The sequence below is a fragment of the Chiloscyllium plagiosum genome, chromosome 20, assembly GCF_004010195.1.
Source record: "Chiloscyllium plagiosum isolate BGI_BamShark_2017 chromosome 20, ASM401019v2, whole genome shotgun sequence".
NCBI lineage: Eukaryota > Metazoa > Chordata > Chondrichthyes > Orectolobiformes > Hemiscylliidae > Chiloscyllium > Chiloscyllium plagiosum.
Window position 1 is genome coordinate 10,085,611 of NC_057729.1, and position 60,948 is coordinate 10,146,558.

Sequence of the window (60,948 nt, forward strand, 5' to 3'; positions counted from 1 at the left end):
AGCACTTATAAAGCATCTTTCTTTGCAAATTATCTTTTCAAAGGTAAAATCAAAAAGGATATTTGGAAGTCATTCCCTATACTCCTCCAGGCTTTCTGTGTTTTTCAACCTTGTTGTGTAACATAAATTTCCCTTTATTGTCTTTCCTTACCCTTCAAGTTCTTTGACAGCCATAGGTTTCAACATTTAACAACCTTTTAGTTTGTGAGATCGTTTTTGTCCTGAAATCTGAAAGCCTCCTCTTCAAATACCACCCAATACAATAACATGAACGTATCTGTAATATAAACACAGAAAATGCTGGAGGCAACATTCCATAGAGAGAAAAACAGTTAACATTTTAAGTCAGTATAACTCTTCTTCAGAACTATTTGGAATCAATAGGTACAATGATTTTGACTTTCGAAATTCTGGAACAGTCCCAACAGATTGGAATTTTGCAAATGTAAGTTCATGATTCAAGAAAGGATGGATGAGAGAGAAATCAAAGAATTAAAGGGCAGCTAACCTGACATCAGTTGTCAGAAAAATACTGCAGCACATTAGGAAGGTCTTAACAATGTACTTAGCAACACAAAGAATGATCAGAGAACTAACATGGTTTTACAAAAGGGTAATCATGTTTGATGGATTTATGAGAGTCATTATGAAGAGATGACAACTAAATAAAAACAAACCAGTACATTTTGTATTCTTGGATTTACAAAAAGCATTCAGTGAGGTGCCACACTAAAGATCAATTCACAAGACCCCTCACATCACAGAAAGATAATCTTTATTTTTGTTTTAAAAACCCAGAAGATTTATTTGTAGTGCTTAAACAGAATGCACAAAGTAGTGGTCAAGCATAAACTAATGCAGTTTACAAATATACCCCTGTTCATATGGAAATAATGACATTAATTAATGAAATTACTTTTTTAAACCACATACTGAGTTACAATGAGTGCAAAAAGAAATTTACAAATTGAACCTGTCAATTTTGCTGTGAGTTTTGCTTTTGCACTATAAACGATATCAAATAGCAACAAATTGTGGAGCTTGAAGAATGTTAAATTTTTAATTACAATTTTGTATTTTTGTAGAGAACACCAGGTTTATTTTCCCCTTCTTTCCTGCTCTGTTAAATAAAGCTGTATCATTGGCCTTCATTGCATACAAATCTCTATCCTAACACCAATTTACAAATGGAAAAAGGGAAATTATTTATTTTCTTGAAATAAGAACATGATCAGTCAATGTGAAATATGTGTTTCTAAAATGTACAAATCCAAGTTGTTAACCCATTTCAAAGCAGATCTGAAAACATTTATTACAGTCTTCAACCTCATTACAAATGTGGTTGAACAAAGACCATATAATAAATAACTTCATAAAAAACAAATCATAGAATCCCTTCAGTATGGAAACAGGCCATTTGGCACAACAAGTCCACACCAACCCTCTGAAGAGTAATCCACCCTGACCAATACAACTAACCTACACACCTCTGAACACTATGGGCAATTGGGCATGGCCAATTCACCAAATCTGCACAACCTTGGACTGTGGGAGGAAACTAGAGACACAGGGACAATGTGCAAACACCACAGAGACAGTCACCCGAGGCTGGAATCGAAGCCAGGTGCCTGGTGCTGTGGGACAGCAGTACTAATCACTGAACCACCATGCCGCCTATATTATGGAGAGCAATGCCTTGGGCAGGTGTTATAGAAACAAGTTGTACAGCACAAAACCCACTCTGCAAATGTTTATTTTATAAAAGCATAATCTTTACAATGTGAACCTTACTACACCATCAAGATATAAAGATTCAAACAAAGGAATATTGCAGTTTCTGCCTTTCGTTCTGACTACTCTCCATTTTCTGACTTATGCCTCTTCTATTCAACTTCATCCTGCACCTCAGCTCAGTTCTTCACTGCATGTCCATCTTCTTCCTCCTTGGCATCCTGTTCCTTTTTACCGTGCTCCTCTTCACTTTCACCCTCAGCATCTTCCTCTTCCTCACCTACTTTCTCTGTATTCTCATTTGTGTGCTCATTTCCATTCTCTTCCTCTGTTCCATTTTCCGGTGCATCCCCGCTGTCCTTTTCTTTCTTTTTGGTCTCCTCTGCAGCCTTTTATTTCAGTTCTTGGGTTTTACTTCTTGTGGGTGTAATGATTGGAACAAGGTCAGCCAGTGAACTTCATTGAATATGAATTCTCTGATTGGGGCTGTTACCCTGGTCCAATCAGGGAGCCCTAGCTGACAGATATAAACAGGAGTTGGCCATACTAGTCTGAAATCGCCTGATCTTTGAAGCTGAGCAGATTCAGGCCTGGTTAGTACTTGGATGGGGGACTGCCTGGGAATATCAGGTGCAGTAGGCTTTTTCCCCTTCACTGTCTGATCACACAGCATTGCCTTTTGTGAAGGGCACTACTTGTCACTGGCCACTCGGGTGTTTTCCTATCTTCCTGGTGGTGAAAGATTCGTGCACCTTGTGCCTCTCACTGTGTCTCACCCTGCACACAACACACACCATGGATGCTGGGGAAAAAATAAGCACTACCACAGTTAGGCAGTAGTGTGGGGGCTAAATAAAAAGAAAAAAAAAAGAACAGCAGTGTCAAAAAAAAAAAGAACAGGAGTGTCAGAGGTTCTGTTCACGAAAGAGAAAAAAAAAGAAAAAAACAGGAGTGTCAGAGGTTCTGCTTATTCTAGGAGCTGACTCTGTGCTAGCTGGCTCAGTGTCATGTACTACACATGTGTAAATTAAGTGTGACTTGGTAATGGGACATCGGCTATCGTGGAGTTATTTTCAGGAATATCTGTTGCAGTATCAGTCATTCTGAGTAAGTTTATATATAAAATAGTTACATATTTTAAAAATAGACCGAAGGTAGATGAAGGCTGATTTATCAGTGAGAGGAATAGAGAATTTCCTCTGCATAGCTCGCTTTGACTCTCATAATTTACTAGCTATTGCATTATTGACAAATTATGTGTTCCTAAGATTTTGAGTAATTTAAACATCAGTCAATAAAATGATGAGCTGGTGCAGCATGGTGGCTCAGTGGTTAGCACTTTCACCTCACAGTGCCAGGGACCTGGGTTCAATTCCAGCCTCAGGCGACTGTTTGTGTGGAGTTTGTACATTCTCCCCGTGTCTGCGTGGGTTTCCTGTGGGTGCTCTAATTTCCTCTCACACTCCAAAGACATGCAGTTTAGGTGGATTGGTCATGCTAAATTGCCTATAGTGTGTGGGTTAGGTGGAGTAGCCATGGGGCTTGCAGGAATGGAGGGCAAGGAGGGGACGAGTCTGTGTGGAATGCTTGTCAGAGAGTTGGTGTGGACTTGTTGGGCCAAATGGCCTGTTTCCACACTGTAAGGAATATATGAGGGTTATAATTTAACAATAAGGGGTCTGAGATGAGGATTTTCTTTTACTCAGAAAGTTGCAAAGCTTTTGAATGATCTACCCCAGAAGTCTGTGCAAGTTTAGTCCTTGAATATGTTTAAGACAGAGACTAATAGATTTCTGATTGTCAATGGTGGACATTGTTATGGGGTTGAAGTGGGGGGGAGTGTGTAAAAAGCATCAAAGTATTTGATCAACCATCATTATTTTAAATAGTGGGGCAGGCTCAATGGGCTGAATGGTCTATTCCTGTTCTGATGTTCCTATGAAAAATATTATCAAGTTCATGAAAACTATCTGCAACAGAAGGAGAAAAAAATTCTTCCTCCAACTTTCACTGAATTAATCTGAAATCATCCATAATTCCAGCATTAAGGTGACTGGATTTGGTCAGTCAAATCTTACTTGTTTGTACATTATTAACTGCCCTGTGTTCTTCGCATTGCATATTGCCAAATGGGTTCAAACCTAGACTTCTAAGCTTTGAAACAAAATATTTTATGGAATTTCCCTCGCCCCTGAACAACATGGGCAATAGTAAAACAAAAACAGAAATAGCTGGAGAAACTCAACAGGGGCTGTCCTCAGTCAGGGAGCCCTGCCACAGTCAGTCAGGGACAATATTCTATCTCAGTGCAGGGACGTGGGCACAGTCAGTCAGCTAGTTGCCTGGAGAGGTCAGTGATGGAGGTTTCCTTTCATTTCAGGCAATGGCGTGGGCCGCAGTCAACCTTGCAGTTCAACTAGTTTGGGGATTAGCGGAAAGCCAGTCATGAAACTGCACAGACATCAGTCAAGGGCCTGGTCATTCAACAATTATAGCTATGCTTCTAAGTCAGTTAGAAGGGTAGGCCATAATGAGACATGGGGTTCTGTTCGTTGAAAGTCAAGTTGTGCCCTCAGGGGCCATCACTATGGTACAGACTTTGGGGACATGAATTGTGGGGTTTGGAGGCAACATGCTGGGATGCAGAGAGGACAATAATGTGATACAAGACAATGTAGCATATAAGAATGGGATACAATACTGCTTGGGAGGACATGGGATATCGGGGGGATGGAGGTGGTAGTAATGATCATCACCATATGGGCAGCATAATGGCTGGCATGGCTATACTTTATGCCCAGGGTTCAAGGAATAATGCTGGGAGCTGCCAGTTTAAGTGAAAAGGGAGGGTGGAAATATTTGGATGCTCAGAACTGATGGGGTTAATAGGAAGTGCAAGGAAGAACATAAGGGTTTGTGGGGCTCACCTAGATTAATAGGTTGAGCCTGTGGTTCACTCTGCAAAGACTGATCTGCATTGCCTTCTTTTCTTAGCCAACTCACAAATGCTCAATGGAAATTGAAAATGTTTGCCATCACACTCAGAGTGGAGTAGTAGTTTTTATGTCTCAGGATGCGGGTGGCACTTGTGAATGATGTGAGACCGTTCAAGGAGAAATCACATTGAACAAACCTGACCATGTCATTGATCATGATGAATTGATGGATAGTCCTCTCTTTGAAGGGGAAATAATCAGAGATGACCTTGAAATTAACAAAGACAATCCAAGACTCTGATAGGCTGCACAAGATTGTAGAACTGATTTCCTCTCCCATGGACAATGCTGCCTTTTGTGGGTAATTTGGACGTGAATTGAGGGGAAATGGGAGGGAGGACAAGGTTTCAGTCATCCTACCAAATTTGTAATCTTTTGCTGAATTTGGCTGACATGGCATCTGCTGCACACTTTAGGAGAAGGCCCACTGTTAAGGGTTGAGTTCGAGAGGAATTTGTTAAGCATGTGCAAGACAATTTTCTGATTCAGTATGTGGATGTACCTACTAGAGAAGGTGCAAAACGTGACCTACTCTTGGGAATTAAAGCAGTGGGGGAGCACTTTGGGGCCAGCGACCATAATTCTATTAGATTTAAAATAGTGATGGAAAAGGATAGACAAGATCTAACAGTTGAAGTTCTAAATTGGAGGAAGGCTAATTTTGACGTTATTAGGTAAGAACTTTCAAAAGCTGATTGAGGGCAGATGTTTGCAGGTAAAGGGATGACTGGAAAATGGGAACCCTTCAGAAATGAGATAACGAGAGTCCAGAGACAATATATTCTTGTTAGGGTGAAAGGAAAGACTGGTAGGTATAGGGAATGCTGGATGACTCAGAAGTTGAGGGTTTGGTTATGAAAAAGAAGGAAGCATATGTCAAGTATAGACAGGATAGATCAAGTGAAATAAAGGCAGAAGGAGTATCCTTAGGAGGGAAATCAGGAGGGCAAAAAGGGGACATGAGGGTTGGCAAATAGGGTTAAGGAAAATCCGAAGTGCTTTAACAAATTCATTAAGGACAAAAGGGTAACTAGGAGAGAATATGGCCCCTCAAAGATCAGCAAGGTGGTCTTTGTGTGGAGCTGCAGAAGATGGGGGAGACACTAGATGAGTATTTTGTATCAGTGTTTACTGTGGAGAAGGACATGGATGATATAGAATGTAGGGAAATAGATGGGGACATCTTGAAAAATGTCCATATGACTGAGAAGGAAGTGCTGGGTGTCTTGAATTGCATAAAAGTGAATAAATCCCCAGGACCTGATCAGGTGTAACCTAGAATTCTGTGGGAAGCTAGGGAAGTGATTGCTGGCTCCCTTGCTGAGAAACTTATATCATCGATGATCACAGGTAAGGTGGCAGAAGACTGGAGGTTGGCTAACGTGGTGCCATTATTTAAGAAAGGTGGTAAGGACAAACCAGGGATCTAAAGACAGGTGAGCCTGACGTCGATGGTGGGCCTGTTATTGGAGGGAATCCTGAGGAACAGGATGTACATGTATTTGGAAAGTCAAGGAATAATTAGGGATGGCTTTGTGCATGGGAAATCATGTTTCATGAACTTGATTGAGTTTTTTGAAGAAGTAACAAAGAGGATTGATGAGGGCAGAGCAGTATACATGATCTATATGGACTTCAGTAAGTCGTTCGACAAGGTTCCCCATGGGAGACTGGTTAGCAAGGTTAGATCTCATGAAATACAAGAAGAAAAAGCCAGTTGGATCCAGAACTGGCTCGAAAATAGAAGACAGAGGGTGGTGGTGCAGGGTTGTTTTTCAGACTGGAGACCATTGGAGTGCCACAAGGATTGGTGCTGGGTCCACTACTTTTTGTCATTTACATAAATGATTTGGATGAGGACATAAGAGGTATAGTTAGTAAGTTTGCAAATGACACCAAATCTGGAGGTATAGTGGACAGTGAAGAAGGCTACCTCAGATTATAACGGGATCTCGATCAGATGGACCAATGGACTGAGGAGTGGCAGATGGAGTTTAATTTCGATAAATGCAAAATGTTGCATTTTGGGAAAGCAAATCTTAGCAGGACTTATACACTTAATAGTTAGGTCCGAGGGAGTGTTGCTGAACAAAGAGACCTTGGAGTGCAGGTTCATAGCTCCTTGAAAGTGGAGTCGCAGGTAGATAGGATAGTGAAGAAGGCATTTGGTACGCTTTCCATTATTGAGTACGGGAGTTGGGAGGTCATGTTGCAGCTGTACAGGACATTGGTTGGGCCAGTTTTGCATGCAATTCTGGTCTCCTTCCTATCAGAAGGAGTTGTGAAACTTGAAAGAGTTCAGAAAAGATTTACAAGGATTAGATTAGATTACAGTGTGGAAACAGGCCCTTCGGCCCAACAAGTCACACCGACCCGCCGTCCTTGAAAGTGGAGTCGCAGGTAGATAGGATAGTGAAGAAGGCATTTGGTATGCTTTCCATTATTGAGTACAGAAGTTGGGAGGTCATGTTGCAGCTGTACAGGACATTGGTTGGGCCAGTTTTGGAATATTGCATGCAATTCTGGTCTCCTTCCTATCAGAAGGATGGCCTGAGGCGGGAATTGAACCCGGGTCTCTGGCGCTGTGAGGCAGCAGTGCTAACCACTGTGCCACCGTGCCGCCCCAAATGTTGCCAGGGTTGCAGAATGTGAGCTATCAGGAGAGGTTGAATAAGCTGGGGCTGTTTTCCCTGGAGCATCATAGGCTGAGGGGTGACCTTATAGAGGTTTATAAAATTATGAGGGGCATATGTAGAACAAATGGACAAAGTATTTTATCTGGGGAGGGGGTGTGCAGAACTAGAAGGCATAGGTTTAGGGTGAGAGGGGAAAGATATAAACGGGACGTAAGGGGCAACCTTTTCATGCAGAGGGTGGTATGCATATGGAATGAGCTGCCAGAGGAAGTGGTGGAGGCTGATATAAATACAACATTTAAAAGGCATGTGGATGGATGTATGAATAGGAAGGGTTTGGAGGGATATGGGCCAGGTGCTGGCAAGTGGGACTAGATTAAGTTGGGATATCTGGTTGGCATGGACGAGTTGGACCAAAGGGTCTGTTTCCATGCTGTACATCTCTATGACTGTATGACTCTATGTCAAAGAGGTAACCCATGGCCATCCTTTCCAGAGTCTCCCATGTCCTACCATATTGAGGATAATATTAAGGTGTCATTTGTGTGTGAAGTGAATGCTGACTGCTACCACTCCCTCCAGAGTAACGTATCGCATTATAACCACAGACTGAGGATGTCCAGGGCCTATGACCTGAAGGGGTCGGTTCTGGATGAGTGGTGCTGGAAAAGCACAGCAATTCAGGCAGCATCCGAGGAGCAGTAAAATCGACATTTTGGGCAAAAGCCCTTCAGCAGGAATACAGTGCCTGAAGAGTGGAGAGCCTTCAGGCACTCTGCCTAGATTATTAGATTACTTACAGTGTGGACACAGGCCTTTCAGCCCAACAGGTCCACACCGAACTGCCGAAGCGCAACCCTCCCAGACCCATTCCCCTACATTTACCCCTGCACCTAACACTACGGGCAATTTAGCATGGCCAATTCACCTAACCTGCACATTTTTGGGCTGCGGGAGGAAACTGGAGCACCCAGAGGAAACCCACGCAGACACGGGGAGAATGTGCAAGCTCCACACAGTCCGTTGCCTGAGGCGGGAATTGAACCCGGGTCTCCACTGTGCCACCGTGCCACCCACATGTATTCCTGATGAAGGACTTTTGTCCAAAACGTCAATTTTACTGCTCCTCGGATGCTGCCTGAACTGCTGTGCTTTTCCAGCACCACTAATCCAGAATCTGGTTTCCAGCATCTGCAGTCATTGTTTTTACCTGAAGGGGTCAGTGGCTACCCTATCCCAGTGACTGTCAAGGTGACAGCTACACTACGTTTTTTGTAACTGGCAGCTACCGAGAATCCTTGGAGACCTCTGTGGGATCTCACCATTGCCAACCCTCAAATGTATCAAGATTGTCATCGGTGCGATTTTATGCCAGTCACACTGTTTTGCCTCATTTCCCCATGACAAGGTCAATGTTGCAGCCTGGACAGTAGGCTCTGCAAACACGTGTGTGTGTGTGTGTGTGTGTGTGTGTGTCACAGACATCATGTTGACAGTGCATCACACAGACATCATGTTGACAGTGCATCATATTTTTGAAGACTGCAGCAGGAAACTTAGAAGCTGCCAAAGCTTTTAGTACAGTCCAGACAGTGCAAGATTGTACACGCAGAGCCATGCAGGAGTGGGACAGATATAATCAGGTGAGCAGCGAGAATTGCATGAAAAAACTTACCGCAGCTCATAGAAAAACATTCAATGAAACTCCCTGAAATTGACACAGCCAATTTCCGGTAAAAATTCAGTCCAGAATCTTAATCTGACATCCCCTTTCATACCTGACGAATACAAATTCTAAAAGAATGATCTGAAAAATAGAAGGTTATGTAAAGGGTTTTCCTTGATAAGTGGTTTATCATGTGGATTTGACTTTCTAACCTGGACTAAATGTTGCATAAAATATTCTATATGACTCTGGCATCACTCATAGCAAGGGAATTACAATCACCATTACAAACAGATCACTATGGCACGGTGGCACAGTGGTCAGCACCATTACCTCACAGAGTCTTGGGTGATTGTCTGTGCAGAGTTTGCACATATTCCCCTTGTCTGTGTGGGTTTCCTCCCACACTCTAAAGATGTGCAAGTTAGGTGAATTGGCCATGCTAAATTGTCCATAGTGTTAGGTGCATCATTCAGAGGGAAATGTGTCTGGGTGGGTTACCATTCGGAGGGTCGGTGTGGACTTGTTGGGCCAAATGGCCTCTTTCCATACAGTAGGGAAGCTAATCTTCACATGAAGGTAAACACACTAAGAGGAGCAGTTGCACTTTACATCTTTTAAAGATGCTCAGAAATGAAAAATAATGAAATGTGGAGTCTCGCTATAAGGCATCTGACATGTTTTGGCTTGTAATTGATTACCTCGTCACTCCTGACTAGTGCAGAATATAGTTGGATCATTATTTCAGCTGTATCTGTTATGATTAATCCCGATTGTATCATACAGCACTGGGAAACCCACACGTTAAACTAAAGAGAGCAGCAAACAAACCCTTTTGGCTATAAGTTAAGCTCTGACGCATTGGATCTACAAATTGTCACTTGCTTTCTCTCTTCACTGACTGCCCTGACTAATTGGATTCAGTCTGATTTCCGATCTCAGCTCCACCCTGATAGACCTGTAAACAAACTGAAGGGAAAATTTCTGTTGGACGTAAACTTCCTTGCTTGCCACTCTGACAACAAGAATATATTGTAAAGTACCAAGGTGTAGCAAATGACTCAAAATTTGAATGTCTCATCTGTGTGAAGTTTCTGAGGTTCATAATCACTCACTATTCTAACTTTGTCCAACAGTTATTAGCTTGATCATTAAGCATAATGTGTGGAATCTTATAGCGATTTGAATATGGTCTGTGGTGATATGAGTCATGGAATTGGTCGACAATTTCAGTAAAGCCCATCTCAATGTCGAGATCATCTTGCACTACCTTCGATGATTTTACAAACGAGACGAGGTAGTGGCAAGTTGCCAGGTGATTGAGATTATTGGTTGTTAAATGCCTTGTTAATGGCCGAACTGATCTCTCAAATATTCAGCTCTCTGTGTAACTAAACTCACCAAACAAACGAAATGTTGGGGAAAACCTGGTAAGCAAACCAGAGCAAGTATCTGGTGGATTCAGCTCATGGCTTGTTCCACACAACCTCCATGTTGGAAGCTGGACACCAACACGCTGCAGTCACACACACCCTCCATGTCCACAGATGCCCTGTGTCCACCTGCACACACACACACACCATTTCCACACACACACCCCATGTCCACCCACACACTGTCCATGTCCACACACATGCACCCTATGTCCACACACACAACCCCATGTCCATATACACCCCCCATGTTGTCAGAGGTAGGTTCTTTACACAGAGAGTTGTGAATGCATGGAATGTGTTTCCAGCTATGGTGGTGGAAGCAGAGTCACTGGGGACATTTAAGCCACTGCTGGACATGCACATGGATAGTAGTGAGTTGAGGGGTGCGTAGGTTAAGTTATTATATTTTACATTAGGATTAAACCTCGGCACAACATCGTGAGCCAAAGGGCCTGTTCTGTGCTGTGCTGTACTTTTCTATGTTCTATGTGCACACACACACACACACTCACCCCTCATATTGGCACCTCCTGAATGTCCATGCACATATCCTTCATATCCACACACACAGAAACACACCCATGTCCACACATATACACCCTCCATGTCCACACACCACCCCCATGTCCACAAACCACCCCCGTGTCCACACAACCTCATGTTAACAGATATTTGAATTCGACATGAACCAACGTCCACTGTCCTCGTGGCATGTCTCCAATCCAGTTATAGATGCTTCTGCAATTTAATGCTGCACTTTGAGCAACACCAAAAACTATCATTGTAATAATGCTGCAGCAAAGATAGTGTGTCTGCTGGGACTTACACTCGGGTTCATCTCTGGAATCCACTTGCTGTTAGTGTTGCACTCACTTTGTGTCTATCTGGATGCTCACAACGTCTCTGCCTTGCCTTTTTGCATTTCTTCCCTGCTTCAGCCAGAGATACCAGGCTCACAATACTGCTGTTGCACAGTGCCATTTGGTGCAGACACAAATCCTGGAAGCTTGTAACTGTTGTCAGCTGGCTCAGCCAAGTCAAGGAGGATAGGCTTTGCTCTGAAGTTCCAGGCCTAGTAAGTCAAAGGTAGCCTCTGAAATCAATCCTGACCTGCTTGTGACAGAGTCAGAGGTTAGGGGCAGTATAACATGCAGCATACCACCTGTCTAGACACCTTTCAGCCCATTGTGTTATTCTCATCACGGAATGAGAAAGAGAGAGGTAGCTATTACAGGAACTGAAATTGAGTGACACAACTATTACTGTTGGTGCAGACGGAGAGGTGTCCTGAGCAAGTGAATAGACAGCACAGATGGCATGCAGGGTTAGTGTTGTGTGAAGTTGGAGTGAGTGAGAGTGAGTGGGGGAGATATTATAAAATCATGCGAGTGCTAGAACATAAGCCTTGGGAGGAGGTGGATGCAGGAGGAGAGGTCTAATTAGTGTGAGTTAACTGAGAGAACAGCAGCATCTCACTGCCGGTTCGTGTCCTAGAGTACAACACACTTTTAAAGATGGCTTGGGCACAGAGTATGTTGCTGATTTCTGGACGTCCACTGAGTGATGAGTTGTTCCAAGAACGGCATCTGGTAAGATGGGGCAGAAATTGGATGTGAGTGATACCATCGGGGTGTTCCGGGTAATTGATAAGATGAGTTTGGTAAGTTATAGTAGAAGAACTCGCTAGGCTTCATGGTGACAAACTCTCCAAAAATCTTTAACGCAACTCAGACAAAAATAAAGATTCAGCCCAATGCAAATTTCAGTCTAAGGATGGCAGTAATTTTCCAAGGCTGAAAAATTTCAAAAATTACACTGCAACAAATTAGCTCTAATTTAAAGATCAGATGTAAATACCCTCCTTTAAACATTTCAGGCTGTTTTCAAAAGTGTATGAAATATTTTGTGTGCACAAGTTGAATCCAATGCTTTTGTACTGTATTTCATTCATACTGCAATAATAGCACATAGAAGTGCCAGTTAATAGGACAGACAATTCACTATCAATTACAGATAGCCCAAATCCAATCCCAAATTTTCAACATGCTGTGGTTAGTGTCTGGATTCCAAAATTGGATGAATAAAAATCCATACAACTTCTGAAGTCATACAACTTCAAAGTTCATTCTAACACTAAATACCAGTTGCACAATGTGTTGACTTTATCACTGAATTAATATATATAATTAAACAATTATTAATTAGCTACTAATATTAATTAGCTACTAACATAACGATTATCATGATTAACGGTTATTAATATAAAGTTAGGTCAAGTAAATGCTGCCATGTCAAAAGCCCCAATGTAAACACCTCCAGTGTTTTTGGTGCCATCAAAACTTGATGGGGTAAGGAAACAAAACATCATAAATCAATATAAAATTAATCAAGCACATTTGCTGTCAGGCATCTATAAACTGGGTTAGGAATGTCAAAAGTTGAGCTTTCGATGTGGTAACTTATGTGCAACTATTTTTCAATATTCCCCTTATAAACCTGAAACTTCCCAAAGCATTCAGTGACGTTAATACGAGTCTCAAAGGGAACTAAAAAATTCTCTGCTTCAAACTCGGTGAAATAAATTTGCAGCAGAGCCAGTGCCAACCTTATGTTTATCACAAGCTAGCTAAGGTGTGGAGAGTAAATAATCTTCCCCTGGAGCATTATCTAAGGATGATCAGAAATATTACTCGCTGGTAGTTTTTTGTGTTTTTTATCCTGGGCATCTTCTCAAGGGAAGATTGACTCTATTTATGTAACTTTTAAATCCAGTTACCAATAGCTAATTTTAACAGAAGTTGAAGATATCCTTGGGTTGGTTGCATTCCAGTAATAAGTGGTGATGTCCAACATACATAATTTCCAATTTGGATATAATAGACTGAACAGCAAGAATTGAAATGTTTATTCACACAGCATCTTGAAAATAATCAACAGTCACATTTAAAACAGATTATAGGCCACATTTACAAACATTTGTTTTGATCAAAGAACAAAGATAATTCTCCCAAGTTTAACCTCACCCATTTAATAGGAAAATTAATGTACAGTGAAATTTATCAGAGTATAATGTCAGTATCAGATATGTGTCTGCCTCGTTGTTATCAGATAGCTTAGTGTAAACCATGAATAATGTATATTTCATAAAAGTAATCTATGTAATGTCACCATAGGTCATAGAGTGTCTTATGCTGTCTTGTAACACATAAAAGAAGAGTTTTTATTTGTAAATATTACTTCTTGGTCTGATGTGTAAAAGTTTTCACTCTCTCCACTGTAACATCGTCTACAACAGTCCCAGATAAGGAAAGACATCCAGAGAGAAATCTTAACACCTCCATGAAGCTGTAACACAGAGAGATTTGGGAGTCAGCACACATAAATCACAAAAAGCTAGAATCCACTTTCAAAAGGTAATAGGGAAGGCAAATGGAATATTGGTCTTTATTTCAAAGAGAATGGAGTTTTAAAGTAGAGAGGTTTTGCTAAACCTATACAAGGCATTAGTCATGGAGATGCAGCACGGACACAGACCCTTTTGTCCAACTCGTCCATGCTGACCAAACATCCCAATCTGACCTAGACCCATTTGCCAGCATTTGGCCTATATCCCTTAAACCCTTCCTATTCATATGCTTTCCTTTATTGGTCAGAGTATTGACTACAGGAGTTGGGAGGTCATGTTGCGGCTGTACAGGACATTGGTTAGGCCACAGTTGGAATATTGTGTGCAATTCTGGTCTTCTTCCTATCAGAAAAATGTTGTGAAACTTGAAAGGGTTCAGAAAAGATTTACATGGATGTTGCCAGGGTTGGAGGATTTGAAGTACAGGGGGAGGTTGACGCTGTTTTCCTTGAATAGTCGGAGACTGAGGGGTGACCTCATAGAGCAACTTGCACTCAGAGGATGGTGCGTGTATGGAATGAGCTGCCAGAGGAAGTGGTGGAGGCTGGTACAATTGCAACATTTAAAAGGCATCTGGATGGGTATATGAATAGGAAGGGTTTGGAGGGATATTGGCCGGGTGCTGGCAGGTGGGACTAGATTGGGTTGGGATATCTGGTCGGCATGGACGAGTTGGACCAAAGGGTCTGTTTCCGTGCTCTACATCTCTATGATTCTATGACTCTATATATCCATCCAGGTATTATTTATAAGTTGTAACTGTACCAGCCTCCACCCCCCCACTTCATCTGGCAGCTTGTCGAACACACACACCACGCCCTGCGTGAGGAAGTTACCCCTCAAGTCCTTTTTAAATCTTTCCCTTCTCACCTTAAAGCTATGCTGTCCAGTTTTGGACTGACTACCCCCCCACCTCCCCAGGTAAAAGATTTTGGCTATTCATTCTGTTCATGCCCCTCATTATTTTATAAACCTTTATGTGGTCACCCCTCAACCCCCGACACTCCAGGGAAAAAAGTCCCAGTCTGCTTAGCCTCTCCCTGTAACTTAAACCTTCCAGTCCCGGCAACATCCTTGTAAATCTTTCCTACACTCTTTCAAGTTTAACAACATCCTTCCTATAGAAGGGTAACCAGAATTGTATCATAAAAGTGGCCTCACCAATGTCCTGTACATGACTCCTATACTCAATGTTCTGACCACTGAAGGCAAGTGTGCCAAATGCCTTCTTCGCCATCCTGTCTACTTTGTGACTCCACTTTCAAGGAAGTATGCATCTGTACCCTTTGTCTCAGGCTACAGCTGAAATACAGTGAACAGTTACATTCCCCTTATCTAAGGAAAGGTATAATGGCATTATAGGTAATCTAGAAAAGGTTCATTCGTCTGACCCCAGGTATGGAGGAGCTATCTTATACGGAGAGTTGAGCTTGTACTCATTGGAGTTTTAAAAAGTTAGAAGCACCATATCGAAGCATATAAGATTCTTTACAGACTTGACAGCATAGGTGCAGAGTGGTTGGTGGAGAGGCTAGGACCAGAGGGCATAATCTCAGAGTAATGGGATGACCAGTTAAGACAGAGATAAGAAGGATTTTTTTCTCTCAGAGGTTCATGGGTTTAGATTAGATTCCCTACAGCATGGAAGCAGGTCCTTCAGCCCAACAACTCCACACCGACCCTTCAAAGACCCATCCAGACCTATCCCCATATATTTACCCCTGACTAATGCACCTAATTCTATGGGCAATATATCATGGCCAATTAACCTGACCTACACATCTTTGGACTGTGGGAGGAAACTGGGTCACCCAGAGGAAACTCCACACAGCCAGTCACCTGAGGCAGGAATCAAACCCAGGTGCTGTGAGGCAGCAGTGCTAACCACTGAACCATCGTGCCACCCTGAATCTGTGGAATTCTTTACTGCATGGGGCTGTAGAGGCTGGAAGTGTATTTAAGTATTATCCAATCAACTATGGTGGAGCAGATTGAATGGGCTGAATGGCCAACTTCCATTCCTTTGTCTTAGGGTCTTACTGTTCCTGTCTAGCCCGTTACTAAACTACAGGAGTAGTAGGAGGTTTCACTTTGAAAAACAAATTAATTTGGTTGTTTATCTAGAATAGACTGCCTGGAAGCCAATTCTCCCAGCTATCCTGCAGGGGACTCATTCAGTAATTTAAATTAGGCCTTTGACTTCGTAATATTTATTCCATTTAAAACTATGATAGTGATTATTTGGAACAGACTCACAATGAATGACCTTTGCTGAATAATGAATTCCTTTTGATGAAAAGGGGTGAATAAACATCTGTTGTAGGACAGGACTGGAGGGAACAAAGATGTGCAGGTAAACAGTGTGTAAAAGAATAGCATTGTCCCTGGGTTATTAGACTGATGGCAATGTTATATCATTGAAAACAGAACAAATGTGTGTCCCAGGACTAGACAGTCACTGCCTAGTTTAATTACTTTGGAAACAACCAGAGAAAACCTTTAGGTAAAACGTTGATGGAAGGGAAAGGCTCCTTTGGGGCCCCAAAGGAGCCTTCCACATCCATCAAAGTTACACCTGCACTTCCACACATGTCACTTATTGTATCCGTTGCGTCCAATGTGGTCTCCTCTACATTGGGGAGACCGGACGTTTTCTCGCAGAGTGCTACAGGGAACATCTCTAGGACACCTGCACCAATCAACCCCATCCGCCCCATGGCCAAACACTTCAACTCTCCCTCCCACTCTGCCGAGAATATGCAGGTCCTGGGCCTCCTCTGTCATCACTCCCTCACCATCCAACGCCTGGAGGAAGAATGCTGCATCTTCCACCTCGGGATCCCATGGCATCAATGTGGACTTCACCATTTTCCTCATTTCCCCTCCCCCCACCTTACCCCAGTTCTCAGCACTGTCCTCACAACCTGTCCCACCTGTCAATCCTCCTTCCCAACTACCCGCTCCACCCTCCTCTCTGACCTATCACCTTTACCCCCATCTCCATTCACCTATTGCACTCTCAGCTATCTTTTTCCCAGCCCCACCCCCTCCCATTTATCTCTCCACCCCCCAAGGCTCCCAGCCTCATTCCTGATGAAGGGCTTTTGCCTGAAACATTCATTTTCCTGCTCCTCAAATGCTGCCTGACCTGCTGTGCTTTTCCAGCACCACTCTAATCTTGACTGTAATCTCCAGCATCTGCAGTACCCACTTTCACCCAGACAAAACCCTTATAAACTTTCTGTCAGGTTTCTTACATCAAGCTCATGACTAGGCAAGCTGTACATTGTCTGTAGCTTGGTAACTTCATCTCATTCTGTTTTTTTACCTACATATACATGTTGAAAAGTTAGTGAAAATTGTCATGGGTGACACGGTGGCTCAGTGGTCAGCACTGTTGCCTCACAATGCTAGGGACCTGGGTTCGATTCCAGCCTCGGGCAATTGTCTGTGTGGAGTTTGCACATTCTCCACGTGTCTGCATGGGTTTCCTCTGTGTGACCTAGTTTCCTCCCACAATCCAAAAACATGTAGGTTGGGTAAATTGCCCATGAAGATCAGAGATGTGTAGGCTAAGTGCATTAGTCAGGGGTAAATACAGGGTAGTGAAATGGGTCTGGGTGGGTTACCCTTTGGAGGGTCAGTGTGAACTTGTTGGGCCAAAGTGTTTCCACACTGTAGGGATTCAATGATTGTCACTGGTGTTAGTTATTAGCACTAACGCAGAAAGGAAATGATCAGTGTTTCAAGCCCACACAATAAATCTTTTTAATGATCAACAATTCAGATTAAAAAGAAAAAAAACCGTATCCTTTCTTTTGCATTCCTGAATATGTCTGGTTGTTTTGTTATTTTGCTGCATGACATAAACCACAGAAACTTGGAATGTTATGATCTCTCAGCAGATAATCAAATTGTCCTCCCACATCTGTAATTATCTTGTGGCATTGTGATATCAAGTCATGAAATTTAAAAAAAACACATGAATGAAAGACCACAGAATATAGGCTTTTTTAAATCCGTTTCTCCACTGTGTAATTTCTTCAAAGACAGGAATTCAAGTGAACTCTTTACACACAAAAAAGCCCATATTTATTACTGCTGTGTTTATGTCAGTACAGAATGTTCCACAGGCCATGTGTAAAGCCATTTCCATTGCAGGTTTCCAAGCTGTCAGGATGGATGTTGATATGTCATTTTGGAATATATAAGCACAGTCATAGCAACAAAATTCTTTTTCTTTAAAAACAAAACAACATCTGCAATGCCTCAAGGTGATTACAAATGAGGAAGACCATTGTGAGAGAATATGGTCATGTCTCCAGGCAATTCAAACAGCCTTATCTGGTCAATTGCACATCTTTGAGATTGGTGATTTGTTTTGAGTATTATTAATATCTGCTAAGGCAAAGCCAACATGCTGATTCTTACAACTGCATTGCTGGCATCAGAACAACTTCATTGCACTCCTTCTTTTAGTAATATATGTTCATAATTTCCTTAATGAATTATTTTTAGCGAATTGACTAATTATGTTACAGTTACAGGTTCATTAAAACTAACACAAGGAGAATTTGTCACAGAGTCTTAAATTTGTTACAATCTAAGAAGGAGGCCATTGAGCCCATTGTTCCCAACTAATCAATTTCATTCCCTCACTCTATCTGAGCAGCTATGGAAATCTATTTCTCTCGAGTTGCATTGCTTTAATACTGATTAACATGTTGCTGAATATGTAAATAGCATGCATCATCACAGGTTAATGCTTGATATGTTATTTGAGTGTTGGTCAGTAGATAATAAAGTGGTATAAAAGAATCCTGTTATTATTCAACTAAGAGCCCTACATTTAGTTTACTAATGACAGTTTTAGTGTTGGTTTGTTTATACAAAGAGCCGATAACACAATTCTCTCTGCTTGCACAACCCTCGAGGGAAATGAATTCTAATTGAAATATCTCCAAATTTCAGTTGACTTTTTCTCTAATTATTGTTACTAAAACCCTATCACTTCTAGTATTTAATCGACTACCACAGCTTTTAGGAAATAAGACTGCCGTATTTGCCAGTCTACAGCCCTTTGGCATCTCCCTTATATCTTGGGAAAGTTGGAAGATTATGACTAGAACTTCTATTAGCTCCATGTTCATTTTCTTAAGCAAGCTGGGATACACAACATCTGGGAGAAAGTGAGGAGTGCAGATGCTGGGCATCAGAGTCAAAAAGTGTGGCACTGAGAAAGCACAGCAGGTCAGGCAATATCCGAGCAGGACAATCAACATTTCAGACATAAGCCCTTCATCAGGAATGTGGGAGGAGTGGGAAGAGGGCTGAGAGCTAAATAGGAGGTGGGTAGGGCTGGGGGGAAGGTGGTTGGGAAGGTGATAGGTACATGAAGAGGGGTGGTGATGATGATAGATCGGTGGAGAGGATGGAGCAGAGAGGTGGGAAGGAAGATGGATAGGTAGGACATTTCAAGAGGGCGGTCCATGGGTTGGAGGGTTGGATCTTGAATGAGGTGGGGAGAGTGGAGATAAGGAAATTGGTGAAATCGACGTTGATGCCATTTGGATACACAACATCTGTACTAAGCATCTGTACTTTAGAACAAAACAGGAATTGCTGATGAAACTCAGCAGATCTGGCAGCATTTGTGGAGAGAAAGCAGAGTTAATGCTTCAGAATAGTTCTGATGAAGAGTCACTGAGTTTCGCTATCAAGTTTTGTTTTTGTTTAAAATTTCCAGTAACTGCAGTTCTTTGTTTTATTTTACTATCCACTCTAAACATACCCAGATTTTTCAGTAGATCCTACAATCAATTTTCACCATATCCTTTGCCTCTACTATGTCCATTTTGGCAATATTTTGTTGATGTGCATTTATTCAGTAAAGTGCAATATACTCTTCAAGTAAACTAGTGTGCTCACTTTTTATATGTAAAAGATTTTCAAGTTCCTTTTTATGTTAATTTCATTTTTACTTCCCCTCAACTTATTGTATTCGGCCAGGCTTTTGCTTAAAGAATTCACCTGACATGCGTCATGCACTTTCTTTTATGTATTTTATCATGTGCTGTATCTCCTTTGATATCCAAGGAGCCCTGCCTTTTATTTCCCCTACATTGCACCCTTGTTGAAATATAGCTAGCCTGTATCTAACCTCCTTCAAGATCACCCACTGTTCTGTTGCAGAGTGTCCTGTAAATCTTTGGTTCTATTTTACCTTGGCTTGAACCTTCTCATCCCATGAAGCTTGCCTCCTTTCAGTTTGGAGATTCTATTTTAGATTGTCTCTTGATCCTGTCTGTTAATCATCTGAACCTAATGATACAATGATCATTCTTAAAGTAACTATTCCCCCTTAAGACATTTTGGAAAACTGAATGTATTCATACTGATCTCCTCCACAAAGTCCCTTTCCTAGTTAGTGTCTTTAGAATTAATCCTTGGATGGCTGTGCCAATCCAAATGGTCACTAAACAAATCTTGCTGGTATTTTCTACAAATAACATCTTAAACCATAGCTTATTGTTCTGCATCAGACACACAATCTGCTCACCACATCCTGGTTAATCGAGATAATAGATGCTGAATCAATAGCTTTGCACTATATCCTTCGCTTCTAGTTCAAAATCTTGTTCATTCTGACCTCAAACATTTGTGGAATCCTGTCAAACTATAGCATCATGCACTAATAAGACTTCTGTGGGGTTTTTATCGCTACCTACAATTTTAAATAGCCGGAACACACATAACTTTAAAGCAATGCATTCCAAGCAAACAACTAAATTGTTTATTGCCCTTTTGTTACCTCCAAACTCTTTCTTTGGGCCTAATTTGATGTCACCCAAATGGAAATGAGACAAAAGCAAGTTAAACTTAGGCTGAACTGAGAAGTTATTTAGATACCACCAAAACTGTTGGAAATTTCCCTCCCTAATTAAAATGAAAAATCAAAGTTACTTGTAATTCTGGATAATGACTTTATAAGGCTATGTGTATACTAAAACTTCCACTCGTCAACGCTGCTGAAGCTGCAGTATTAAATCAGAATCAGACTGTGCCTTGATTCCAGAAAACAATTGGGTGAGGTACCAAAGTGTGTTTTTCAGGAAACCACATATGGAATTGACAGCAGATGGAATGTGATTTAAATGTGCGTCTAACTTGGTTTGAAAAGTGCTCAGAGACTCCAATCTGTGCTCTATGCAAATCTCTCAAGCACAGTTTTCAAAATATGACAAACTCTGTTATCAGAACGAGGCAGGAGCTCGTCAAGCCACAGAGCAGGCCCTGAGAGTGATGCAGAGATAACTTGGGCAGCCTCTGTGATACCTGTGGAGATTGTTCTGGATTATCAGTTTTACCTCATCAGTTAATCCCAGGCAGAAACACTGGAGTAGACATCAGATATGTCTGAAACTCATAAGTACATTTGTCCTGGTATTCTCATGTACTGTTGCCTGTGCGGCTGCAGCATGTAAGGTCAGGAAAAGGAAAGGGGAGAAAGGGGTTACACCATCAGCACTTATGCATCAAAGCAGATTGTGGGACAAAGAGGAAGCAAAACATGAGAAAGTGGTTGATGGGAGCATGCCGTCATCCTCAAAACTTTCTGACCTCGTTCTTTGTTGAGGCCGTACAGTTCCATTGCACTGAGGCGGGTGGTCAGAGATTATTCCCCTTGCCAGTTAAGTGCTGCTAACTCCAATTTTGGACCACCTCAGCAAAGAAGGAGAGAAAGGTAATTCAATGAGCATGGTGGAATCTGAGTGGGTGATCAGTTGAATAGCTGAAAGTGCATGCAAACTGAGGGATGTGAGAGTGCGTAATGATGATAGGCGGAGGTTCTGAATTCGAGCTATGAGATGTGGTTGATAACAATTGATCGTAGGTGGTGAATGAAGTAGTGTGTGGGCTTAGTGGTTTATTTGTAAGGAAATGGCATGCAAAGAGGTAATTATTGACCTGGACTGCTCTTGTGAGGTCATTCAATTTCTTGCTGTATCCAGGTCCTCATAGCTAGATTGCTGATATTGACCACGACTTCTGTCTGCTCTGTTAGGCTTCTTAATATCTGTTTCAAAGGTCTGCTGCCCCCTGTGGAAAGAGAACCTCCGTCCTGTCAAACTCCTGTCACCAAGGCCTTCCATGTACAGAGTAGCGGGAATTCCTCCACTCAAAGTGCAGCTTCTGTGCATATTCTAAGGACATCAGATGACATTGAACCAGAGCCTGGGTCTCTAGTGCTCCAAGTAAGGTCTCCTTTCTATGTCCTCTGTACATGTTCAATAAACTCTATTGCTGCTCACTTGCAAGAGCGTCAATTTCTTGTCACAACATAATAGCAATTGAACCATATTACCAAGGTGCAGCTGCAGTGTGACCAGAGATGAAAACTGAATACTAAGGGGTATTTAGTTTTTGGTAAGAACAGACAAGAGAAATAAGATGTGGGATAGCTTTGTCTGTTAGAATTATAGAGCTATAAAGCACAGAAACAGACCCTTCGGTGCCGACCAGATATCTCAATCTGACCTCATCCCATTTGCCAGCATTTGACCCATATCTAAACCCTTCCTATTCATCTGGTTATATTTCTATCTGCCTATATTGCACTATGCAACATCATAGTAACTTCTCAAAATGAACATTAGGGTGATAACAAAAAACGTTTTGGTCTCTTTTCCACAAGAAAGGTATCTCAATCAGTGCAACAGTACAAGTTTTAATCAGAGGTCAAGGTAACCAGTCAAAGCTTTAAAGGGCATTTTAATTTTTCCTACGATGGTGGATATACCTCATTGTCTTATTGGCATGAAGAATAGATTTGCTGAAATCCATGCTTCCAAAAGACTATGAAAGCTGTACAAATAAACTCAATATTAGTGTATCCATTAGGGATCAAGGTAAAGTTGTAAAGCAAAGTCTGGAGGAACTGCTTCACATTAAATTATGCATGTCGGATTATGCATTTAAAAAGTGCAGAATTCCTGAGACGCCAGCTTTTCCTTTCCTTTTGTGCATCTTCTATAACCAGTTAGAGTAAAGTTATAACAAATCCATATTTAATCCTGTTTTCCACCAGTGTTATTTACTAATTTCTGCTTAATAACTATTGCTGATAAAAGAGGACATTAACTCAACAGTGAGGAAGGATATCAGCTCCAATGAAATGGAATCTGTAAGGGCAGATCTTAGAAACACCAAGGGGCAGAAAACAACAGTCAATGTTATATATCGACCCTTACATTCTTGAGGTAATGTTAGGGAAAGCATTGAAAAGAAAATTAGAGCTACAAGCAATAAAAATACAGCTGTAGTTATGGATGATTTTAATGTACATGTCATTGGACAAATCAAATCAGTAACAGTATCACACAAGAGGAATTCCTGGAGAGTTTACAAGTTGCTTTTCTGGATCAATATATTGAGGAGCCAACTAGAGGGACCAGGTCATTCTGGATTGGGTATTGTGTGATGAGAAAGGAAGAATTGGCAATCTAGCTGAGCATGATGCCTTGAGAAAGAGTGCCCATAACATAACAGAACTCTTCATTAAAGTGGCAAGTGATTGATTCTGAGACTGGGACCATGTATCCACATAGAGAAAACTAAGATGTTTTAAGGTGCAAGCTGATGATGGAGAATTGGGAAACATTACTTCAAGAGATGGTGGTGGATAAGTAATGACAAACATTTAAAAGGCACATGGAGAAACAGCAACAAAAGCCTAGCACAAAACTAAAACAGGAAAGGTGGCCCAACCATGGCTAAAAAGGGAGATTTTATTATCATATTAGATGAAAGGAAAGGTCATATAAATAGGCCAAAAAGAACAGCAGACCTGAGGATTGAGAGTGGTTTAAATTTCAACAGATGAGGACAAAGGGATTGATTAAGAGGGGGAATCTAGAGTACAACAATAAATTTGTGGGGAACATACAAACTAATTGTAAAGATTTCTTCAAGTATGTGTTGAGAAAAAGATTAATAAAGACAAATATAGGTTTCTTCCAGTCAGAAACAGGGGAAGTTACAATGGAAAACAAAGAGGTTGTTGGCCAGTTAAGTACATATTTTGGTTCTGTCTTCAGAAAGGAGGACAAAGAATATCTGAAATTGGTGGGGAACACATTGTCTAGTGTGAGAGAGGAACCAAAGGAAATCAGTAGCAGCAAGAAAACTGTACTAGGGAAATTAATGGGATTAAAGGCTGACAAATCCCTGGCCTAATAGTCAACATTCCGGAGTAGTTAAGGAAGTGGCCAAGAAATAGTGGATGTAGTGGTGGCCATCTTTTGGGAGTTCTATGGACTTTGGAAGTGCTTTTGAATTGGAGCTAATGTAATCTGCTATTTAAAAAATGAAGTAAAGGAAAAACAGGGAATGCTAGACCATTTATCCCAACAGTGGTAGTAGTAAAAATACTAGAGTCCGTTATAAAACATTTAATAGCAGAGCACTTGGAAAACAGTGACAAGGTTGGACAAGATTTATAAAAAAGAAATCATGCTTGACAAATCTATTGAAATTTTTTGAGGAATGAACTAGTAGAATTGATAAGGAGGAACCAATGCATATCATTTACTTAGAAGGCTTTCAATGAGATCCCACATAAGATACTGAATTAAAATACATGCGATTTGGAGTAGTGTACTGTCATGATAAAGAACTGGATGGCAGACAGGAAGCACAGTCAAATGAATGGGTGATTTTCTGAGTGGCAGCCAGTGACCACTGAGGTACTGCAGGGATTAGTGCTTGGTCCCCAACTATTCACAATGTATGTTATTTCTTTAAATGAGGAAACTAGACGTAATATCTTCAGGTTTGCAGATGACACAATGTTGAGTGGGAGGGCAAACTGTGAGGAGGATGCAGAGGTGTTTCACTGTGATTTGGATAAGTTGAGTGAGTGGGCAAATTCATGGCAGATGAAGACTTCAGTCAGGCATTTGACAAGGGACTGGTTAGCAAGGTTAGATCTCATGGACTACAGGGAGAACTAGCCATTTGGATACAGAATTGGCTCGAAGGTAAAAGACAGAGGGTGGTGGTAGAGGTTGCTTTTCAGACTGGAGGCCTGTGACCGGTGTAGTGCCACAAGGATCGGTGCTTGGTCCACTATGTTTCATCATTTACATAAATGATTGAATGTGAAAATAGGAGATGTAGTTAGTAAGTTTCGAGATGACACCAAAATTGAAGGTATAGTGGACAGCGAATAAGGCTATGTCAGAGTACAATGGGATCTTGATCAGATGGGCCAGTGGGCTAATGACTGGCAGATGGAGTTTAATTTAGATGAATGTGAGGTACTGCATTTTGGAAAAGCAAATCTTAGCAGGACTTATACACTTAATGGTAAGGTACTGGGGAGTGTTTGCTGAACAAAGAGACCTTGGGATGCAGGTTCATTGTTTTTTGAAAATAGTGTTGCAGATAGATAGGATAATGAAGACGGCATTTGGTATGCTTTCCTTTATAGGTCAGAGCATTGAGTATAGGGGTTGGAAGGTAATGATGTGACTTTTCCTATCGGAAGGATGTTGTGAAACTTGAAAGGATTCAGAAACAATCTACAAGGATGTTGCCAGGGTTGGCGAATTTGAGCTATTGAAAGAGGCTGAATAGGCTGGGGCTGTTTTCCCTGGAGCGTCGGAGTCTGAGGGGTGTCCTTATAGAGGTTTATAAAATCATGAGGGGCATAGATAAAATAAATAGACAAGGTCTTTTCCCTGGGGCCTGGGAGTCCAGAACAAGGGGGCATAGGTTGCGGGTGAGAGTGGAAAGATATAGAAGGGGCCTAAGGGGAAACGTTTTCATGCAGAGGATGGTACGTGTATGAAATGAGCTGCCAGAGAAAGTGGTGGAGGCTTGTACAATTACAGCATTTAAAAGGCATCTGGATGGGTAAATGAATAGGAAGGGCTTAGAATGATGTGGGCCAAGTGAGGTTAGGTTAGGATATCTGGTTGGCATGGACGAGTTGGACCAAAGTGTCTGTTTCCATGCTGTACATCACTATGACTCTCTGAGATGAAGTTTAATGTGGCTAAGAGTGAGCTTATACACTTTAGTAGCAAAAACAGGAAAGTACAATATTTACTGAATGGTGAGAGATTGGGAAATGAGGAAATGCAGTGAGACCTGGGTATTTTTTGTACATTAGATGCAAGTAAACATGTAGGTGCAAGCAGGTAGTGGAGAAGGCAAATGGTACATTGGTCATCATAGCGATTGAATTCACGTACAGGAACAGGATATTTTGCTGCAATTCTTCAAGGCCTGATTGAGGCCACTTCTGAAGCATTCTGTGCAGTTTTGGTCTCTTTATCTGAAGAAGGATGCTATGGGAGGAGTGCAACAAAGATTTTCCAATTCAGTTCCTAAGATGGCGGTACTGTGCCAGTTATGACTATATTCACTGCAGAAGAATAGAAAATTTTAAAATTCTCACCAGACGGGACAGGCTGAATACAGGAAGGATGTTCCTGATAATGGAGAATTCAGAACCAGCAGGTCACATTTTAAAGATATGTGTTTGGCCATTTGGGACTGAGATGAGAAGAAGTTTCTTCACCAGGGTGAGCGTATAAAAGTCTCTGTCACAAAAAGCAGTTGAGGCTAAACCATTGAATGTTTTCAAGAAGGAGATTGGTAAAGTTTGTAGGGCTAAAGGGATCAAAGAGTTTGGGACAAAAGCTGGAAGAGGCAGCAATTTAGATGATCAAGTATAATGACATTGAATGACAGACCAACATGAAAGTTTGAATGACTTACTTCTGTTCCTATATTGCTATGTTTCTGGAGTGATGCATTCTGGAATGTACTCTCGTACAATGACTAATGTCATGTTGCACCCAGACTACCCTTACAATGTCAAAAAAAATGGATTGAACCCACAAGTAGAAACAGTAGTGAGTTACAAAATCAAAGTAAGATGACATTTTACTTTAATTAAGCTGCCATCTTATAACCAAAGCTGAGCATTGGAAAGCCAGTCAGAGTGCAAACATTCAATTGTCTCAACATGACTCACCCACATGGTAACTTGGGTCCTGTGTTGAACAATTGTCAACTCTATTATATGCGGTGAACAATGAGCTATATTACCACAACTGTAAACTTATACATATAACTATAGAAACTGCTCACTCACTACAGACATCTCAGGAAAGTATGATATCACCTGCTACACAAAATGACCATCAGTATTAGAGGTCCACTGTTACCCAATAAAGACATTGGATGAGCAACAACAGTTACAATGGCAATGGCACTCACCACAAGAACAACAATCACCAAAGATGGAACATCACCCAGGAATAGTCAGACACCAGATAAACAGCTAACGGCACTGCACATATATACCTTAGAAAGACTTGCATGACTTAATGATTATATAGGCTATGAATGTGCAGAGACTGATGCAAGTGGAAGTGACTAGAATCTACACACTTCTATTAATGAAAGACAAATTTCTTTGTTGACTACAATCATTGCATAACTTGGGTATGTTGTAGCTGCAAAAGTAATACATGCATTTTATAAAATGAAAATGAGATACAGAACAAATTGTATAGCTATTTCAAAGATTTGATGCAATGGGCCAAATGTCTTTCTTGTAAATTACAAAGTTTCTATGAACAACAGGCAATTGTTGTTATACTGGGAACGTCTCTATAGATATCTAAATATCAAGCACTGTATACCTATGCTAACAAATATTGAGACCTTTGTTCCTAATAAATAGCTGGCTAATCAATTGGGAAGCAATAAATGATTATTGCAGGTATGCTGTGATTGTCTGCTTTTTCCTGTCATTTTGCACAGTATTTCTAAAATTACATTTCACATTTTAAAGCTATTGTATTTCTCATGTTGTACAAGTTACTCCTGAATTCTGAAGGGAAAAAATATAATTTTTGCTATTTTGCTACAAAGACACCAATGCTTAAAATCAGGATGCCCTGGGTTAATATGTGCAAGGTAGGCATATTAATCGAATGGATTGAACTAGTTAAAACCAACTTTGATTTGTTTTATAATTGCGGTTGCAGTATTTATTTTTGTGGAAGGTTAGGAGGCAATGCAAAGATGTTTGCACATACTTGTATGTGTATTCATGCAGGTGTGTGCCCACAAGCAATGGATTATATTTGTGTGTGTGGCTACGAGTGGGCACTGGGCAGGAAATGTATGAGCGTGGGCTGCTTCACATTTTAGTGTTTAAGCAGAGTCCTCTAAATGTAAACTGACTAATTTGGGAAAGAAAAATACCTGAAACCCAGCAAGACCATAACTCTTAATATGTTTATTATGTCAGCTGCCTATATCCTGTTTGCTGAACAGGGAGTAGCTTAAAGATATTGTAAATCTGTGGCAGATTTATACAAGATAACCTACAAGACATTCTAATTCACCTTTGCACAGTAGCAATTAAAACATGAGGCACAAGTTAAATGAATGTTTCTCAGTCTCAAAACAAAACTCGGAATTACTGCACACAGACTGGTGGACTTCTCATTAGTTGAGTACATCCAAATTAGGAAATTTCTAAATTTTTCTTCCATAGGATGTAGGTGTTAATGCCTGCAGTTGTTACTGATCTTCTAATTGCTATTGAACTGAATTGCTTGTTATGCCATGTCAGAGAGCAGGTAAAATTCAATAATATCGCTATGGGTCTAGAGTCACATGCAGATTTCCAAACAGGTTTCCTTTTCTGAAGGAGATTATTGATGTTTGCTTATCATATGACAATCAATGATAGTTTCATGGTCTTCATTGATGAAGCCAGCTCTCAGTTCCAGATTTTAGATTAGATTTTCCTACAGTATGGAAACAGGCCCTTCGGCCAAACAAGTCCACACCAACCCTCCGAAGAGCAACCCACCCAGATCTATTCCCCTACATTTACCCCTGACTAATGCACCTAACACAATGAACAATTTAGCACGGCCAATTCACCTGACCTGCACATCTTTGGACTGTGGGAGGAAACCTGAGCACCAGCACCCGGAGGAAACCCACGCAGACACAGGCAGAATGTGCAAACTCCACACAGACAGTCACCCTAGATGTGATTTGAATCTGGGTCCCTTGCGCTGTGAGGCAGCAGTGCTAGCCATTGAGCCAATATGCTGCCCACAATTTATGAATTGAATTTAAATTCTGTGGCAGGATTGATGCCTGTGCCTGAGGGAATTAGCCTGAATTACTAGATTTTTGCCCTCTCTGGTTCCTCAATATCAAGAATTTTTGTCAAGACACTACCATGTGTTGAAAGGAATTAGAAATTGCAAGCAATATAAAATAGGTAATTGATTCATTAGAACTGATTTTATGCTACTGTACAACATCAAAATTACTCCCATTTTGTGTAACCTTCCAATCATTTAACCTGAGAAGGTGTGAATGATTTCAAATCTCACCAACTAATGGAAACCAGGCACTGGGAGCAGACTGTTTCGCATTTTAAGCTGCACGACTTAAGAAGGTAAAAGAACTCCTGGCCAAAGATCTCAGAATCTCTTTTCACATATACCGATGACATCCTCAGCAAATGACTGCAATTTTACCTCAATGATTTGGATAGGAATCCAGAATAAATTTCCTGCCAGGCCCCAAAAGTGGCTTAAACATCAGGGAGCTTTTTTAAAGAAGAAGAAAAAAAGAGTAACTTGACCTATGGAGTCTATTAAGCAAAGCCCACTGCAGTCAGAATCATCCTATCTTGGGCATTAATGCATCCAAACCAATACAAATCCATATCCCTTCAGTTCATTACATCCACCGGATGGATTCTATGGACAGTCGAAAAGGAGACCCAGTTAAAAATCGCACAACACCAGGTTATAGTTTGGAAGCACTAGTTTTTGGAGCACTGCTCTGAATGCTAGTGCTTTCAAAAAAAACTGTTGGACTATAACCTGGTGTTGTGTGATTTTAAGTTTGTACTCCCCAGTCCAACACTGGCACCTCCAAAAAAAAGGTGACGCAGCCTTTGAAAATCACACTGAATGGAAATAGATTGAGGCAGTTCAACTCAAAAATGTCAAGTAGAGTTAATTTAAACTCATAAACATGTTTGAAGCTATCCCCACAATTTCCACCCACTCCGTCTGCTGAATGTCTGACAGGAGAGTGTGTTGCAGCCATGCTGTGAGATACTTCCTGGTTCTGCTCCAAATCTAATATTCTGAGCAGCAATTCATGGTGAGACCACAAACCAGATTCTCTCAGTCTTGTTGTCCTGCCCATTAGATCTGTTCCAAAAGCCCCAGTGAGATGCACAAACCATCAAACTCTCACCACTAATCACAAGCAGTTGCATTCTCTTTTGTTGCAAAATTCCATTCTAATCTATTCTGGAATATAAGCAAGCATTAGGGCTAAGTGAATTGAAGGCGAAATGGAACTTCTACTGGACCAGTTGAAGTGGAGCTTCAATATAATAAAACCCTCCCTCGGAACAGTGCCAAATACATTTCTGAAGAGAGAGTGTGCAAAGAGATGATGGAAGAGCACTGCAATACGAGTGGTATAGCCTAACCATAGCCACAGAAAAAATATACTAATTCCCTCACACTTGCAGCTGACTACATCCCAAACCTCTGCCTAAAACCACTGGAATATGAAAGAATCTAAAACCACCTCACAGGCATGTTAACACTGATTGATTCACTGCAACCAATTTTCCAATCTGTAAGTAACAATTCATATCTGTTTTACAAAGTTAAAAATCACACAACACCAGGTTATAGTCCAACAGGTTTAATTAGAAGCACACTAGCTTTCAGAGCCACGCTCCTTCACCAGATGATAGTCATCAGGCGTCGCTCCGAAAGCTAGTGTGCTTCTAATTAAACCCGTTGGACTATAACCTGGTGTTGTGTGATTTTTAACTTTGTACACCCCAGTCCAACACCGGCATCTTCAAATCATATCAGTTTGTAATACTTGTCAGACAAAAATAAGATGGCAGTCTATAATGTCAGATTTCCTCCACGTTTTTGTCTACATTTAAGGGGCCAGATACAAAATGGAGCATTTTACAGAAGATATAACCATCTAATTTTCACTTTATGTTGCTACGGAACTCTAAGACTAACAGCATGACTAACAGTTCTGCTCTTACTTGGAGAGGGTGCAAATCTGAGAAATAGTTTTACAAAAGTTTTAGAAAATGTTTGCACATGGAAACACATCAGAGTTCACAGGGTAACACCCCCTGCACTGGAGTAATGAGGATAGAGAATTAATTGTAGTAATAGATAATTTCAAATATTGTACAAGATCCCTAAATAACACATCAGTGTCAACTGTATTCCTTTAGGTTATCAAAGGGATTGAATCTCATCAATCCTAAAATGAAATCCAAACATTTCAGTTACATTTGACTTGGGTGATCCAGAACCAGGGGTAGTGTCAAAATAAGGAGCAGGCCATGTGAGATGAGGAGGAATTTCTTCACTCAGATGGTGGTAAGCCTTAGGAATTCTCTACTCCAGACAGCTGTAGAGGCTTACCCATTAAATAGGTGCAAGATGGAGATTGATAGATTTCTCGATATTAAAGTATCAAGGAATATGAGGAAAATGGCATGAGATCAGCTGTAACATCATTGAAAGGCAGAGCATATTTGAGGGAGTGAATGGCCTGCTCTTGTTCCCATTTATTACATTCTTATCATGTTTCTATTCCATTTTGTGAATTTTCTCACTGTTCCTTGTTCCAGCTTTAAATGGTGTTTTAAAAAGACTAGGAAAAGTAAAACAAAGCAGAAGACTCCTGAAACATGGTCTGCTAGTTCTTAATGGAATGGCTGACCTATCTTCAACTGTTTCATCAATGTCCTTCCCTTCATCATTAGGTCAGAAATGGGATGCTTGCTAATAATTGCACAATGTTCAGCACCATTGGTAATTCCTCAAACAATGAAACAGCCTGTATGCAACAAATCCTGAAAATAAGGTAAGGGCAGTTGCACCACGTCAGTGTCAGACAATGATCATCTTCAACTAGAGAAATTAACTTTCCTTTGCATTCAATGTTATCACCATTGAATCCCCCATCCTCAATAGCCTGGGACCAGAAAGTGAACTGATCCTGTAACACAAATGCTGCAGCTACTAGAGGAGGTGAGAAACTGGGTGTTTCTTAATAAATATCTCACCTTCTGACTCCCTAAAGCCTTTCCACATTCCTGGATGCAACTACAAAAAACACTTGAGAAGCTCAATACCATCCAAGACAATGGATCTTGCTTAATAAATAATCTTTTCACTGGCTTAAACATGCACACAGTCCACCACTGGAGCATTGTGTTGCCAAGACTTCTTCAATACCACTTTGAAAACCCAGGAGGTCTAATATTTAAAAGGACAACAGTAAAAGGTATATGGCCATCACTCCCAAACTCACCTCAAAGTGACACATCATCCTGTGTTTGGTACATATTCCATTCCTTCATTGTTGCTCAAACAAAATCTCGGAACTCGTGACATAATAACACAACTTTGCACCTTCTCTTTAATGGTTCAAAAAAGATGAACCACCACTTTCTCAAAAAAATTCCAAATGCACAATAGAAGCTGATGCAGCAAATGGTGCCCATTTCCTGGAAATTATTCTAGATTATGAATTCTCTTACATTTTCCTGAACTGCAAATTAAAACAAGAGAAACACTGGATAATTAGCATTAATAGAATTTGAGCAAAATTGTAGTCCTGAGTAGGAAGTTATACATTGAAAGTGGTTGAGAGAATACATTACAGCCTATATCCAGGTCTAATTCACCCAAGTTAAAAATGTTCACAGGCTTGCTTTCATTTCTCTCTTTATAATTACATACGTTTATATCCACCACATTTTGAGTATTGTGTGCAATTTTGGGGCCTATACCTGAGGAAAGATGTACTGGTCCTGGAACAGGTCCAGAGGAGGTTCACGAGACTGATCCCAGGAATGAAAACCTTAACTTATGAGGAACATTTGAGGACTCTGGGAGTATACTTGATGGAATTTAGAAGAATATGAGGGGATCTGATTGAAACTTACAGAATACCGAACAGCCTGGACAGAGTGGACATTGGGAAGATGTTTCTATTGGCAGGAGAGATGAGGACCCGATGGGCACAGCCTTAAAGTAAAGGGAAGATCCTTTAGAACAGAGATAAGGAAAAACTTCTTTGGTCAGTGAGTGGTGAATCTGTGGAATTCATTGCCACAGAAGGCTGTGGTGGTCAGATCATTGAGTATATTTAAAACAGAGATAGATAAGTTCTTGACTGCTCGGGGGATCAAAGGTTACGGAGAGAAAGCAGGAAAGTGGAGTTGAAAAACTTATCAGTCATTATTGAATGGTGGAGCAGTCTCAATGAGCCAAGTGGCCTAATTTCTGCTCTTATATCTGATGGTCTCTTCTCATTATCAGTCCTCAATGATATTTAAAGGAATACAGTCAGTTCTGCTGTAACGCGGTAGTTCTGTTCTCATGCAATCTTATATTACAAGAAGATCGCGTAATAGAAACACCATTTATATTAATGCGGCCGGATTTGCATTATAACCAGTATTCTTTAAAACTTCATGCTTTTGAAACAACGTCAATCATTTTATAGCAGATTTGTGTTAACGACCTATATCTCTGGTTCCAGTAATTGTTCAAAAAAGCATCAATGCTGCTAACATACTCCTTGCAAGACTATACTAGTGTTGATTCCTAACTAGCCCTACTTTATTTGATTGACACATTGATTTACTGTATCATGCAGAAGTCTGTAAGTACCTGCTCTATTGCAATTTTTTGGCTATCATCCAAACCGCAAGTGCTGCAATCTGACAATGCAGTCATTATCATTCTCAAGTAGACTGGAGCTTCTCAGCATTAAACAATGTCAAACACAGGTGGAACAGCTTTAGTTGCCTCGATGCAAAAATATTTTCTTAGCACGGAAATGAAATTTTACCAAGATTGGCATATTCCTAACAGGGGTGTGGAGATTTAATGAGGGGATGGAATGGGGATTAGGTGTGAGGAAGGAACTCTGCTGCCCTTGCTGGTGATAAAGTGGAGATGTTCATGAATAATTGCACTGTGTTCAGCATCATTGGTGATTCCTCAGAAAATGAAACAGTCTGTGCCTGCATGCAACGAAACCTGGACAAGGAATCAAATTTGAAGTCGGGGTAAATATGGGATAATATTGTGGGAGAATGAGTTTGGATGTTGCTCTTCAGAGGGTCGGTGCGGACTTGTTGGGTCGAAGGGCCTGTTTCCACACCTTAGGCATTCTATGATTCTATGAAGTGGCAATAGCACTTGCACCACCTCAGTGTCAGGTAATGACCAACTTCAACAGGAGAGAATCTAGCTTCCCTTGACGTTCAATGAAACTATCATCATAAAATCCTCCGTCCTCAGCAGCTCCTTATTTCCTCTCAGTTTCTGAGGGAAGTTGACTAAATTTGGATTCTCCATGTCATTAGTTTACTCCATTGAAAAAGAAGGCATTGCCAATGCAGCCACATGGCTACATCTTAATTCGGACACCTGAACGGTTAACAACGTGAAAATGGCCAGCACCACAGGAACAATAATCTACTGAACAAGGCAGAGCCAGACACTGCAGATTAGGCAGGCGTCTGGAAATATGGGTTGCTTGACCTTTGTGGTTATCAAGGCGGCTAAAATAAAGACAGAGTGAGAACAATGAACCAAATATACCTTTTCTGTTTGACTCTTAGATGATGATCGCAGAGTCATGACAATCCGAGGTGGGAGGCGAACTTTATAGGAGATCAAGAGAAAACATATAAAAACAAGAGTATTGAAGATAAATTGAGCAGTAACCAAGGAACAACCATCATAGAAGTAGGACCCTGAGCCTAAAGCTCAGAGAAGGACAGACCCAGCTGAATGAATGAAGCCTGGCCAGCTCTCCTTCATGACAGCACGTAATAATTAAGTCTCGACTGTGAGTCTGAGGCGGTTTTGTCGTATAACCTGGTGAATTTTCATGGTATAATGTTAAACTGATTGAGTGACAAATAAAGAAGTTGATTGCAGTAACAAAGCAGACTGTAATCATTGTGTTCGCTGCTATGGATCCAGAGAAGGTAATGGACAACACCATTCTGAGAGGCAATTACACCAGCTCATGTTTGAGAAATGTGGTCACAGGCTCACAAAGCTCATCACCCTATGAAATGTTTGAACATTCAAATCTACTTGGCTCAGAATTTGCCCCTTGACTATAGATTTGTGAACATTGTTATGATCCCAGCTGATGCTTCAATTGGATAAGTCAGATCCCTGAGTAAAATCAGGCTTGATAGATTTCTTCTGGTATTTAGCATGGTGATCATTCGCTGAAACATAGAGTCATAGATTTGTAAAGCACGGAAACAGACCCTTCCAGTTAACTCGTCCACGCCGACCAGGCATTCTAAACTAATCTAGTCCCATTTGACAGCACTTGGCTCACATCCCTCCAAACCCTTCCTAATCATATACCCATCAAGGCTGCAGATTTTCCTTAACAATAAAATAGAAGCTTATTCGACACAAGGAGAAACAAGCCAAGATATCGAAATAAAGAATACAGTTTGGAAGATCTTAACACACACAGCAAAACAAAATCTCATTAATTTCCCAACACCATAACTTTCCAGTGAGTCAAATTCAGAGAAATTACCCTTCTATGTCAAATCTTTAGCTTCCGTATAACTGTTTCTCAACAGTTTTACCCTGTGAACAATGAATCTTTCCTACATGAATTCTCATGAAATTGAAATTTTTACTTTCTCTGTCTTTTAATAATCAGCAGATTTCTAATCTAAACAGTTCTTTCCTGTTCTTCTCACAAGTTAAACTTTTAACCCAACTTTGCTTTCCCTGTACTCTTCTCTACAAGATAAATTGCTTCGGCCCTATTCAGGTATCCAAAATTGCCCTAAAAGCTTTCAATCACTGTGATTTAAAGGTAAAATAACACCATGATTATTTAGAATCAAATGTAAGCTAATGCCTTTCATGTCTACTCCCACTGCTGTAAACCCCACAGTGTTAACAATCATCCATTAAAGCTCCAAGGGGGTACAGTCACCTTCTCCTGACCTTGATTTTTTAAAGTCTTTTCAAAGTAACCAACATCCATATGGCATTCATTCATTTGAAATCCAAGCTCTCAAAATGATATTGCTCTCTCTCTTTATATAAATCACACACATTTCATTGCAGTATTGATTTCATTGATGCAACGATAGTACGTATTGATGTATGTGGTGACACGAGATGATCTCTTTCATACACAATAGAATGTATTTTCAAAATTGACTCACCCTTGACATGCTCATTGACGAATTTGTTATGAGCACACATCTGATTTTATACAGTCAGTTGGACTTTCTGGTGAAGTTGAAGTCCATAAGGGACACCAAGTCTCACCATAAGGAGGTGGGAAATTCTACAAAGGAAGCTTCTGTATGTAAGCAATTATTAGAAAACTGCTTACAAATTGCTTTGGTAAATTGACCAGCTTGCAGCCATGCAAAAGCAATCGTCTGGTAAACAAGGTGGAAATATCAATAGCTTTTGCAAAATCAGTAAATATTTTGAACACATTATTCAGCCTTTGGCTGTCAACTCTGGCAAACTCAGTGACAGATGCAACAAAAGCCTATTGCTGAATAATGGAGTGGAAAAATGTTCCATTATTTCATGGCCAGTACAGGGAAGTGAAACTGACATGATAGATGCTAAAACATCTGTCCAGGTCCACCTAGAGCCAGAAGGTGTGCTACAGATTTATGAATGTTTATTTGTTGACAGTTTCTTTATTCCCATTTAGGCTGGCAGCTGAAGGAAGTTAAGTCCAGGAGTTATAATAACTAAGATGTAAAGTTTTTAACAGTGCTACAGAGGGTAGTGTCAGCTATAGGCTTAACACTGACCGTGTAGCACTACCACTCGCACTCAATCCCATCCATCTGAGAAAGACTCAAAGTTAAAGTCTTCCTACCAGCATAATCAAAAGTAAACACTAACATACAACATTTTCAAATATGTCAGCAAGCCATCTTCAGTCCAGTTCGAGCCACATCTCTGACTACTCCCTTATGGTTATAACCAACATGGTGCAGTGGTAGTTCCTCTCCAACTGGACCAAGAGGCCTGGGTTCAAGTTTCACCTTTGAGCAGGATGATTAAAAAATGAAAAATTACAGTGTGGTTTCAATTCCCACACCCGCTGAGATTACAATGAGGGATTCTCCTTCTCAACCTTTCCCTTCACCTGAGGCGTGGTGACCCTCAGGTTAAGTCATCACCAGTCATCTCTCCCAAATGAAAGAGCAGACCTATGATCTGGTAAGACCGTTGGGTGACTTTACCTTTACCTTTAGCCTCAACTTCAGTTCAAAGAAAATGAATCGATATGTGAATGAAGTTACTCCTGAAGAAATTTCTCCATTTCAGAATTTATTCATCAATAACAGAAAAACATAACTTAAAGCTATCGACATAACAACAGCGGGTTAAAGAAATGTTGATATATATTGATAATAGTAAATATGATGGCATAAAAATGAATGCATTGTTAGCATTATTCTACAAAATTACAAGTGTATTCACGACATGTGCTAAACAGATGAAAAATCCATTTGTTACAACACAACAAAAAAAAGCTTACATTTATATATCAATAATACCGATAAGGGCCTTTCACAGCAACTTGTATCATTACTAAGGCTGGGATTTCAAGACAATACTTACTGAAACAGTACAATAAATGAATCGAATAGATGGCTAAGTTAGTTAAACCACTGGGCAGACCACTGTAAGGGAATAACATGTTAATTTTTTGCATGTCTTACGGATGTCGCTGACAAGGCCAGCATCTATGGACCTTAAAATGAGTAGCTTCCTAAGCCATTTCAGAGAGCAGTTGAGAGTCAAACACCCTGCTGTAAGTTTGGAGTCACATTTCAACCAGACAAGGTAAGCACATTGGATATCATGCCTTAAAGACAGATACATCATAATACATGTCACCACAATGAGTCCAAGCTCAGTTCTCCAAATGTTCTCAAACTTCACTGTGTCATAATTAGACACAGGCTGCTAACCAATGATAGTGTTTTCTTTGGCAAGGTTTGACGTAGAAGCTATTTTGCAAACATCTTTCCGACTAACTACTTCTGATACCGAAATATGAGGAACCCAAATTTTGTAATAATGTATAATCAAGTGATAAACAAGAATTTACAAAAAAGTAATTCTGCAATTGCTTGAAGAGGAAAACAATTACAGGATAAGTAGAAAAAGTGGCAGTAGGGGGCAGAATCAAGCGGATACTCTTTCAAAAAGAATAACATGGCTCATGGGTCAAATGGCCACCTTCTGTGTTACATGATTCTGATTAAGAGTTTACATTTGAACAACAGAGAAAGAATTTGATATAAGAACATGCAATATAATGTACATTGCATATCGTATTTCAGGTTCAGGCATGTTGAATGACTTCGTGCAACAGAAAGGCATTTGGAATTGTTTTAAGATGTCTGACACACTGTTGTTGAGTTCAATCCATGATTGCATGCTTGAGGGTAAAGAAAAATTATAGGCAGAGACTCGACTCTATTGGTGTTGATATTGTGGTTGCTCAAACTGGTAATTGCAAGATATGCCGAAGGAAATTATAGTTTTCTATGGTCATTGACTGGAATTAGTCACTGTTTCTTGTATGATAAATAGAAATGGCAGATTTATTACCACCGAAATGGTAAATACAAACTACAAGTGAGAATAATTCATGCAATGATTTCCACTTAAACTAAATATTGTATCACAGATGGTACAACGTAAAGCTTCCTTTGCTTTTCTGTATCTGTTCTTAAACCAGCTCCAAAAGAATGCTTTGAAAGTAAATGTTTCCTTTGTCACTTAATTGATAGTCTATCACAATGAAGCTAACCTAGCTTTGAATCAACCTGTTTAGAGATTATGCTGTACACCTCTGAAACAGGTGGGACTTGAACTCAGGCCTTTTAAGCTCAAAGGTTGGAATACTACCACTATACCACAAGAGACTTCTCAATGAAATGCTCTTTTAAAATTGAACCTATTTTTCTAATCAGTCTGTTCAGCAATATTATTACACACCTCTGGAGAAAATGGAACTTGAATCCTGGACTCCTGGTTCAAGGAGGAGAAAATGAGGGCTGTAGATGCTGGAGATCAGGGTCGAAAAGCGTGGTGCTGGAGAAGTACAACCACTCAGGCAGCATCCGAGGAGCAGGAGAATCGATGTTTGAAGCATGAGCTCTTCATTAGGAATCAGATGATGAGCTCATGCTCGAAATATCCACTCTCCTGCTCCTCGGATGCTGCCTGACAACCTGTGCATTTCCAGCACCACACTTTTTGACTCCTGGTTCACGGGTAGGGACTCTACTTCTGCACCACAAGAAAGCCCTTCAAATGAAACCAACAACTGAGTACTAAATTTGACATAACTGTGATTTGTTAATTGTGTTCAGCAGTTTAATTATAATAACTTAATTATTGGCTCATATACTGTTGCCGTATGAAAACTGAAACATTATAGAAAAATTTTGCAATTATGCCACTGCATTTTTTTAATTCATTTACAGGATGTGGGTATGTCTGACTGGGCTAGCATTTATTGTCTATATCTAATTGCCCAGAGGGCAGTTCAGAGTCAACCACATTGCTGTGAGTCTGGAATCACATGTAGACCAGACCATGTAAGGATGGCAGTTTCCTTCCCTAAAGGACCTTAGTGAACCAGATGGGTTTCCCCCTGACAATTGATTCATTGTCTTCATTAGATTAATAATTCCAGATCTTTATTGAATTCAAATTCCACCATCTGCCATGGCAGGTTTCGAACCTGGGTCCCCAGAATATTACTGGGATCTCTCGATTAATAGTCCGGTGATAATACCACTAGAACATCACCTCCCGTAACATGTAAAGCATTTGGAGTGTTTTGTGATGTTATTAGAAGTTCAGAAGTTCAAGTCATTGGACTCAAATTGTTAACAGTTTCTCTCTCACACAGTTGTTGCCAGTCCAACTGAATATTTCCAGTATTTGTTTTACTCCAGGGATAAATGCTTCGGAAGTGGAGTAATGTAAAAATGAGAAGGAAAAGTCATTCTAAGTGTTCATCTGGTTACAAATAGTAAAATAAGAGTGGAACCTGTTGAGCATCGTCCATTCAACTGAATGATAGAAAAGAGTGTTATCCAATGAATGGGTAAGTGGGTATGTGAATGTGTGAGTGAGTTATGGAATACAAGTGGATGGTCAGGTCAGGGGAATGCAGCATTTTTTATTTTTATTTCAAACTTCCAGCATTCGCAGTGTTTTGCTTTTTGTCCAATCTTATACCCTGAAGTCTCAGTTCGCCTAACAGCCTTCACTGGCTTCCAGGTTTTCACAATTGGATCCATGCCATGTACAGTTTGTTAATTTATTCTTTCAACAGTTCAGGCAGAGATTTAGCATGCTTGTTGAATTGTTGATTTCCTTCTACTTGTACTTGAGTAAGCTATTTTCATGACCCTTCCTCGTCATTTTGGAGTTAGCATCTTGTTTGGCAGCAGCTCTGCAGGCGTTTTCACATCCGCCTTGAGAGGTCTAGATTGGAGTGATGATAAGGTAAAGTTCAGATCTTCTTTTGTCTCTTGGCATCTCACAAGAGTTCTGATGACAATCTGAGTAAGTTGATGTATAAACTCTTGGCAAACCCACCCTATTCAGCAAACTCCTTAAATCCTCATGAGGTTAATTGGGTTTCACAGTCACATTATTATTTCAGGAGCCATATAAACAGAACCCCTTATAGCAAAGATTATTGGTCCGCTCAATTTTTTTACCTTTCAGATAAAATTACTCAAATGTTTCTACAAAATTATCATTTTCTAAAATCATCATTCACTATGGTTGTAATAAATTGAAATGAATTGAATTGAATTAGCTTTATTGTTGTATGTAATGAAATGAGTACAGTGAGAAGTTAATAGGTTTCCACTTACAGTGCCATCTGAAGTACAAAGGTACCTAGGTACAGTTTCTTCAGTTATAAGATTAGTTACTGTTATAGTTGTGTCTTCATTTCTATGATGGCAACCAATTTTTTTTGCATGGTTCAGTTTTTCTATCTCACAGGCACTGATTCAGATTGATTTTTCTTAATCAGCATGTAATTTAGCATGAGTTCTTTAATATATTTAATTCTTATTCATTGACACCTATCTGCCACCGGGCTATATCTTATTGTTCTCAGATTTTCATCATAATTGCACCTTTAGATTCACACTCCATGAAGATCCAGCATTTTATTGCTCACAGCTATCCATGTGACTGGTGGATTTTTTTTTAATCGATTCATTTTATGGGATGTGGGCGTTGCTGTTGGGGCCAGCATTTATTGCCTGACCCTAGTTGCCCTTGAAAGGTTGGTAGTGAGCTGCCTTCTTGAGTTGCTGCAGTCCACAGTGCCATTAGGGAGGGAATTCCAGGATTTTGACCCAGCAACAATGAAGGAATGGAGATATATTTCCAAGTCAGATGAGGTCAGGATGATGTAATGAGGTCAGGAGCTGAGTGGACCTGGCGGAACCCAAACTGGGCACCACTAAGTGGGTTCTTGCTGAGCATCATAGCATTGTTGATGACACCTTCCATTACTTTACTGATTGATTAATTATTGCTCACTGCATTCTCACAGAATGTAACAACATAAAGTAAATCACTGGACACTTTTAAAAAAGGAAGGTCCATCCAATATTCACGACAAACATTATGCACTTGCTGCAAGCAAGTTAGAATCATAGGATCCTTACAGTATGGAAGCAGGCCATTCAGCCCAATGAGTTCACACTGACCATCTGAAGAGCAGCACCTACCCTATCCCTGCATTTCCCATGGCCAATCCACCTAAACTGGGAGGAAACCAGCGCACCCAGAGGTAACCCATACAGAGACAGGAGAATATGCAAAATCCACGTAGCCAGTAAGCAGGCTGGCACTGAACCTGGGTACCTTACACTGTGAGGCAGCAGTGCCAACTACTGAGCCACTGCATTAGAAAAAGCACAAATGAATTGGAAAACAAATTAGAAAAACGCAAATAAAGATTTGGATGAATCTACAGAACAATACAATTAAAGACAGATCTGAAAAACTATTAATAGTCCAAACATAACCTCTTGTCACCTTCGGAAAACCAACCGCACTTCCAAGTACTGCCCTCAGCTGGCCCTAATATGCAATTTCAGAATCAGTCAAATGTGCAAAAGGCCTTATGTGGTCGGAAATGGAGACAAAGTGAACAGCAGAAGAGGAAGTTCATATCTCCACCAAGTGGAAATACTGAATATGTTTGAAAGTGAGTTCAAACTCTCCATTTCGGAGAATAAGATTCCAGATTTACTCGGATGAAGTTTTTGACTTGTTTTATTTGGTAGCACATTTGCTTATGTTTGAGATACCGAACAGAACAGCCTCCATCTCAATGAATGCTGTTATCTCCGGTATATTGAATGCTATAACGACACGCATCCACAAACAATTTGAAACAATCTTGAAACTTTCACAAAAATTGGAAACCTCAAGCCTTATCAGTGTGCCAATTTGATAAATGTTATTACATCTGAGTGAGAAATGAAGCGTTTATAATCAGGAGATTGTTTTGAACTGCTTTGATTGTTGTTAAGCATACACACAGCAGCCTGTCCGTGGGCAGCAAGGTTATGTGGACAACAAATGAATGTGTGCCTAATTGAAGTTTTTTTCGTAGTGTCCTGGGAAGGAAGAATATTGTCTGGAACAGGAGACTGAAATCCTGTTTGTGTTTCTTCAGGTAGTGATATGTAATCTACTGTTCGTGCGTTAATACATATGTTGTCTTCCTTCACTACAATAAACTGTCAAAAGATGTGTTCAAACCCTAAGTTTCCAACACAACGATAATAAATTACCTACTAAACTAAGTGCCTGTGAAATTTTTGCCTCGATTTGCGCCTCCTCCAGCGAGCCGCTTATTGTGAGTATGGTCTCAATAACGAGAGGGGAGTTTTAGAAAATGTCACCCGAAATCAGCCCACATTTTAACAGCAACCCCCATTATTGTGCAGCAACCTGGTCCTTTCGGAATGAAATGCATCATTCCAATGCAATACCTGCTTTATACATTGAACACGAAGTAATGCTATAGTTCAAGACTTCAAATGGTTTTCTGTGCTGAAGGCGCTATGTAGTTGCACTTATTGTTGGAACTAGTTAAACCATCCAGTTTTTTTTTGTAATTCAGGGAATTATGTTGCTGTGTTATACGTAGTTTTATTTTTCTGTTGACCAACACACGTGTCCACTGGATTGTGATCTGGAATTGTTCTCCCACTCCTCCACCAAACCTCCACCCCGACTCACTTCCCCTTATCTGATTTGGTATGCCACAATCACAACCATCTGTATTCCGCTAACATCTATGAACTGCACAATACCTGTTGGACTATAGCCTGGTATTGTGTGATTTTTAACTTTGTCCACCCTAGTCCAACGCCGGCTCCTCCATTATGACCTAGATAGCACTATATGAACCCTCCGATATTGTTGGGTCTTGCATTATAAAGCAGGCATGATCAAACTTGCGAAGATCTGGAGATTTCTTATCTAACCCAGAGTTGTTAATATTGACTGTGGCCGTAGCATCATAGAGCAGAATAGAAATCCAACGTGGGGTCTTCAACTGAGCGTCATCGAGCTAACTACTTTTAAACGGTAACTCATTGTGGGAGCACTTTAAACATTAGTCAGGTCTCTCAACAATATGAAAGGGACAGGAAGCCATTTGAGTCCTCTCTCACTCAGCCCCTTACCTTTATGCACTCGTACCGGCAAGTTTCCGATAGAGATTCCCTTTACCTCCAATCTGGGTTTCAATGAATTGTCGTGATCAATAATGGCGGTGTGTTGTGCAGAAGTGATTGTTGGGTGCAGTTACAATAAGGCAGAGGCGATGACCTGGGGGTTGCAGTGAGAGAGAGAGAGAGACAGACTCACTGAGATCTTTGTAGAGAGAGGAGGAGAACTTCATCAAAGTATTCATGAATCGGAGATGCCGGTGTTGGGCTGGGGTGTACAAAGTCAAAAATCACACAACAGGTTATAGTCCAACAGGTTTAATTGGAAGCACACTAGCTTTCGGAGCGTCGTTCCTTCATCTACCACCTGATGAAGGAGCGTCGCTCCGAAAGCTAGTGTGCTTCCAATTAAACCTGTTGGACTATAACCTCGTGTTGTGTGATTTTTAACTTCATCAAAGTAGGTATTCTTGGAAGGGGCTTGGCAGTAAGGTTAAAATCAACTTAAAGTGAGGACTGCAGATGCTGGAGATTAGAGCCGAGAGTGTGGTGCTGGAAAAGCACAGCAGGTCAGGCAGCTTCTAAGAATAATTCCTGATGAAGGGCTTTTGCTCGAAATGTCGATGTTCCTGCTCCTGGGATGCTGCCTGACCTGCTGCGCTTTTCCAGCACCACACTCTCGGCTCTAATCTCCAGCATCTGCAGTCCGCACTTTCGTCCAGTTCCAATAGGCACACGCCTGAAACAAGAGCAAAGTCTTGCAGTTAGAAATCTGGAACAAAAGACGGAATTGCTGGAACAACTCAGTGGCTCTGGCTATGTGGAGACAAAGAACAGAGTTAACGTTCTCAGGAACGTTAACTCTGATTTCTCTGCACAGATGCGGCCAGACCGACTGAGCTTTTCCAGCAACCTCTGGTTTGGTTAACGCTTCGAGTCTGCACTGAGTCTGCTTCAGAGCTGAAGAGCAGTGACCGTCCCGAGTATTGTTCTGAAGGAGGGTCACTGGACTCAAAATTTCTCTATCCCCAGATGCTGCCAGTCCTGCTCAGTTTCTTCTGTACCTGCAGTATTTTGATTGTGTTTCATGTCGTTCCCTGGTGTGGCAATGATCTAAGTCCTGATAAACTAAAGGTCAAATCAAAAAAATGTTGAGCAAGTGTGTAGCTATAGTTGCAATTAACAGCATATCAGATTCCTGGGGGGGAAAAATGGCAAACTTTGCTTTGGCTGGAACATTAAGATGGTAGAGTATTTTGTAAGATTATTTTGTACTGTAAGATTATTTTGTCATATTGTGTTCATAAACAGGCGCGATCTCAGGAAGACAGTGCTGCAGATCTCATCTGTTCCCCTGTATCAGAGCAATGCTCCCACCTATGTGAGATGCTCAGTCGAGTACAGGCTAGCTGTCATTTAACAACAGTGAGCATGTGGACTTGCTGTTCAGGAGTGGACAAAATTAAAAATCACACAACACCAGGTTATAGTCCAAACAGGTTTATATGGAAGCCCTAGCTTTTCGTGAACCACCTGATGTAGGGGCAGCGCTCTGAAAGCTAGTGCTTCCGAATAAAGCTGTTGGACTATAACCTGGCGTTGTGTGATTTTTAGCTTTGTACACCCCAGTCCAACAGCGGCATCTGCAAACCAGGAGTGTGGACAGCACTGGCAGGTACGTGAAACGCCATCTGAATAAACAGGCTGTGTTTTTGGTCGGGGGTTGGGGGGCGGTGGGGAGCAGAGAGGTGGAGGTCTGAACATCTGGCGAGGCGCCCTGACCTCTGCAGCACCATCCTCAATTCAGACACAAAACCAGAGTGCTGGAGAAACTCAGCGGCTCTGGCAGCCTCTGTACAAAGATAAACGTTGTTAATGTTTGCAATCTAGATTCTCATCCTGGCTGCGGTACAGGACCACATTTTTTTAAAAAAACAGTGAAACACTTAACCAGGACACATGAACTTTCAGTTATTGACGATTGAGTCCATGTTGTTGAATGTAAACGTATTTGAGAAAAAAAAGTCTAAAATTTTCATCCGTTCTTCCCTGGAACGGCATATATGAATGTGTATTAACATGTATCCATGAAATGAATGAATGAATGAAGTTCCTGTAATTGAACATTTTACAGCTGCTGTTAATGCAAATGCAAATTGTTACCTTTGGCTGCGGCAAGAGGTGGCTCTTTTTAGTCATGGGGGGGGTATAAATAATTAATTCAAATGTTGCAAGAATATTCAAAAAAATGTTTTGAACGTTCATTCCCTTGGCCCAGAGCCCGGTTTCCTCACCAAGGAAGCCCATTAATCATTCTGTTTTGATTTGATCTGAGTCATGGCTCTGATGTCAGTAGCTCTGTGTGTGTATAAATAATCCGTTCTTCAGCACCGGAGAACAGAAGCATCCCGAGAGTCAGACATCTCGAGCTGCGCTTTGCTGTACTCCCAACATGATGCTGATCAGAGTTGCGCTGAGTGTTGCCTTACTGGCGCACAGCTCCTTTACTGCGCCGATGGCTCCCCCATTGGTGACATTCCCTGGGGAACAGAATGTGACCGACACCGAGTTGGCGATGGTAAGATACCGGCGTGATTCAATCTTTAGCTAATATCATTAGGAGCTGTGGCTTTGCCGGAGTTAAGAAGAAAATCCAGGGTTTCTAGATGTTTAAAGAAAAAAACAGGAGACGCTGGAGATGTGCAGAAGAGTAGGCAAGGAAATGACCCCTGTGGCAACTTCATCCGAGGTCCATCGTGGGGTGGGCTCACCCGTCTGTCAGACTGCCCCAAATAACTGAAGAGGGATAAGTGACAGATAGGGTTTCATAGCCCATGAAAGGTTGTTGAAATGTTGCGAAAAAGTGTTAAATGTTGTGCAAAATCCATTGTCCCAGACACATCAAAAAGCCCGAGATAAGTAAAAGAAGGGTCCGACATTGCTCCAAAATGGAAGAGGAGCCAAAGCAATTTGAAGCAGGGAAATGGTTTGTCAGTGTCTGGATTTGTTGGCATTGCTGTGCTACCAGGAAGGCAGAAGAACTCCTGATATCAACTGAACTGATAATTATTTAGTTCTCTTGCAATCAGAAACGTTTTAAAGTAATTTTCGTAGAATTAGACTGAATGTGAAGTACAGCAAATGACCATTCCACAGATTGGGTTTATGACAGTATTTATGCTCCCCATGAGCTTGTTCATTGGGTCCTAACAGTGATGTTTTATCAAGAATTATCTGAATGAAAGTGAGGGTGTTCACAATGAAGACAGCTCTGCAATCAAGTCATGTGAACATAGAGTTGTCACAGCAGTCTCCAGCCAGTCAAGTAAAAATGAAATTCTGCTTTGGCCCCAGTCCTTACTAACTTAGTTAATCTCATCTAAGTAGCAGTTGAGTATACAATGGGCCTCAGCAGCCCTAACTCTGGCTAGATTTCTCTTACTGATTGCAGCTTGCTTTTTGGAAAAGCCCCAGTACAGGGGTTCAGATGTGGATGTGATCTCAGTTATTGTTCCCCGCCTCCCAGAGCTAAATCTCAATAAGAGCATTATGTTTATTTAAAATCCCAGCTGAAATAGCACCTGGAGAGGAACGACAACAAAAATGTTCTGGAGGATGCTTATGGGTGGATTATACTCAGCTGTTTGATTGTATGAATTAGTTAAAGCTGAAAAATCTAGTGGCTAATGTAGAAAAACAGAGGTTCACACAAGATTCTTCAATCAGGTCCACGAATTATGCTGTGTGACAGATTGTATCATAGTTAGTCATTCCAGCAATTGCAACATCATTACATAATTTGTTAATTGAATGTTTTAGCTCCAAATAAGAATTTTCTTCCCCAGTTAAATTAATAATTTGAACAGTAATTTTTTCTTACTTAGCCAAATATTTTCAGATTTATTTAAACCATAATAAGCACTCTTAAAGTGGCAAAAGCTGTGCATTTCAGGAGACTTGTTCAAAACCTCAGCTGAGGTGTCCTGTGAACAAAATATAAAACTATTTATATCATATTGTTAAGACTTGTCTGGACACAATTAGATTCTTCCACATGGGTTGTGCACAATTGACTGTAACTTGAAGTTTAACCTGCTTAGCTTTGTGTAGCCCAGTCACCAGAAAGACATTATACCAGCACACAGTAGCACTGGTACGATCTTCAATGGGATAAAAGTAATTTAATTTCTATCACACTTCCCCAGTTGGTGGAGCTGATATGTGGATTGTCAGGTGTTGTGCTGACATATACTGATCAAGAAAGTTCAAATTAGACTGGCAAGAGGAAGTGCTACAGTTGGACTCAATAACCTTAAACTCAAGAAGAGAGACATTAAAAAATATTCCAATTCTTGGTTATTATGTTGAAAATTTTGCTTGAAAGTATGCAGAAGTCTGTGCATGCCTTGAACATGCGTGTGTGGCAATAAAAGCTGTTCCTTCAAGAAAGGAGGCTAAGAAGAATACAAGTAAATGAAAAAAGAAGCAGGATATGACTCTAGTGTTTGATGTTCAATAGAGTTAGTAGCATTCCATATTAATGCTTACTCCAATAGCATTGCTACTATTGAAATCACTTTAACCTTATGGGTCTTATTATTTTACAGGATTACTTGAAGAGGTTTGGGTACCTGAATTTAAAAAACACAGGCAATGCATTGATCAGTCTCCAACCAGCCATATTAAAAATGCAGAAAACCTTGGGTTTGCCTGAAACAGGAAAACTGGATAAGGGTACACTCACTGCCATGAAGCGGCCTCGATGTGGTGTTCCTGATGTGCTGAACTACAAAACATTTGATGACGAGAAATGGGACCACACTGATTTAACTTACAGGTAAACACAGAATACGGAGTTGCTTAAACTGAAGAAGCTGGACTAAAACATGGAAACTAGAAACAGGACTGGGCCAATTGGTTCTTAAAGGTTGCTCACCATTCAATATGATCATGACTGACCTTCTATCTAATGAAATATTCCCACTTTGTCCCCATGCCCCTTGATGTGTTATGTTGTTTTGCTGCTAACTTAGCATTTCATTTAATGGTGTCATATTTTCCCCAAACAGAGTTACAGTCTACACCCCCGACTTGGACCCATCTGTTGTTGATGACGCATTTGTTCGTGCCTTTAAATTGTGGAGTGACATCACTCCATTGACATTCACTCAAATCTACAGCGGCGAAGCAGACATCATGATTCGATTTGGCAGAGAATGTAAGTAGACAAACACAATAGCATCTCAAGTGTTAATGTTCCAGTATTCCATCAGATTTTACATAATCATTCATGGAATGTGGACAACACTGAAAAGGGCAGAATTTAATATCTAAATCTAACCCTGCTAGGCTATTTCAGAGGGCAGTTAAAAATCACCCACTTTGCTGTGGATCTTGGAGTTTTTTTGGCCTTGGTAAAGCAACAGATTTTCTTCCTCCCCCCCCAGAAAAGCTAATGAACCAGATGAGTGTTCAAAATCATCTGGAATTGCCACCATTCTTAATAGCCCTTAATTACGTTTAGGTTCCTTTGCTGCCCTAGAAGGATTTGAATTCATGTTCATGGCTCCAGTTGTGTCCAGGTTATAAGATTACTAAGGGTAGAAAAGGCGCTGGAAAGGCACAGCATGTCAGGCACATTCTGAGGAGCAGGAGAGTCAACGTTTCGGGAATCACATTCCTGATGAAGAGCTAATGCCCAAAACTCTCCTGCTCCTCGGATGCTGTCTGACCTGCTGTTCTTTTCCAGCATCACCCTTTTTGACTCCGATTGCTCCAGCATCTGCAGTCCTCACTTTCTCCCTGTAAGATTACTAGTCTGGAGCACAAGATGTCATGTGCCCTTATCATATTATGTCAACATAGGCAAATTATCTAAAATGTTTATGTTTTCTTCCTCAGTCCAAGTTAAGCAACCTAAATAGTTTTTAATTGATTAGATATTTGAATACCAGCTGAAATATCGCTAAGTTGTTTTCCAGCTGTTTCACTCAATGCTTGTTGAAGGAACTTATGAATTTCTATATCTCTATTCACAATTATATTTTTTGTGTTTCAATTCAAGGGCACGGAGATGCATATCCATTTGATGGATACAATGGTCTCTTGGCACATGCCTATCCACCAGGCAACAATGTCTATGGCAGCCTGCATGGTGATGCACATTTCGATGAGGATGAGTTCTGGACCTTGGGGGATGGTGCAGGTAACAAACATTAATCTCACCAAGGAATGTGGGGATAGCACAGAAAAAAATGGTGTTAAGCTAGATGAGTATCCAAGATCCAGATTGGCAGAACAGACTCGAGGGGCTGAATGGCCTTCTATTGCTTTTCTAAAATGCAATGACTCCGCAAATAATTTTCCACTGATTTTTGAATATTATGAACCTCCTGTCCTGTGTGTTAACACTGTAGCAATCAGGAATGTTCACATACTGAGGGGGTGTTGGAACTCTTTCTCCTCCATTTCTCGTCCTAACATTTTAAACTTCTTCCTTGTAGCTGTTAAAACCCGTTTTGGCAATGCTGATGGAGCTTTCTGCCACTTTCCGTTTACATTCGATGGGAAAACATACAAGACCTGTACCACAGATGGGAGAGACGATGGATATATTTGGTGTGCCACAACTGCAGACTTTGACAAAGACCAGAAATATGGGTTCTGCCCAAATGAACGTGAGTAATTTTGACCTTGCGGACTCCTTTCTAATGTGTGGTATAGTTAACGGTTTACTTGCCTCAGTTTTCGATTCAAACTTCTGTTCCAATTGTTATCAAGGCAGTTTCACCTGGTGTGAGGTCAAACTTACAACTGTTGAAATGTTAAGAGTACTACACAGTGTTGAAAAACTAAAAACTCATTTTCAGCTCCAGGAATTTACATGCACCAACATCAGTATTATATAGGCTGTCGTGCTCACCATGTTGAATTTGCGGGTGAACCCAGGCCTGCATCTCACCATGGTGTAGTGTTGCTGTCCCCATCCTCTTTAAGTGCAGGAAACTACAAAGCCTTTTGGTTTTGTGCAGTAAAGAAAACCATTTACTGGTCTAACTAAAAGAAGCTCTTGTATTGAACAAGAAGCCACCGGCTACATTAGACAGTGCTACAGAGACTACATGGTGGACTGGATGTTCTGCCTTACTTGTCCAAGGTCCTAAGGTACATGACATCATTTTGGTATGTGATGTTTAAGGCGCTACTCTGTCTTATCCTTTTCATACCCTTATTCCCTTATACAACAGGCAGAAATAAACCACTGACCATTGTAAGATGTGGTTGAATATTTGAAACAGCCAAATAAAATCTATTGAGCTGTTACAGAGAAGGTAAGTACCTAAGGCTTTCAGGTTTCAGTAAATCTTTTAATCTCTGATATCCCCTAGTTCATTGCTGAAAACCTGATCACACCCAGGAGACAGCCAAGGAGCTAATCAATAATTTCAGAGGAATTATAAAGGCTGGAGGACTAACTGAAGAACCATTTCTGATCACTGCACTGAGCCGTCTGCTGTAGAAGTGAGGACTGTAGATGCTGGCGATCAGGGTTGAAAAGTGTGATGCTGGAAAAGCACAGCCGGTCAAGCAGCATCTGAGGAGCAGGAGAGTCGACATTTCGAGTACAAGCTCTTCATCAGGAAGAGTTGGTGCTCGAAACATGGACTCTCCTGCTCCTTGGATGCTGCCTGACCAGCTGTGCTTTTCCAGCACCACACTTTTTTCCACCTGCTGTAGAGTCCATGCATGTGGTTGGATGCATCAGAGATCATTGATACCAGTAGAAGGGACTTCAAACGGAAACTCGGAAGGTGAAGTGAATCTTGAACTCCTGGACCAACACAAAATTTGCGTCATTATTTAACCAAAAGGATATTACCCTTATTACATATAGGATTCCAAAGCTACTGTTCTTTTTCATGTCAGAGCTTCATAAAGCTTAATAGTATCAGAATTACACTTTGTACATTGCCGTTTTACTTAAATTTCTATTTTCTCTTAATTTTTGTCCAGGGATATACACGTTTAGTGGTAACAGTGACAATTCACCGTGCGTGTTCCCCTTTATATTTAATGGAAAGAGTTATGACCAGTGCACAACTGATGGCCGTGATGATCGCTACAAATGGTGTGCCACTACCAGCAATTTTGATGTGGATAAAAAATATGGTTTCTGCCCCAATCCAGGTATTGATTCATAGTTAGAAAACTTTGTCAATAATCAATAGTCCGTTTTGTCAGATAGAATGGTAGAGAGAGCTTGGGGTTTTAATTTGACTGAGAAACGAACAAAATAGCAGATTTGCTTTGGAAATGAGTTTTTTTTCTAGAGACTGAGTGAGTCAGTAGTTTGTGCTGCTGCAATGGTCAAATAACCAGTGGCATTCATTGTCTAGAATTATACATAAGAAAGTGTCACTTGATTTAGGCACTAGAAAGTGCTGATTCCTTTGGAATGTCTCTTCAGTGTGGGGTCAGCGTCTACCAGGAGATGGAGTGAAAACTGGAGAGAACTTTAACAAATGATACAGACTGTGATAGAATTATTTAGTATGGTTTTAGCATGGAAAAAAAGCCCTTCCAATGCTTGTGTCACTGCCAGCTCTCCACAATCGCAACTCAGCTGATTTCACTCGTCCACCTTTTCCTGGTGGCCTGCAGTTATGTTTTGCCCTTCAGTTGCTTATCCAATTTCCTTTTGAAACCCACGAATGAAATTGCATCCACTGCACACACAGTCAGTGCAATCCAGATCCTAGCCACTCACTACCTAAAAGTGTCATTTTCCACTTAAATTGGTGCCCTCAGATTCTGAAATGAGTCCAAAATTTTATTTTTCTTGCAATGAAATCTCTGAGGAGCAAAGACATTAGAAATAAAGTTCAGGGCTAAGAAGTTGTTTCCTAGCCCATCAGTGCTGCCCCTACACTATTTCATCTTGTCTACCCTAATGTCCACTGGATTTTTGTTTTTTTGAACTTTTTGGCTCCATTATCTTTCTGGAAGATCATTCCAAATATTCATGTGTCCCCGGGCAATTTGTTTTTTTGCTGCAATGTGATTTAAATCCCTTTTCATTTGTTCACATTTTTGTCCTACTGAGCTAGTGCTTTTTGAGGTACCTGTACTATTATGGATTAATACTGACCTTCTCTCATGGTGCAAAATGTTTTTCTTACAGTTAATGCTGTGATTGCTGGAAATTCTGATGGAGATTTGTGTTCATTCCCTTTCACATTCTTTGGAAAAACATATGATGCTTGCACCACTGACGGCAGATCAGATGGGCAGCTCTGGTGTGCAACCACCAGTAACTTTGATGAAGACAAAAAGTGGGGTTTCTGCCCGAATGCTGGTAACTGTCAACTTTTCCATCTTTTGCCAATATTTGTCTACTTTTGCATCACTGTTCGTTGGTACTCAATGCAAACATACCATTTCTGATTCAAGTCATTGAACTGTTGATTCCCAACTGTAACTGTCTTAAAGAAAAATCACTGGTAAAACTCAATAGCTCTTGCAGCATCTGTGCAAGAAAGCAGAGTTAAGGTTTCAAAACCAGTGACTCTTTGAATGAACCAGAGAACAAATGAGCCAGGTTCAGCCTCTGGTCGTCATCCACTACTTCTTGCTGAAATATGCTTGTATGTTGATTTTAGATGAGAAGACTCGGTATAACTAACATTTAAAAGGGACCTGGATGGGTATATGAATAGAAAGGATTAAGAGGGATATGGGTCAAATGCTGGCAAATGGGACTAGATTAATTTAGGATATCTGGTTAGCATGAACAAGTTGGACCAAAGGATCTGATTCCATGCTTTACATCTCTATGACGCTAAGTGGATTGGTTTTAGGTGTGTTTGTCTTACCTATATCTAAAAGGTGTGACAACAATCACTGGTAAGGGTCACCTAATGCAAAATGGCCACTCAGATAATGTGATCAAGCAATGGTATAATCCTTGGAATTATAGAATCAACACGTATTAGTTACACTGGAACCAGTCAGGTTGAACCCAGTGGTCAGTTTTGGTCATGAATTTCTTGATGTTTATATGTTCATGTTTCTGTCAGTTGACTTTTTTTTCAGAATGAGAGTCACATGACAAAGTTGTATTTAGATGAATGACCAATTGATGTTTGTTCTTATGTAGGGTACAGCATCTTTTTAGTGGCAGCTCATGAGTTTGGACATGCCCTGGGACTAGATCATTCCAGTGTCGAAGATGCTCTGATGTACCCGATGTACAAATACAAAGAAAACTTCAGGCTATCCGACGATGATGTTGCAGGAATTCAGCATCTCTATGGTACGACCAGTTTATTGTTTCATCCTAAAAGACAGTTGCTCAAGGCCTTTTAGTGAAGATATTGCAGGTAGTAAACAAACATGCTCACATGACCTTGTTCTGAATACAGGACGAAAATTTGGCCCAACATCAACCATCCCTACATCAAAGGCACCCATCTCAACATCTGTGCCGACTACCACCACCGCTGCCACAACCACTACCACCACAATCAAGCCAGGTGCAGATGTCTGCAAAGTGGATACTTATGATGCAGTTGCGAGCATAAAGAAGACGCTTCATTTTTTCAAAAATGGGTGAGTAATGGTAACTTCAATCCATCACTTTCAAATATATGAAAGCAGAAAGAACATGCATTTTTATGTGACATGGATCTCAGAGAGAGGTCATGGAACAAAGGAACAAAAAGAGGCCTTTCAGTCTATTCTTCCCTTCAATGAAAATATGATCATTTTATCTATATTGTAACTTCATTCATCCACCTTCACTCTATATATCTTAGTCCCCTACTTACAAAAATCTGTCATCACCGATATCATGAACTGAGCTAGTGCGTGATTTTATAGGTGGATTTCAAACTTCACTGTCTTTTGTGTAATTTCACACCTGAATGAGCAGGCTTTAAGTTTTAGATATTATAATTCCTATCCTAGACTCTTTACCAAGTATCTCCTACTTTTCAAGTAATTCTTCCAAAATTCTAAAAAATTCAAATAGTTTTCCCTATTCAAGGAAATACTTTATAGGCTCCATAAATTAACCCTTGGAACTCTGGCAATATTGTGGTGAAGTGCCAATGCATTCCTCCCAAGTCCAAAATGCCCTCTCCCAAGATACAATGGGAAATACCTGGGTATCTGTTGGGTATTATTCCATCTGATCTTATTTTTACATTTTCTAGATATGTCTGGAAATTTGCATTAGCAAAGAAAGTCATCAATGGACCAATTCCAATTGCAAAGCTGTGGCCAAAAGCTCCTTCCAAAATTGATGCTGCCTTTGAAGATAAAAGGACAAATAGTATCTACATTTTCTCAGGTTTGTCTGAATTATTGACTAAGTATGGTTCTCAGGCTATACTATTTTAGCTATACGATTAACAAATTCTGAGGCAAGCTTCGTGTAAAAGATCAAGAGTGCAGATGAACCATTCTTTTATTTAGTTTTAAAAACTTGGTGCAAGTTAAGAGCTTAGCTTTTCATAAATAAGTGTGAATAGATTTCACATTGAATATGGCAGAAAAATAGAACTCTTGGTAACCATTGACCAGCGAATGTTCCAAAACAAAGCCAGTGTCTGGGTTAGTTCAGTCACAACAACATTTCGGTTTTTAAGGTTACCTCACATGTACAGACATATATGAAATCTATAGTATTCCTTCCAAGATTTGAGTACGAGCTGTTAGTTTTATAAATGCATGGGATGTGAGCATTGTTGGCCAGGCCAGCATTTTTGCCTATTCTTAATTGCCCCGAGGGCAGTGAGAGACAACCACAATGCTGTGAAGCTGGAGTCATACGTAGGCCAGATCATGTAAGGACGCTGTTTCTTGCACTGACCACCACTTTTTTTTAAATCACTACTTATCAATGAAAAATGGCTACATCCCCATGCCATACTGAATCTCTACTTAAGTGTTGTCTCAATTCTTGTCCACTTATCAATCACTGCTCATTCAATTTGCTTGCAAGAAATTCATTTTTTCAGTGAAACATATTCGTCTAAATTTTGCTGTTTGCAATTTTACCAAATGAATAATTGATGCCTCCGTTTACACTTCTAATGCAGTCATTAGTTTGTTTATTTTAAATGGTTTGATACCGCACTTAAGAAGCAGATCGAGGAATGTTATGCAAATGTTGCTTTCGTTCATTCATTGCTGATAGTCATTTCTAGGCTAAATAACTTTAAACTGTTCCTAAAGAATGTAACCAACAGAAACTAAAATGTTCATTTTTACTTATGCCCACAGGGAGATCATACTGGGTATTTTCTGGCACTAGTCTTGAACCAGGCTATCCCAAGGACATCAGCAAACTGGGTATTGATACCAATGTTGAACGGATAGTTGGTGCAGTTGGGAAGGGTCTAAACAAAGTACAACTACTTGGTGGACAGAAAGTTTGGAGGTGAGCAGAATGTGATTAGAATTATGAATTTAGGCAAACTTCAACCAAGTATAATTCTTTTTTCTTTATTAGATGTACTAAACAAGTGCAAGATGTGGACAGCACGGTGGCACAGTGGTTAGCACTGCTGCCTCACAGCGCCAGAGACCCGGGTTCAATTCCCGACTCAGGTGACTGTGTGGAGTTTGCATGTTCTCCCCGTGTCTGCGTGGGTTTCCTCTGGGTGCTCTGGTTTCCTCCCACAATCCAAAGGTCAGGTGAATTGGCCATGCTAAATTGCCCTTAGTGTTGGGTAAATGTAGGGGAATGGGTGGGTTGCAGGTCGATGTTGGGCTGAAGGGCCTGTTTCCACACTGTAAGTAATCTAATCTATGCTGTAATTAATATTGTAAACTATATATCTATCTCTTTACCTTTTATGATTTACTCGTAAGTCCTTACCACTTTGTTCAATGTGAGAAAAGGCAAATATTGTAAACAATGGAATGTTCTGAATTAATTTAGATGTAAAGATATTTGCAACTTGGAACTAACATAAGAGATTTGCAAGAGCAGCAGAAAAGCTGTTGTCGTCGACAACCAGTAATGTGTGGTTTCAATTCTGGAGGACATGAGTCTAATGTATTATTTCTGCATAAGTTTGTTTTGAGTAAATTGCAAATTGTACTTAAAATTTATGGCATGTATGAATGGAACTGTGCAATGAACTTATTGGAGTATTTTTGATTTGCCATTCAGGCTCGATATGGCAACACAGAAAGTTGATAAGATCAGTCAAATTTATGACAGATTCCGGCACGTTCCTGTTGATGCTGATATTGTCTTCATGCACAAAAGTAAGTTAATCAGATTTGTTACAGTTTTGAATGCCAAATAGCATTGTACAATCTAACCCTTTTATTTGGCTGAATTTGTCAATCACAAAAGAAGTCGCATGTAATACATACAAGAAGTGCAGTTTAATTTTGTACTCAAACACTGTAGACATTAGTGACAGCATAGTACCAATTGAATGTGTTCTCCAGAGACATGTTACAGCATCTGTTGTAGGAATTTTTGAAATTGCTATAAATCCTCTTGATCTTAGTTCTGGGTGTCCTTGTTTTAACAATAAATATATAACTACCACTGGATCATGAAGGTCCAAAGTAGGTTTCTATTTTGAGTAACTGATTATCTTGTGTCCAAGTTAATCTGCGAGCCATATAGACCCTTGCAATCCTGCCCATGAATTTTAAGATAACTCAGTTTCAGTTGCGTTGGTTATTCATTTTGGCCTCTGTTGCCTGGATGCAAGAGATCAGGGGGATTAGCAAAGGCTACCTTATTGCTCCTCTCTCATTGATGGATAAATTCCAACTCAAAGCACTGAGATTGGAAGTTTGGTGTTACTGTAAATATGGGAATATTCATTTTAACTGTCTATGCTGCCCATCTGACGGCATAGTAGAAAGGCAAAAAGCTCCTGAGCTCCCTCAACAAATGCTTGCTCTAATGTGCAATTTGACTTAGAAGAATAGCTAAGATGTAATGAAAAGTAATTATATTCATTTTCAAGTGACATTATTTTCAAATCTTGCAGCACATAAGGAGACCATTCTCTCCATTGTGCCTGCGCTATCTCTTTAAATGATACATCCAATTAGACCCATTCCCAAACTCTTTCCCAAAACGCTGTACTTTGTCTTTTCTTTGTTGAAGTATATATCCAATTCCTTTTCAAATTTACTATTAAATCTGTTTCAAATGCTCTTTCTGGCAGACACTGCAAATCAAGATTGTGTCCTAATCTCCTCTCCCCCTTTGCAATTATCTTATGTCTGTGTTGTCTTGTTACTGACCCTTCCCCAAAAAAGACCAAGTTCTCGTTATTTACACTATTGAAAGACCACCTAAATTTGAGCACCTCAGGAAATGAAGTCTCTCAGTGCTGATGTAATCCTGGTAAACCTTCTCTCTGTATCTAAAACCTTGCTAACCTTTCACGGGCAATTCTAAGGCTACTCCTTGCTCCATATAATACTACCCTTTGATGTCACCCCTATCCATTGTTGCTGTATAGTACAGGCTGTTAGCTATATAGAGACAAATCTTATAATATTATGAATGATTGTGCCTTGGCATAGTACATCATGAAACTATTACATGTATAGGGCTCTACAGTCATTAGGTTATTAGATAAATTCACTGCTCCTGTACTTTTTGAGCTTAGTCAAAGTAGAGAGCTAGTTAAAGAATTAACATTAAAGGCCCTGCCCAATTTCTGATCATGGAATTCATTCATGTGGAGACAGTTAACAGCAAATCATAGACACACACAATGTAAACTTCGTTTTTATGAGATAATTTATCAACTTTCCAATCCATTCTCTTCAGTGAACACCTACTTCCTGCGAGATAAATACTTCTGGAAAATGGACATGTATTATCGGGTCACTTTTGTCGGCTTCATCAAAAGTAACATTCTGAATTGTAAAGAATAAAACTTTCAACCTCAGGAGCAGCATTATCTCGAGGAAGAATTGTTGTTTAATATATTGTGTTTACATTATTCTGTCACATTCTAGGATCACAGTGTAATCCTTCAGTTTACATTTGCTTTCCATGTTACTGGGTTTGTTCTTGAAGGATAAAACATCTGTGCAAAATATTTTGCCAAGGAGAAAGGGTGAAATTATAAAACCCAGTTACCTTCACTCTGCAACTGGTTAAAGGATTAGACAACAACCAACAGTATTTTTTTAAATTCATCACTTGTAAGAGATAAATATATTAACAGCTTTGATTGCATGAATTTTCACTCAGGCTGAGTCAAAATGCCTGCTGGACAATCTAAGTCTGGAACTTGATTTGTTATATTCATTCTACTTGCAACTAATGTTAAAGCACGTTATTGTGACATTCCGTGTAAGGCATAAATGTGAAGCAGATGCAAATCCATACGAGACATAAAGGAGGGTGTGCTCCACTTGTCACTGGAACACATTTGCTTATTCCACTATCAGCTATAATAAGATTGACCACAACAGAGTGAAGAAGACTCAAATGTGTCTTTTTTTAAAGATCGTGCGAAAGGCGGTGTCCCAATGACAACTGTTATTTGTATTGTTTACTGCGAGTACAGATAATGTTTATATCATATACAAGATTAATTATTTATTCTAATTTCTATGTTTATTTTTTCTACTTGGGAACAGTTTTTGGATAGATTTTCCTAGGATGTTTAGCGATGTAGTGTCCAGCCGTTGATCGGTATAATGGACAGTTGCATTGTAATGTCGATCATGCTGTTTGTGTATCTCACTGATCCTTCATTGGTGTGTCAACAACCATTGTCACTCCTGCTGATTATGCTACCAAATAGCAGGCAAACACATTGTAACATCGGCTATCAAAATAGCTTGATATTCACTGGTTTGCCATGATTGCAGTGAACTTGAGAAGAGGCCTTTGTACAAATTGCATTGACTATTAGATTGCAAAATGTGAACATTTTGATATTGGTCTCTCATCACTGATTACCATCTCAACACACAATAGTCAGGTCATTACAAAATAAGACTTTTCATTTATTGTTTCTGGAGTTACTAATGTAGCTTTACTTTACCACAATAGTGTTATTAAAATACCCATATGTCCATTGAGATGATTTAGTTATTATATTCAAATGGTGCTGATATTTTATGCATAGTTGGTTTGGAGTTTCTCTTGCCATACTGAGTATAACATCCCTTGGTATGCAAAAGAATTTCCACTCAACATTTCCAATGCATTTTTATATTAATTAATTTAAAGTTTAAACATTGTAATTGATATAAATTATTTTCAGTTTGAATGCTTAACTTCTAATAAACTGCTTGTTGCATCTCATAATATGGTTTTCTTGATGATTGTGTGTGAACTGTGGTGCATATTGGTCACATTAGTGCTTTCCTGCAAAACTGACCCTCCTACCTTAACCACATTAAATATCATTACTACATCAGCCTTCCTGGCTAATAAGTCTGCAAAAGGTGCCAATGGAAGGAAACAGGTCAGATGTCAGATCTTTAGAGATTGTTATTTGGATAGATTTGTTTGAAGCTTGTCTTCACGTCCAGCAGAAAATCCCAGGTGTAATATTCACCACATTTTAGGAAGAATGTGAGGGGCCTCGAGAAGATGCAGAGCAGAATTATCAGAATGGATCTGAGAAAGATAAGGTTTAGCTTCAAGATTAATTCAAAGATGCTGAGGTTGTTCTCCATGGATCACAGGAGACAGAGGGAAGATTTGATACAGACGAACACGATTTGCAGGGTGAACAGATTTAAATGATATAGACAAAGAAAGATTGTTCTCATTAGCTGGAGATACAAGGGCAATGAGACACCCATTTAATGCCAGAGATGCAGTTGTGGTGAGGTGGACTGGGGGACAATGTAAGACCATAAGATCAAAAGATGTAGGAACAAGAGTTGGCCATTCACCATGGCTGCTCCACCATACAGTGAGATCATAGCTGATCAAATAATCCTCAGATCCACTTTCCTGTCTTTACCCTATAACCCTTGATTCCCTTACTGATTAAAAATATGTCTAGCTCAGCCTTGAATATACTTAATGATCAAATCTCCATTGTCCTCTGCAGTAACAAATTCCACAGATTTACTATCCTCTGAGAAAAGAAATTCCTCCTCATCTCTGGCTTAAATTGGGTGACCCCTTACAAGGCAAAATAATCTCTT

General features: G+C 40.3%; 1 protein-coding gene across 1 annotated transcript; it reads left to right on the forward strand.

The window, feature by feature from the left end:
• The first annotated feature begins 46,156 nt into the window (after positions 1–46,156).
• On the forward strand, positions 46,157–60,091 carry mmp9 (matrix metallopeptidase 9). Its single transcript, XM_043710164.1, has 13 exons — positions 46,157–46,357; positions 48,387–48,616; positions 48,849–48,997; positions 49,844–49,984; positions 50,283–50,456; positions 51,793–51,966; positions 52,961–53,134; positions 53,936–54,091; positions 54,201–54,387; positions 54,993–55,129; positions 56,065–56,221; positions 56,960–57,057; positions 58,598–60,091. The coding sequence occupies exons 1-13, from the start codon at positions 46,232–46,234 to the stop codon at positions 58,702–58,704; spliced, it is 2,010 nt and encodes a 669-aa protein (XP_043566099.1). The 5' UTR covers positions 46,157–46,231; the 3' UTR covers positions 58,705–60,091.
• Positions 60,092–60,948: the final 857 nt, after the last annotated feature.

Excerpts from the sequence above, each read along its gene's own strand:
- mmp9 (XM_043710164.1), top strand. The coding sequence starts at position 46,232 with ATGATGCTGATCAGAGTTGCGCTGAGTGTTGCCTTACTGGCGCACAGC. Across the intron at positions 48,617-48,848 it reads CACACTGATTTAACTTACAG|AGTTACAGTCTACACCCCCG; the intron begins GTAAACACAGAA and ends TTCCCCAAACAG. Across the intron at positions 54,092-54,200 it reads AGGAATTCAGCATCTCTATG|GACGAAAATTTGGCCCAACA; the intron begins GTACGACCAGTT and ends TTCTGAATACAG.